Raw genomic sequence first — 68,130 nt, 5'->3', positions numbered from 1 at the left:
TTCTTCTTTATCAAGCTTTGGGTGATTGTAGAGTTGTAGGAATTTGTCCATCTCCTCTAGATTGTTGAACTTGTTTCCATATAACTGTTCATAGTAGTTACTGATTATTCTTTTGATGTCTGCTGTGTCCGTCGTGATTTCTCCTCTTTCATTGATGATCCTGTTTATTTGTGCTTTCTCCCTTTTTTCCTTTGTGAGCCTGGCTAGGAGTTTGTCTATTTTATTGATTTTTTCGAAGAACCAGCTCTTGGTTTCATTGATCTTTTGGATTGTTTTTTAGTTTCGATTTAATTTATTTCTGCTTTGGTTTTTATCATTTCTTTTTTTCTACTGGTTTTGGGGTTTTTTTGTTGTTCTGTTTCTAGATCTTTGATCTGTGAGATTAGGTTGTTTCTTTGAGTTCTTTCTTTTTTCTTGATGTGAGCCTCACTTGCTATGTATTTTCCTCTTACTACTGCTTTTGCTGCTTCCCATACATTTAGGATATTGGTGTCCTCCTTGTCGTTCAATTCAAAGAATTTTTTAATTTCTTCTTTGATCTCCTCATTAGTCCAGTGGTCTTCCAGTAGTGTGGTTTTTAATCTCCATGAGGTAGGAAAGTTCCTTGCCTTCTTTTTATGGTTTATTTCTAGTTTGATGCCTTCATGGTCAGAAAAGATGGTTGATATGATTTCAATCTTGGTGTATCTGTTGATGTTTGTCTTGTGCCCCAGTATGTGATCGATCCTGGAGAATGATCCTTGTGCGCTTGAGAAAAATGTGTATTCCGTTTTTTGGGGGTTTAGTGTTCTATAGATGTCTGTTAAGCCCAAATGCTCTAGGTCCTTATTTAGAGCTTTGGTTTCTTTACTTATTTTTTGTCTTGTTGATCTATCCATTGTTGATAGTGGTGTGTTGAAGTCTCCCACTACGTATGTGTTTTCTCTGATGTCTGTTTTCAGAGAGGACAACAGTTGTCTGATATATTTTGGTGCTCCTTCGTTTGGTGAGTATATGTTAATGAGTGTTATTTCTTCTTGAAGTATTGTCCCCTTGATCATAATGTAGTGACTATTGGGGTCTCTTGTATCTTTTTGAGTTTGAAATCTATTTTATCTAAGTATAGCTGTTCCTGCTTTCTTTTTTGGTCCATTTGCTTGTAGGATTGTTTTCCATCCTTTAACTTTGAGCCTATTTTTATCTTTTGTAGCTAAATGTGTTTCCTGGAGACAGCAAATGGTTGGGTTTTGTTTCTTAATCCAGGCTGTAACTCTGTGTCTTTTTATTGAAGAGTTTAGTCCATTTACATTTAGAGTTAATATTGATATGTTAGCATCTGTATTTGCCATTGTGTTTGTCTTTCCTTTGATTTTATTTATTTATTCTTTTAATAACTTTTTTTTTTTGGCCTTCTTCATTGTTATTCGTCCCTCTGAGGTTCTGGCTTTAGGACTCCTTGTAGTGTTTTTTGGAGTGGGGGTTTAGTTGTAATGAAATTCCGGAGTTTCTGTTTGTCTGGGAAGGTCCATATTCTTTCTTCAAAAGGAAGGAGAGCTTTGCGGGATAGAGTATTCTTGGTTGGCATCTGTTTTCTTGGAGTCTGTTGACTATGTCCCTCCACTCTCACCTTGCCCGTAGTGTTTCTTCGGAGAAGTCTGATGTCAGCCTGATTGGCTTTCCTTTGAATGTTATCTGTTTCTTCCCTCTTGCCAGCTTCATTATTTTTTCCTTGTCCTGGATTCTTGGGAGCTTTATTATCATGTATCTTGCTGTATTTTTCCTTTCGTCGTGGAAGTTTGGTTTTCTTCTTGCTTCTTGTATATCAATTTTCAGCTCCTTCTTCACATTTGGGAAGTTCTCTTCAATTATCTCTTTGAATATTTTCTCTGTTCCTACATCTCTCTCCTCTCCTTCTGGGATTCCTATAACTCTTATATTTCCTTTCCTCATGGAGTCAGATAGTTCCCGAAGTCTTTCTTCGTTCTTTTTCCTTCGTACTTCTCTTTCCTTTACGGTTTTGGTTCTTTTTATTTCTGTGTCTTCAAGAGAACTTACTCGTTCTTCCATTTTATCTATTCTGCTTTCATTGCTTTTCCCAGAATTCTTTAGTTCTTCCATTAATTCTTTGATCTCCTGCATTTCTTTTACTTCCCTCTTTAGGGTCTCGATTTCATTCTTCTGATCGTTGATTATTTTTCCCTTATCATTGTTTTCCTTTATCACTTCTGTCAGTTTTTTAATCACGGCAATTTTAAATTCTCTTTCTGGAAGGCTCAGAAGTTCTTCTAAGTCACTGTCGTTGCAATCTAGGGGCTGGTTTTCTTTTTGTGGTGTGCTTTTTCCCTGGGGAGTTGCTAGGTTGTGTGTGGTTCTTCTACTCCCTACTGTCTGTTTTCTAAGTTGCCGTATGCGTTGGGACACTGTGTTGCTGGGACTGGCCGGCATCTTGGGTGAGCTTCTCTGCTCCCCTCTGGTTCCTCCAGGAGCCATCTGTCAGTTTCAAGCAGTCTTTACTGGAGAAAGGTCCCTTTTCTAAGATGCCGATGTGGGGACACACTCCCCTGTGCACCTGATCTGCCCCGGCGGTGGGTTCCTGTTCCCCCTCTGGGCTTGGACTGCAGGCCAGAGGGGGTCTGGCGTGGGTGAACTTCCCCCGCTCACCTCTGGCTCCTGAGGAAGCCTTCTGCAGGTAAGTCTTTACTGAAGAAATGTCCCTGTTCTAAAATGGTAATGTGGGACACACTCCCTGCACGTCCGGTCTCAGGCACACTCTTCTGCGCGCCTGGTCTGCCCCGGCTGTGGGTGCTTGCTCCCCCTGTGGGCTCAGACTACTGGTCGGAAGGGGCCCGGCGTGGGCTAACTCCCCAGCTGGCCACTGGCTCCTCCAGGAGCCTCTGCTGGTTTCAAGTCGCTAGGTGGCGCCAGAGATCTCTCCTAGAGCCCTTGGGGAGCTGATTTTTCTACCCGGTGGGACAGGGAACAGAGCGGGAATGGTAGGGTAAACCTCAAGGGCTTTGGGGTGCTGTGTTTGCCTTGTGCCCCACCGTCGTGGAGAACCCACGCCCCTAATTTCGTGCCCCGGGTCTCAGTTCCAAAGCCCTCAGTTCCAGGACGCGGGCTGTAGCCAAGTTCAGTGGCGCGGGAATGGCGCCTTTTGCACCCCGCTCCCGTGCCTGGACGCCTGGTTCCTACTCACTCAGTGAGGGCCTCCGCGCGTCTCCCCGCAAGCTTAGGTCGCAGGCACGGGGATCTGGGCAGTTGCGAACCGGATCCGCGTTTGCTTTTCAACCGCACTGCTTTTCCGCGCGATCCCGATTCCGATCCGCGTTTGCTTTTCCAGCACACCGCTTTTCCGCGCAATCCCGATCCCAATCCGCGTTTGCTTTTCCAGTGCACTGCTTTTCTTTGCAAGCTTACCGGGCGGCCGGGGCTGTGTGCTGGTGCTGGTCTCCTCCTGGGGGGGGCTCTCTTTAATGGCGCCTGGAGCTCACCTCCGCGGAGAATCCTGCAGGGTTCTCCACAGCTCCCGTTCACGGGGTGTGGTGGCTGCAATAGTTCCTTTCCACTCACAGTCCCTCTTGCTGCGTAGTTTGTTCTTGTTGGTCGTTTTAGTTTGTTTTTTTTTCCTCCTCTCTGCTGGTCGAAGAGTGCCGACTTTGTGGGTGGGGGAGGGGAGCAGGGTTCTGAGCTTTCCTCCCTTCTGGTCCTCTTTTATGGCCACTTTCTTCTTTGGGTAGTTTGCTGGAGTCATCCGTTTATCTTCCGTGTCCCAGTTCTCACTGGGACCTGCCGCTTTTCCTCCCTATTAACTTTTTTTAATGGAAGATCTTACTCGCAGGGTCTCCTCGCCACCATGTTGCTCCTCTCTCGACATGGTCAATTTTGATTAAGCCATTAATGATTGAAAACTTGACTCCCTCCAGAAAAAAATTATGAAAAAGTATGTAGTTTTAGATTATGATATTTTTATAGCAATTATTTTTATGTAAGAAAATACTATCACCAAATCACATGTGCCTTTGATTTTCACCCTATTTTGCCGTGAGGTCAAGATTGGAATAAAAATGAAGAACATGCTGAATCCCACCAAGGACCTGAGATGGAAAAGTGTCACCACTGGGCAAACCCGCACCTTCTGAAACAGTGATGTATGCAGGGTCCCCAGCTGACCAGCTAAAGGAATCCCAGTAAGAAGGAGACTAATCCTTTATATTGAAATGCGGGCGTCCCCAGGTTTCCAGGTCCAGGCTCGCCCTATGCCCATCCAGGTAAAACTCACCATCCAGGGAACAGGAGTCAGAGGACTTGACCTTTAGGGCTGGAGGTGGGAGTCCTGACTCTGCTCTGTCCCCTCAAACGGCTTCAAGCAAACGTTCAGTTTTAGTTCAAATATCTCTAATTCCAGAAGAATCTTGGACAGAAAAATTACAAAGAATCAGGTGTTGTTAACAGTTTCATTTTACTTTTTTTCTCTGGGAAATAATCTAAGTGAGTTGAAAAGATTCCTAAAGATATAGAATGAAATGGCAATGAAAACAGCCCCTGCAAAGCATACCTGACTTCTTTTATGCTTGAAATGATAATGCTTGCTTAACATTTGCTGCATGCTTTTTATGTTTGCTTAATGTATTCATAATTGCCTTGACCAATAAGTTTCATATATAAACTGATTTTAATGTTAAATTATTGTATATCAATAAAAAAGGTATTTGATCAATTCCACAGGCATTTAAACTGTGCACTTACTAAATGAGCTCCATAGGCTGTGCTCAAGAGATTGGAAAAAAAAACAAAACAAAACCTGCCAAGAAGCAAATTGGAATAGAGAGCAGAAGCTCTGTGATAGCACCAGACAGAACAAAGCCGCCACCCAGGTGGGCTAGAGCACAGTAAGGTCTCAACAAGTGTGATTGTATCTTACAGCTCAATGTGCAGCTCAAGATTAACAATGTCCTTTATCAATACTTGCAGCTATTTCAATCACTAATTAACCTAAGACTTAAAGAAGTCATCAGACCATTATTTATCATGTGTTAGGTGCCTCAGAAGACTAAAACAGAGATTCACACACAACTGATTTATTAGAAAAGTTCTCCCAGTCCAAATGAACACAGGGAAGCAAAAAGAAGGTGATTTAAAGGGAATAGATTGGTAAGCGTAAATCAAGTTTGGAGAGTTAGCTAATGCCAGCTTGCAGTGTTAAAGAACACTATCTCAAAAGTTAGATGGCTTGATGTTACAGAGGATGTCCACCATTTACTGCCTCTGTGAAATGGAACGTGTTCGCCAAGCTCCTGTGCTTTATGTTCTTCATCTATAAAATGACAGCCCCTCATGAAGGTATGTGGGCTACCTAGGATAACGCATGTGCCTGGCACAGAGGATGATTGCACTAATGCCAGGTGGTGGTGGTACAGCAAGAAGAGAAGCAACTGTCATGCTAATAGAAATATTTATAGTTGTAAACATTCTCATGGCTATAATGAGATGGAGTTACACCTGCATTCTCCATTGTGAGGTCATGAGGAACAGAGCTCACGTTCTCATGCTCAGCATCTACAATGGTGCTCTGCACAGTGTAAGCAATGCAGCCAAGGAGAAATTGCTGCTGCTACTGGACAAGTTCACTAGATTTTGCATCAAAGGTGGTGACAGTTGGAAGGAAGAAGTAAGTCAAAGGTGGTTCTTTCTCATACAGGGATAATGCAAGTAACATTAATTTAAATAAATGGTCGCCAATGATATCTGATTTGCTACAACATTTTTCTTTTCTCAATCATCTTTCTTGAATTACCTGCATCACTTATTACTCTTTCTCTGAATCACTTTGCTCACTGGATTTGAGGATACTGCACCCTGTTTTCCTCCTGCATCAAATACCAAATTTTTAAATTATCCAAGACCTGATTCCAGATACTTGCTTGAATTCCTTACACAGGCACAAAGATCAGATTCACAAAGCTATTTGCATAAAATGGGGAAAAGGTAAGGTAAGTATGATGGAAGACAAGAATAGAAAAACTGAAAAGAAGGTGACCACAAGACCAAAAACCTGTCTCACAAAATGCCAAGAGCTGGAGGTGCGGGTAGAAGGGATTAGCATAGCCGTTGACATGGCTATGGAAACCAAGATCCTCAGTCTCCAATGCCTAGATTACAAAGCATAACACCCAAGCAGGTATAAAGATATGGAGATTGAGCCCATTGTAGAATCTCTGGTCCCTTTCAGATTCTACATAGTTATCCAGAATCAGCAACTAACCCCAAGGCTCACAAGAGGCCAGCCCCTCCCAAACAGAAGACAACTATATCCGTGCAGTCTCTGCACAGGCTCCCGGCAGCACTCCGTCTGCCCACCTGCTGGAGACCAGCTCCAGCTAGAAATTGTGTCAGAGGTCTCAGAGAGGAGAGGACCGCATCGGCCAAGTTTTCTCTCGGAGGACTGAGGGGAAGTGGAGCGAGGTAGAAGTGAGGTAGACACAGACACTCTCTCTGGTGCAAGTATCTCCTACTGAGGGTCTCAGTGGGTCTTTATTTATACCTGAAAGCTAGTGGTGAGATTACATCAGCATAAGCATCAAAGCAGAACAGAGACAATCATTACATATTTTTTCATGAATATACAAAGATCCTCTTGGTCTCATACTACAAAAGGACACTTCTTTAATCTGATTAAGAAAATCAACAGGGACAATTACTCTCCTAGGTGCAACTCTTTTTCTAACATTATGAATTGTCTAAGACAGTACAATGTTCAGTAACAATCAATCATCCTGTCAAGCCTCTCTAATTTCAGAGTGGACATGAAAGTCCACTATTATGCTATATTATGAAAATCAACCCATTCTCTAGTACTCAATCTAGCCTATTATCAATTACTTCAAAGTGATCTAAAACAACGCATCAAAACTATTTAAGTTCTGCTGAAGTCTAACTCTTAACTAGAAATTCCTAACCTCCACACAACCTGCGAACTGTTGGCCTTTTGCATACACCAGGAGATGTATTGTTGCCACAAGCACAGCTGGTTCAGAGCAGCTTGTTCTCCATAGTTCTCAGGGCCGAAACACTTCTTTCCTAACTATATCTTTAACAATTTTTACTTCTTTTGTGATAGTTCATGCGTAAGAACAATAAGCCAATTGTCACCTTGGTCCGAATTAGGTTTTCACAGGCCAATTAATAACTAACTTACTTCAGCATTAACCAAGAACAAAGAGGAGAACTTTAGCCATGGAGACTTCCTAGGAGAGTTTTTGCCATGGAGACTCCCTAGTTCAGATCTTCTATGGGAAGTGCAAGGACTCCCCTCTTCTGGGAAGTACAATTTCCCTCTTCGGGGGAGCACAGGAACTCCCCGCTTCTCGGGAGTCTCCCCCAATGCCCGGACCATGTCAAGAGACAGCATGGGAGGCGCAGCCTGCCGCACCCACCTGTGCCTAAGCTGGTTCCTCTTTTCACCAGCCCTCTCCCTCTGCAGGGGAGCAGCCTCCCTGCCTGCTCCTGACCTGTCCCTCTGGGGCCTCTCCTCACTGACCTCCCTCAGCAGAGGCCACTCTCCTCAAGGCCACCCGCCTGCAACCACACAGGCCTCTCTCAGCAAACCTGTCCCTTCTGGGGCAGCTCTTCCTGCCCGCTTGTGTCTCCTTTACTTTCCTGTCCCCTTTCCCTAATAAACCTGCCCTTTAAATATAACTAAGGTCTCTGTGTCATGGGGAAACTCGCCTGGGAAGCTTGCTGCATGTCCCTGAAACAGGAACTCTGGTAACACCCTTCCCAAAGTGAACCCAAAGACCCCGCACTCCAGACCCACTAACTCCAAAAACAACATCAAGTCGAAGCCCTGGTCCACGCCCACTTTTCTCACTGGAACAATTCCAGTCCTTCCAGCCGTCTGCCAGTGTCCTAGAGGAGTCAGAGTAATCTCAGGTTGCCTAAAGCCAAAGCATCTGAACTGACACTGAATGTCAGGGTAAGATTTTAGCAGAGCATAGATAAAAGGAACTCATAGGTGAGCCAGCCAATGGGGAAAAGGGAGTATATTGCCTGGCTTTTGTGTTAAAAAAAAAAAAATCAGTCTGTTCCCCACAATCAGTTGTTCCTGGGCTCCTGCAGGGAAACCATGATAGGAGCTACTTCTTAGACATAGGTTTGTAGCTACAGGTCGACCACTCAGTTAATATTTTCCCCAAGGGGCTTTCAGATGAAACAAATACGGCGCCTCTCATAAGTTTAACTTAAATCCCTGGCTTCCAAAAAAACAAACGGGAAACTCCAAATACCAGATACCAAATAGACATCAAGTAAAAATACCAAATATTTCCCATTCCCACGCAACCGGGCCTAACACACAAAAGAGCGCTCCAATTGAGGGAGACTCACAGACTCCCTCCCAAACTGAGAACTGAACTCCCTCCTCGAGGGGACTCAGATTCCTCCCAAATGTGTGAAGGCCAAGGTCTTGGCGTGCAGGCCAGGGGAACTTACACCAAACTCCAGGGGGCCGCGGTTTTCCATCCAGGTTCCATCTCCTCAAAGGTAACTCCAGGGTGCAGAGAAGAGCTGTGCCTCCCCTGAGGAGGACTTGGGAAGTTCCCCGGGGGAAAAAGAACTCCAGCAGCTGCTGGGACTCTCCCTCATCCTCCTGGAGAGAGGGCGCTCCCTCTCAGCGGGAGGGTCAGGATGCCATCCGGGATGCCCAGGCCCCTCTCCCACAGCATAGCCCAGCATAGACAGGTGAACCCTGCGCGCTGCTGCGGCCAACTGCTCCGTCTGTTGGAAGTCAGAGTTAGGGTTGGGAGAGCCGAAGTGGCATCCACCTCCTGGCTGGCTCCCCAAAATTGTTACTGAACGCTGGCCTTAGTTTCCCTCAGCCAATAAAAGGAAACTGAGTTTGAGGAAAAGGAAAGCGGTTTTATTTGTCGACAAATGAGGAGGGTGGCAGACTCAAGTCCGAAAGACCACAGTGCTGCTCTATGGCCGGGGGCAGGGGTATTTATACAGGGGGAGATGGGTAGGGGTCCTCACAGAGACAAGTGGGTGCCAGCTCAACACGGAGATGGATGGCACCAGATGGTTTTCATCAAGGGGAGGAGGAAAGTGTCAGCACAGAGAAGGGGAAGGGCAGGGGGTCTTCACGGAGGCCAATGGGTGTCAGCTCATTCATCTTCAGGGAAGGGGACGGTGTCAGCACAGAGAGGGGGAGGAGAAGGGTCTGCATGGAAACCGGTGGGTGCCAGCTTGTTTTTCTTCCCAAGGGGAGGGGGAAGCTGCAACAAATGGGAAAGACAAGCTATTAATCCTATTAATGCTAGATAAGGGGGAATTGCAAGAAATGGGGAAAAGACAAACTTGTTAACTGTATCAAAGGTAGATTAGAGCGATAGAGTTTAAATAGATTTTCCTGGATATTCTTTCATGATTAATGGCCTTAGAAAATTTTGAGAACCTTTCATTGATTGATCTTTGAAATATTATCACATGTGGGGCTCCCCAGTGGCACAGCGGTTGAGCGCTGGTCTGTGAAGCTGCCCGCAGCCTCTGCAGCGTAGTTTTGATCCTGGCCAAGAGAGATAAGGAGGTGGCATGGTGATCTGGAAAAGTTCCCTGACTATTTTTGCTCCCACCTTTTAATCATTCACAGGCACGTCTCCCTTGAAATCACTTACACATCTAACCCCATCTTAGTGTGTGCATCTTGAAGGGCTCAAATTTACATAGGGGGTAATGGTGTGGTCCCAGAAAACAGGAGATAAAAGAATTTGGCAAATGACTGACTCACCTCCCCCCGGCCAAACCGGGCAGCAAGGACCCATCCTGAGAGCATGTGAGGCAGACATAGTCTCTCACACAAGATGGCACCCAAATGGCTGAAGATTTTACCAGTGGTGATCTCAAAATACATTTACCAGTGTGATGTTTCAGACGTTTGAAAAATATGTGGGATACAAAAACCGTAAATTTGACTGGTTATTGTAAAACTTGGTTACAACCCTGCAGAATAATGGACTGGGTGTATTGGCAAATACTTGATGTCCATGTGTAAATTCTGAGGGGTTGTTTGGTAGCTTACAAAGAGGTCTTTATTTCCTGCACAAAAGAGTGGGCATATGCACAGGCAGACTTGGGTCTTTATAGCTGGAGACACAACTCAGAGACACTCAGCCAAGGCAGGACTGCTATGCTAACATCAGGGCCCTGGCTGAAAGGCCTAGAACTTGAAACCTGGAACAGAGAATGGGGTATCTTGGTGGAAATCTCCAAGGATATTAGATCTGATGTCTCACCTAAAACACTGCAGAGGAAGCCCACCCTCCATAGAAAAGGTGGCACTTCTCTTGCCTAGAATACTGCAGAAGCCTCACCTTTGCAAGATTATAAGTGATTCCATTGGGAAGCACTTACATTATTGACCCCCCATGTTGCAAGGCCATTTTAGGGTTAAATTCAAGAAGAATCCAGCTAGTGACATGTTAAAGATGAAAAGAACTTATATTCCAATGAGTCACAGAACTAGTTAATATGGATCAACAGGTGCCTACGGGAACTCCAAAGATTTTATTCTGAGGTGATTGTTCAAAGGAGCTACAACATAAGACTAATATGCCGTCATTCCTTGACTTGGGGACCCTTTCTCAGATATGAGATCTAATGTTTAGACAAGGACCTTAGGGGATGTGAAAGGTACACTGTTCATGAGGCTCTTAGCACTCAGAAGATCAAAATTCCAAATTCACAGAGTGGAACAGTCATGTTTCCTGGAAGACAGTGAGAGAGATAAGGATGTGGCAGGCAGAGGGGAAGCTAGCGTGGGTATATACCTTTCTCATATAAGGAAGCACCATTGTTTTACATCTTGTTAATACTGAACAGTGGAAGATTTGTCCCTCAGGGGTGGTCCCCGTAGCTCTCCCACCTCCAGAGCACCCACAGGCCTCCACGCAGCCCACTGTGCCCTCCCCCTGTGCTCAGCATCGCCCTCCCCTGCTGGGCGCCTCAGATCTATGGGCAGCTCTTAGGGGTTGGCTTTTCAAGGGTTGCCTTTAAAGTCTGTCATTTTCTGCCCTTCCTTTGCAAACCCGTTACATTTTATGTCTATGAAAGGAATGATGTGAAGAGCTGGGATGAAAATAAAGGCAACAAATAAGAGGATGTGGTGATAAAAATCTTTGTATCATTATGGTATGGATGTAAAATACTACAAGGCTGTGGAAACAGTAAAAAAAAAAAGTGCCTCAAAAAGTGAAATGTAGAATTTAACCATGAATTAGCAATTTCACTTCTAGGATTCAGTACAAGAGAATTTATTTTTTATTTTTATTTTTTCCAAGAGAATTGAAAAATATGCTATGCAAAAATTTTACAGAAAACTTTGTTACAGCATGTTTTTAATAACCAAAAAGTGAAACAGCCAAAATGTCCATCAACTGATAAATGCATGAGCAAATGTGTCCTGTCCTGATAATGGAATGTTATTTGGTCAAAAAAAGGCGTGTCGCGCTGACACCTGCTACAGCATGGACGGCCCTGGAGACAGGGTGAGTGAGGAAGGCAGACACCAAAGGCTACAATGTGTTTGTTGTATCTCTATGAAATGTCCAGAATGGGCAAACTACAGACAGAAAAGTCCGTCAGTGGTTTCCAGGGCAGGGGGTGAGGGTGAAATGAGGAGTCCTGCTCACTGGAAATTTTCTTTTGGGGATGATGAAAAGGCTCTGGATGAAACAGATGATGAAAGACAGAAGAGCAGCTAGATACAGACTCACAGACAGACAGGTGTATCATGGATGGACAAATGTTCTCCCATTCCTTGGAGAATAGTTGTCTCACAATCCTGGTGGTGTCCGTAGAGTAGGATAAGTGTTTCTGAAAAAGCAAGAGTCTTACTGTCAGTCCGAGACAGGTTTGAGTCTAGGAGCCAACCGTTACTAATAGATTCACGATTGCCTGTGGGAGGCACAGCTGCAGGATATGTTGGTGGGGGAAGAACCATCCACCAAACCTAACATCAGGAGGCGCCTGTGAGGCAGGTCATTCTCTCCCAGTGCTTGGCCTGAGTAGCTGTTCAAACAGGAATTCTTTTCTCCCAGCACATCATTGGTTTCAAGATCAAATGTGTGAGAACAAGGGGCATCAAAGGGAATGGGTCCCTCATATGTGCAATTCGAACCTCTGTGATTTTCTGGACAAATGCCAATTTCTTATTGCTTTAGGGGTTTTTCTTTTCTCTTTCCTTTTTTTTTTTAAGAAGTCATCTTTATTTATTTATTTTTTTAGATTGATTGATTGATTGATTTATACAAGCACTGGGTACAGTCAGAAGCGCGGGAGGGTGAGAGAATTCACCAGAGCCAGAGCGGGGAGCAGAGCAGGCAGAAGGACCGAAGTACACTGCTGAGGGGAGCAGCAACGGGCAGCTTCGCAACCCAGCGCACAACCACTGCGCCACCGGGGAGGCCCTCTTTTCTCTCTTCTTTTGCATTCTGCACTGGGTGTTGTATCTTTCCTGTGTCCCCTCTGTTGCTGTGCTAGAGTCTACAGAGGACAGTCTGACTGATCCACCTCAGACTCCCTCATGTGAGCACATTTTCTCTACAGTAGTTTCCCCCATATCCATGGTTTTGTCTCCTGAGGTCAACAGCAGCCCAAAAATGGTGTGTCCAGGAACATATTTTAGAGAGGGAGGTCACATCCCCATGACGTTTATGACATATATTGCTATAAAGGGTCGATTCTATTACTAGTCATTCTGGGTTAGCTCTGCGTGTGCCTTATTTATACATAAACTTTGTCACAGGGTGTATGCATAGAAAAAAGATTAGGTTACAGGCATACCCTGGAAGTTTGTAGCGTATCCCCTATGATAAGAGGAGAGGCCTACAGTAAATGCATAAATTAATGAAGGGGGTAAAGCCTTCCATGGCCTCATATCAGATCTGAGAAGTCATCCCAACAGTCACCTCCTGGTCCTCAGGTCAACCCCCCACTGACAAGAGACTTTCAGTTTCATTTCTCAGTTTCATCTCCATTCCCAAAAATGTTTGTTTAAAACACGAAGGAGCGTTCCTACCAGTCCCCTAAATGAAGTTCCTGGTGAGACATCTAGCTTTACTCTGACTAATCTGAGGGAAAAGCAATTCCCTCAGACTCACCAGGAAATAGAAGGCGCCAGCAACTGGGACAAGGGAGAGGGAAGAGGAGCCTCAGCTTGGTTCAGGCCTCTCACCTTTGACTAAAATCCTGTGCAGTGGCCCAGACACTCACCCACTGATTAAACAAAGACAAAGGACAGTGACATCCCCAGGTCTCTGCTGCCCGGTGGTTCCCTCTGACCCTTTCCTTTCAAATGGTCCATTTCAGCTTAGAGAATATATGTTTAGGGGACTCTGTTCTCCTCTTCTGAAATCTGGCAGGAGATTCTGGCCAACCAAGAAAGACAGGGAAAGGAGAAAGAAAAGCCAGATATCCTAGCTGTGTTAGGAAAGCCAAGTTTTCCTTAGTTCAGCACCAGAAGTGGGAATGTTTTCCCCACATACGGTTACTTCTGGACACCAGCCACATGCCCTACGATTTGTCTAAATACAGACAGATTTAATGTTCGACACCCCAGTTTGGGGACTCAGTTCTGAGACTTCCCCCTGACGCTTCTTCAGATGCCCATCACAAGTGTAGTTCCTGGGTTACCCCCAACTTCTGTCAGATTTAGCACCAATTAGCTGAAGTTCAATGACTCAGGTTCAGGTAACTTGCCATCTTGGCTCACAGAACTCAGAGGACACTTATTGCATTAACCCATTCATTAGAGGATGTGCTAAAGGACACAGATGAACAGCCAGATTGTTGTTGATGAACAGCCAGATGAAGAGCTACCTAGATGCGTTCTAGGGAAGGGGGTGGTGACTGCCAAAGCTTCTGCCAGCATGGAGTTGGGGGTGCCTCAACCTGGTACCCAAATCCCATGATAGTGATATTTTATGGAGGTTTCCTCACACAGGCACAATCTACTGTGAGTTCCATTTTTAGCCTCTCCCCCCACTCTGGAGACTGGAGAGATGCAGGTGGGAACTGAAAATACCAGGCCTGTCATCACAGCTTTGTCTTTCTGGTGACCGGTACCTGTCCGGGAGCCATCCAGGAACTCAACCAGAGTCACCTCATTAGAAATGAGTCCCACGGCAAGTTAGGTTTGATTAGGCAGCTTCAGGGGCAGTGCAGGCAGGCATGTCAGGAGAGTTAGAGAAGTGCGAAGCAAACATACTCTAGAGATAAGGACAGTAAATTCTAAGACGTGCTAACAAAATATACTGCAGCGATGAGGTCAGAAATGCAGGAGGGCTAATGGGGGCAGTACATATTCCTGGGGCTATCTGTCCTCACCAGCAACCCCCACAACAGTCTTTTGGCTTTGGCCACCAGTTACATTTTCAGCAATTATAAAACCCAAGAATCAAAGCAGAAATGAATTAGATAAGCAAACAGATTCCTTTTGATCTGATGAATTTCATTTAAGAACAAAACAAATGGATTATCTCAGAAGACTATGGTGGGTGGGAGTCAAGTGGAAAATGTCAGGCCAACCTGTTGAGTAGGGGAAGTTGGGACATGGCCTGTGGACTGACAGTTTCAGGGAACAGCTATAAGTGCCCGCAAGGCCACGCGTACCCTGATTCCTGCATCCCAGCTGGCAGTACCGCTGCTTTAGTCCATAAATACTTTGTGATCTAGTTCCTTGGGGCTCAGGCTTTGGAGAGATCTTCTCTGGGCCCACCAGTGTAAAGCTCGCCAGGCCAGCATAAAGAGCTTCCCTTCTCCTCTCTGAGTGATGCCTGCTTCCCAGAGTGAAACCTGTGTAAGAGGATGGTGTGATAACACAGCCCAACAGGTGCTAATCTATTCCTTCTGAAACCAGTACAGCAGTGTGAACCATTAACGCAACTAAAAATATTTTTTTTAAAAAGCAACAAAGGGCCTCCGTGGTGGTGCATGGTTAAAGACAGCACTATCAAGCTATTGCCAGCCCCTGAGGTAGTAGTTTAGTCCTCGGCTGGCCAGGGAGAAACCCACATGGCCCAGCGGACCTCTCCTGTCGTGGTTCCCCAACGCAGAGTATAACAGTAGATCCGCCTGTTCTGCTCCCCACTCTGTCTCTGGTTCCTCTCACCCCCTGTACCTCTGGTCAGTACCCCAGTTCTTGTATGCATAAATAAATAAAACTTAAAAAAAAAAATAGGGCCTCCCCAGTGGCACAGCGGGCTGAATGCAGCGCTGTGAATCTCTCCGCAGCCTCTGCAGTGCGGGTTCGATTCCCGGCCAGCCGGGGAGAAATCCACAGACCTCTCCTGCTTGCCCACTGCTCCCCTCATCAGTGTATTTCAGTCTGCTTATTCTGTTCCCCGCTCTGTCTCTGGTGCATTCTCTCACCCTCCGCACCTCTGACTTTGGGGGGAAAAAAATTTTAAAAAGCAGCAAAAACAAAAGTGAAACTACTTTTCATTTCCCACTTAGATGATAAATAAGGGCTCATCTACCACAGAGGGAGCCAAAGTCTGGGCTGCAGTGGTGAAGCAGCAGCTGCCAGACCTAGGAGAGACCTACATGCAAGTCTCTCTGGAACAAACTGAAGTCAGGAGCTTGGCCTCTGGAGACAGGTAGGTGAAGAAGGAGGAAAATTGGGTAGACAGAGAGCTACAACAGACTGTGACTAAAATAGTAAAAAACTGATGGAAACAGCCATAGGGAACAACAGAGGCAAAGGAAGAACAGGAAATGCTGACAAGCATGAATCAACTTTGTCATTGTTCCACAAAACAGCTCCTAATCTGGGGGTGAAGGAGAAAGAAGAGCAGTATCAAAGCAGACCATCTGGTTATTTCTATTGTCAAATAAGGGTAAATATGGATTTAGGTAAACAGAGAATTTCTTTGAAAGGATTTTTGCAAATGGGTAAATACATCATTGCAAAGAGAAAGCAACCCAACCACACAGCTTCAAGCCTCTCAAAGTCCACACAGAGAGGAATTTTTTCTATGGGGAAGGGCCAACAAAGTTAAAAAAGCAGGTAATGGTAAGAGTGTGATAATTAGGGAATGTTGCTGCTTCTTTGTTTTTTTTTTTTAAGATTTATTTATGCATACAAGAATTGGGGTACAGGCCAGAGGTGCGGGGGATGGGGGTGAGAGGATTCACCGGAGACAGAGTGGGGAACAGAACAGACAGACTGACTGAAATACACTGCTGAGGGGAGCAGGGGGTGAGACAGGAGAGGTCTGCTGCATCATGTGGGTAGCTCCCTGGCTGGGTGAGGATTGAACTTGTGCTGCAGTGGCTGTGGATAGCATCACAGTGCTGTCTTAACCCCTTGTGCCAATGTTGCTACTTCTTAGGAGGAAACTCTGAAGGGTTATTTCCTTGGTAAAGAGGGGTAAGTCAATGCTTAAGGCTCTGGAAATAGGAGAGAAGATTGATTAAAGTTTATTCCAGTTATAAGGATTTTGCTTCACTGATCAAGGTGGACAAACAGTTCAGCTAATCTTCACTGAAGCAAAGATTGGGAATTTAAGATCTGTACCTGCTCCAATTAGAAGTGAAAAAGGGAAGTGAGTCTTAATTAAGTCACCTGGGGAAGTCACAAGTGAGTGACCGAAAAATAATGCAGTGAACAAAGCCCAGTTTCTCAGGAAATAAAAAGGTGGGTCAACTACTTAACCCATCATTCACTCCTGTTTTCTAGGAGTAAATGGCTCAGGGAAACTTGAACACTGTTATAATGGATCATGTAGATGACAGGTGTTACTGTAAGCACAGAGAAGACAGGTACTAACTTGACCTGGAAGATTAATGGAAGATTGCACAAATAAGGAGAAACATGAACTGGGCCTGGATATAGCGTTCCATGAGAGATGTAATATAAAGTGTTAAGAATATTGTTTAAAAATGAACAATGATGTAAACAAAAAATTAAAAAAAAAAGAAAACTGAGGTTGGAGAAAGATGACAGAATGGGACTTCTAAGGAAAAAAAAGTGAAGTACTAAATAATAGGAACAAAAATATAAACAATAACTTTAAAGATCTGACTGGCTTTATTAAACTATTCATAAATGGTGTCCCTCTAGAATGTTGGAGCGAGCTCCCAGGAGCTACTGAATGGGAAAGTTTCTTAAGGCAACACAAAGAATCATAAATGAAAAAAGGATTTTTTCCGATTCAGGTAACCTATGGAGCAGGTAAGGGCTCTATGGGACAGGTTACCCCTTCTTCCTTCAGCGGATGGAAAGAATTCCCTCATTGGAGATGACGAGAAATTTCTAAACATATCACATGTGTACTTAAGACAACATTCCTAAGGGAGGTTGTAACTTTGATCAGACTTGAAGTTGAACTGAGAGATGTGATCAAAACTTAAGGCACTAGAGCTACTCTGAGCTGCCACGGCATAATCCTTGCAGCCTTGTGTCAAGACTGTGTAGTATCCATAAGTTGTAACATTTTTTTTTTAACTTCTCTGATAGTCACAGGTCATGGCTTCATGTTTACATGAAGCTGGTCATTTTCTTCCCTTCTTTTCTCATGTTCCAGTCCTAGGGAGACAATTTGCATGCTGGTTCGAGAATGGTAGCATCTATTAGAGCTCTTGACAGAATACAACACACCAAGGGGACTATTATGACTATAATAGGCAGGATAAATCCCAATCTTTGAAGTGCACTTGAGTCCTTGTCCCCAAGACTCGAACCAATTAAAATGAAGTAAGTCAAAAAAGATCCCCATTGAAGAATTCACCCTGTAAAGTGGCTTATTCAAAGTGTTAATCGAGGTGCACCAGGTGAAGTTGGCAACAGGACAGACTCCTTGCTCTGCTAAAAGATAATCAAGGACTATCCTGTTTTCAAGAACAACTTTCGTCAGAGTCCAGGGTTTTGTTGTCTTAGACTTAGGTGCAACTGACGATCAGTTACTGACACAACAATGGTACTGGCAATACCCTCAAGAATGATGAGAGAGTTCTGATCAGATTCTCCTAATCAGGATGTAGGAAAGTGCCACAGGAGATAAGTCCTGGGTCATGATGTCTCCTGGTAGCTGCTGCACATGTGCTGTGGGTGTACAGTGCTCGCTCATGTCTGTGGCACCACTGATATTCCTGCTCTCTGGGGTTCCCACCCGAGATGTGTCAGTGGCTGTCATGAGGCCAGTACCAGTCCCAGGGGTTAGGGCAGGAGGGACAGCACAGACCAAGGACTGTCCTTGCTGTTACCATTCAGGACCTTCCTGCTCCTCCCTACTTGTACCCTCTTAGTCAAGGGTGTGCGCCCCCACACCCTTTAATTAGCCCCTTGCAAGGACCTTGGCTGAGCAGCATGTCACAGTTAGGACAGCAGTCTCCCACCCAAGATAGTGTCCAGGCATTTCTTTCTACCCATCTCTCGTTCAATGCTGCATAAAATTCTTCTATGACCCTTCTAGTGTAGACTGTGCTGGTCTCTGATGTCCCAGAGGTGTTTAAGGTACTAACTTGACCAAGTCACGGGACGCCTGGGATATTGTCCATCTGTGTACTTCTTAGATGGCCTCTGGGGAGCAAAGCAAGAAACCGCCTCTGATGTCACTTGGAATGATTCCTCTCCATACAAATTTAAATGAAGAAGGTTTAATATCTTGGTATTTCACAGTATTTCCCATGCAATTCAGCAAACCAAATGAGTTTATTTGGCTTAGTATCTCTTTTATAAAGGTAGAAAGCAAATCATCTAGATAGAAGGACCATTTGGTATGCCTCAAGATGAGTTCAAAGTCAAAAGACTTCATTTAGAATTTGTTTTGGAGGAAGGTTATCAATACATCAAACGGTTTTAAGACACTTTATCTATGAGAATCATTAAATCCCTTTGAAAAAGTAGCATCCAAAGTGACAAGTAAGTCTAAAGCCAAATATGGAAGCATACATAGTAATAAATAAAAATTAGCTCTTGTGATATTAAGAACACTAGGTCTACCCAAATAAGCAAAGACCTGATGATAAAAGTAGCAGAGTGTATTATTTTGATCAAGCACAAAATCTTTGCTGATTACCTAAAAGAGTAAGGAAACACCTTTCACAATATGTTATCAAGAGCACGGGCCTCTCCTGGTGGTGGAGGCAGTTGAGTACAGGGCTGTGAAGCTGTCACAGCCTCTGCAGCGCCGGTTTGATCCGGGCCGGCTGGCGAGGGTCCCACATGGCTCCACAGACCTCTCCTGTCTCACCAGCTGCTCCCCTCAGCAGTGTATTTCGTCAGTCTGCCTGTTCTGTTCCCCACTCTGTCTCTGGTGAATCTTCTCACCCTCCTGCAAATCTGGCCTGTACCCCAGTTCTTATATAAATAAATCTTTAAAAAAAAAAAATAGAGCAGACCACAGCCCAAGAAAACCCCGCCCTTTAACAGTTGAAAGAAATTAAAGTTTAATTTAACATAAGTATACTATTGATATTAAAACTTATTTTTGAAACCCTTATAACAAACTTATTTAATCTTATCAAGTTTGGAAATAAATATAATTCCTTTTCCATAAACCTTCTTCCATTTTTTTTCATGTTCAGATTTTTTCCATATTTTTCCTTACTTAAGGACAAAACCACCTTCTTTTCCTTTAACATAATGTGCTCCATATTGTTTCTCTTTCTGGAAACATATACCTTGCTTTTCTTGCATACAGACTGCTTTTATTATTTCCAATAGTTTTAATTACATATTAATTAGAAAGGAGATATAAGGCAGGGTAGAGGACCACAGCCAGCTTGCTCACATGGAGTGTCCACTTAGATTTTTTTTTTCATGTGCAAGTTATCCTCACACCACTTGTTTAAAAATTCCTTTTCCCCACTAGCTTATCTTCACTCTTTCCCAACATCAGTTGACTGTATCTGTGTGGGTCTAGTTTGGGATCCTCTGTGCTATGTGTCAAATCCGCTTCTGTATTCTTTCGTCATTACTGCGCTGTCTTCATTCCTTTATGAGTTTAAAGTAAGCCTTGAGGTATCTGTACTAGCTTTGTCTTTCACCTTCAGTATTTTGCTGGCTATTCTAGGCCTTTTGCTTTTCCATATAAATTTTGGGATCAAATTGTTGATATCCAGAAAATACCTTTTTTTTTTAAGATTTATTTATTTATACAAGCACTGGGGTACAGGCCAGAGGCCCGAGAGTGTAAGAGAATTCACCAGAGACCGAGCGGGGAACAGAACAGGCAGATGGGCTGAAAACACTCTTGAAGCGAGGAGCGGACCAGACAGGAGAGGTCTGCTACACCATGTGGGTATCTCCCTGGATGGCCGGGAATAGAACCCGTGCTGCAGAGGCTGTGCAGACAGCTTCACAGTGCTGTGCTCAAACCGCTGTGCCACCAAGGAGGCTCATTATCCAGAAAATACCTTGCTGGGGATTTGACTGAGATTTCATTGACTCTAGATCAAGTTGGGAAGAACTGACTACTCCACTCAACAAGAAATTTCCCTCCATTTATGTAAAACTTTGATTTCTTCCATCAGTTTTGTAGCTTTCCTTATATAGTGTATATAGTTAATCTTACATAGATCTCGTACACATTTTGTTAAGTTTTTAACTACATATTTTGTGTGTATAAATAATACTGTGTTTTTTATCTCAAATTTGCATTTATTTAGTGCTGGTATGTAGGAAAACAATGTTTATGACTATTAACCTTTGATCTAACCTTGCTATGTTATTATGCATGAAATAATACTTTGAGTTTTCTACATAGACAAGCATGTTATATGTAAGCAAAGACAGTGTGATTTCATCCTTCCAAATCTGTGTATTTTTTTATTTCCTTTTCTAGTCTTGGAATCTGTTAGCTAAACTAGTTGGATGCTGACAGAATGATGGAAGGGACAGTCTAGATTTAGGGATAAAGTTCTTAATTTCTCACCATTGATTATAATGTTTGTTGGAGGGTTTTGTAAAACCTATCAAAATTAGAAGGCTCCCTTCTAGTTCTAGTTTGCTGAACGTTTTCATCATGAATGGGTACTGGATTTTGTCAGATGTTTTCCTTCAACTATTGATATGACCATGTGATTTTTCTTCTTTAACTTGATGTTGTGACATATCACATTAATTGGTTTTCAAAAGTGGTATCAGCTTGTTTACCTGATACAAATCTCACTTTATCCTGGTGTATAAATTCATCTATACACTGTTGGGTTCAACTTGCAAATACTTTGCTCATGAAAATTAAAGGTTTATGTTTTCTTTGCTGCAGTGTCTTTTTCTGGCTTTGGTGCTGGGGTAATGTTGGCTTCATAGAGCCGTTTAGTACATACTCCCTCCACTTCTCTTCTTGAAAGAGATTGTAGATAATTGGTACAATTTCTACTGTGAAGGTTTGGTGGAAATCACTAGTGAATTCGTCTGGGCTGGTGCTTTCTGTTTTGAAAGTTGTTTATCATTTATTCAAAATTCTAAATAGGCACAGGCCTATTCAAGTTAGTTTTCTTTTCCTGTAAAGTTTGGTAGATTCTAAGGAATTGGATCATTTCATAATATAGAGTTCTTCCTAGTGCCATTTTTTTTTGGATGAATTATTTTATTTTATTTTATTTTTAAATAATAAATTTTATTTTTATATTCCCCATACAATTGCAGCCCCCCCATTCTGACCCCAATCCCTCCCCTCCCGCCCCCCACCCCCCAAAAAGTGTCTCTGGTTCATAGTTTTTTGTTGATTTTGATTTTCACTTTCTTATAGTTATTCATTTTCCTGGTCCCTTATTTAAGTTTTCTAGATTCCTGCTATGAGTGAGACCATCCGGTATTTTTCTTTTTCTTTTTGGCTTATTTCGCTGAGCATGATCCCCTCCAGCGCCATCCATGTTGCTGCAAATTGCATGTGTTTATCTTTTTTGAATGCTGAGTAATATTCCATGGTATATATGTACCACATCTTCTTGATCCAGTCATCTATTTTTGGGCATTTGGGTTGTTTCCAAAGCTTAGCTATTGTAAACAGTGCTGCTATAAACATAGGGGTGCAGGTGCTCTTTGGAATGGATGTTTCTGTGTCCTTTGGGTAAATACCTAGGAGTGGAATTGCTGGATCCTGTGGAAGCTCTATGTTTAGTAGGTCCAGAAATCTCCACACAGCTCTCCATAGTGGTTGGACCAGTTTGCACTCCCACCAACAGTGCAGGAGAGTTCCTTTTTCTCCACACCCTCGCCAAAATTTGTTGTTGCTAGTTTTTTTAATATGTGCCATTCTCACTGGTGTAAGATGGTATCTCATGGTAGTTTTGATTTGCTTTTCCCTGATGACAAGTGATGTTGAACATTTTTTCATATGCCTGTTGGCCATTTGCATTTCCTCTTCAGAGAAGTTTCTTTTTAGCTCTTCTGCCCATTTTTGGACTGGATTATTTTCTTTGTTGTTGTTGAGTCTCATCAGCTCTTTGCAGATTTTTGTGATCAGTCCTTTATCATTAGTGTTGTGTGCAAAAATGTTCTCCCAGTTGGTGGGGTTTCTCTTTGTTTTTGTTATTGTCTCTTTTGCTGTGCAGAAGCTCTTTAATTTGATGTAGTCCCAGCTGTTTATCTTTGCCTTCCCTAGTGCCGTTTTTTTATCTTAATGTCTCTAGGATCAGTAGCTTTAACACTATTCTTTTATGTTTGTACAGTAATTTGTGTTTTTTTCCTAGTTTGCTTATCACCAATGGAGATCTTTTCAGAGATTCAGATTTTGTTTTCATTAATTTTCTTTATCATTTTCCTCTTTCATTTTCATTGATTTCTGATTTAATTTTCATTTTTTAAGGATTTATTTCTCATTTATATCTTAGTTGGGGTACAGGTCACAGGTGCTGGAAGGTGAGAGGATTCACCAGAAACAGAGCAGGGAACAGAACAGGCAGACAGACCAAATGCACTGCTGAGGGAAGCAGCGGGTACAACAGGAGTGGTCTACTCTTCTATGTGGGAATCTCCCTGGCCGGCCAGTTATCGAACCTTCACTGTAGAGTCTGTGAACAGCTTCACAGGGCTGCACTCAACGCACTGCACCACCAGGGAAGCCCTCATTATTTCTTTGTTGAATTGTTTTAAATTTTCATTCCCTATGGTGGAAGCTCAGGATATTGATTTCAGATTTTTACTTTTTCAGTAAGTACATTCAATGCTGTTAATTTCTAGTATAGTTTGACTATACTACAGAAATTTTGATAAATTATGAAACAAAGTGTTTTTACTATTTCATTTTTCCTGTTAGTGTGACAGTTATACATTCTTTTCTTTTTGGAAACTATGCTAAAAATTGCAACATGTATTGCATGTGAAATTGCAACTTGACAAAAGATATTGAAGTCAAGATCTCTGATCTCCCTCCCAAATATTGCTTCTCTATACATTCCAAATTGCATGCAACAATATCAAATATTTCGAACCCTCTGCTATATGTAATTTTCTATATATTTATCCCTTTTGTTACACATCATTTCTTCCTGCACCTCTGAATTCCATTGGTGACAATTCCTTCTGAAAAACACACTTTAGTAGTTTCTTCTGTATGTATCGCCTAGTGGCAAATTGTGAATTTGTTGTTTCTAACCATTGCTTTTCTACTGCAATTCTAAGGACATCTATCTCTTGATAAAATCCTAATTTTTAAATTTCATTTCAATCGATTGAAGATTCCATGGTAGATGGCAGTGCCAGAGGCTGCATTCAGCAGGCACTGCAGAGACCTGTAGAGGTCCATGATCCCTGCCACTTGTGATCCCGGGGCCTTTAGCCCACTTTCCTGCATGTGGGATGGGACCAGCCAGCCCCAGTACCCTGTGCTGGGGCCAAACACGGCCCCAGAGCCCTGCCTGGGCAGAGCGCATCACAGAGTGACCAGGCTGGGCTTGACAGCACCCCCATGTCCACAACCAATTGTCAGCACAGTACTGATCAGAAGTACCAGCTTTGGCTGCTCAGTGGAGGCAGTGTGGACAAGTGGGTGTGCACCATCCAGTTCATTCAGGTCTATTTTGTGACAGATCATGATCCAACCATGAGATCCTACACAAACTGTATATGATGAGGGACAGAGCAGAGCCCAGCTAGATAATCTGTATACCACAGGATAAGACAGTTTCTAGATACGACTGAACAGCAGACAAGAATTGGCTGGAGGGGGTGGGTGGGGTTCTGTTGGTCTTTTCAGTTATAGATAGAGGCAGTTTTGAAGAAATCTGTGCATTTCAAAGACAGATCCTCAGAGTAAAGGATCATGATGCGTTTCCAATGACTATAATTGGTAACAAAGCGGATCTGGAACATCAGAGACAGGGACATGGGAAGGACAACATTTAGCACACCTGAAGGTAACACACATGGAGGCAAAGATACAGACCAATGTAGATCAAGCTTTCATGAACTCGTCCAGGTGAAAAAGTCAAGAGCAGGAATATCCTCCTTCACAGAACCAGAGCAGAAAGAAAAATACAGGAAAGGCTGCCATTGTGTCCTATTCTAAGACTCCCTTGAGTTCTAGCTACCAACTGCCAGGAAAAGCCCTCATATCTACCTCTCTCCTTATGGTTTACATCTTGTCAGTACCTTTGGAGACTTAGATACATATCACCATGGTAGCCTTAGACCGGAAGCTGGCTTATCCTTTCCATAGCTAATCCAATGGTCATTTCAAAGACAAATGTAAAGGAAACACTAAAGCTGCTTTAAAGATTATTTGATTACTTTTACATATATTAAATTATATATGTATATGAAGACACACACATATACATGCAAGCGCATTCTTTTTTAGAGGCTTACATTTTAATAGGAGAGAATCAATTAGTAACAAGTTGTTTGCCAAGCCCAAGACTTAGGCTGTGAACTCTTTAACTTCTGGATTCATATTGCCTGCTGTCACTCTGCTTAGAAACATAGGGAGCTTTTCATGTTGTTATTTATATGGCTTTTTCCATGAACAAAAGGGAGTTTTAGATGTGAATGATTAATTTTTAATTAAAATTTGTTGTCAGCTTAGTAAAGCTTAAATATACTGAAATAACTCCAGTAACATGAGAAACATCTAACCTGTGCTGCTGCTTCAGCCTGTTTCTCGTGCCCACAATGCAAACAAGCCTTTCTACCAATAGATTAAAAACCACTTTAAGTCTTTATTATTACTGCTACTTATTAAAATGATAATAATTCTATGTAGCCAAATATCTGGACTCATTCTGGACTCAGGCATTTCAATGTTCTTAGTTTCTTTTTGTTGTTGTTGTTGTTAAGCCATTTTTATTTTATTTTTTACATCATTTTTCATTTTTGCATAATGTATGCATTTTCATCTTGATTATAGTCCCCACACAATTCCCACCCTCCTTATTTTGACCCTAATCCCTCCTCCCCCCACCCTGTAGTGTGTCTCTGATTTATAGTTGCTTGTTGATTTTGATTTTTACTTTATTACAATTAGTCTTTTTCCTGGTCCCTTATTTAGGTTTTCTAAATGCCGGCTATGAGTGAGACCATCCAGGATTTTTCTTTTTCTTTCTGGCTTATTTCGCTGAGCATGATCCCTTCCCGCTCCATCCATGTTGCTGCAAATTGCATGAGTTTATCTTTTTTGATTGCTGAGTAATATTCCATTGTTTATATGTATCACATCTTCTTGATCCAGTCATCTATTCTTGGGCATTTGGGTTGTTTCCAAAGCTTAGCTATTGTAAATAGTGCTGCTATAAACATAGGGGTGCAGGTGCCTTTTTGAATGAATGTTTCTGTGTCCTCTGGGTAAATACCCAGGAGTGGAATTGCTGGATCAGATGGAAGCTCCATCTTCAGCAGGTTTAGGAATCTCCACACAGCTTTTCATAGTGGTTGGACCATTTTGCATTCCCACTGGCAGTGCAGGAGAGTTCCTTTTTCTCCACAACCTCGCCAACATTTGTTGTTGCTAGTTTTTTTAATATGTGCCATTCTCACTGGTGTAAGATGGTATCTCATTGTAGTTTTGATTTGCATTTCCCTGATTACAAGTAATGCTGAACATTTTTCTCACATGCCTGTTGACCATTGGCATTTCCTCTTCAGAGAAGTTCCTTTTTAGCTTTTCTGCCCATTTTGTGACTGGATTATTTTCTTTGATTTCAGTCCTTTGATTAGTGTTGTGTGCAAAAATTTTCTCCCAGTCAGTGGGCTTTCTCTTTGTATTGGTTACTGTCTCTTTTGCTGTACAGAAGCTATTTAATTTGATGTAATCCCAGGTATTTATCTCTGCCTTCACTATCACTGCTTTGGGTGGTGAGTCTTTAAAGATATTACTGAGGTGTATGTCATGTAGTGTTTCGCTTACATTTCCTTCTATATATTTTATGGTTCGGGTCTTATATCTAGTTCTTTAATCCATTTTGAGTTGGTTTTTTGCATGGTGTGAGGTAGTAGTCAAGCTTCATTCTTTTGCATTAGCGACCCAGTTTTCCCAGCACCATTTTTTGAACAAAATCTCTTTGTTCCATTGCATATTCTCTGCTTCTTGGTCAAAGATTATTTGACTGTATATCTGTGGGCTTATTTCTGGATTTTCTATCCCGTTCCATTGGTCTGTGTGTCTGTTTTTGTTCCAATACCATGCAGTTTTGATAATTATGGCTTTGTAGTACAGTCTGAAATTTGGGAGTGTAATGCCTCCATTCCCTTTTTTTTATTTTTTTTCAAGAGTGTATTGGCTATTTGGGGTTTTTGGTGGCTCCATGTGAATTTCATCAATATTTGTTCTACTTCTTTGAAGAATGTCATTGAAATTTTTATTGGAATAGCATTGAATCTGTAAATTGCTTTTGGCAGGATGGACATTTTGATAATGTTAATTCTTCCAATCCATGAGCTGAGGATGTCTTTCCATTTCTTTGTGTCTTCTTCTATTTCTTTTAACATTATTTTATAGTTTTCATTGTATAGGTCCATTACCTCTTTTGTTAGGTTTATTCCCAAGTATTTGATTTTTTTTGTTTCAATAATAAAAGGGAAGTTTTTCTTGATTTCTTCCTCAGATTTATTGTTTGTGTATAGGAAGGCTATTGATTTTCATGTGTTGATTTTGTATCCTGCTATTTTACAAAACTAGTCTTCTGCAGAGTTTTTGGGGTTCTCTATGTATATTATCATATTATCTGTGAAGAGTGGTAGTTTGACTTCTTCCTTCCCTATTTGGATTCCTTATATGTCTTTCTCTTGTCTTATTGCTCTGGCTAGGACTTCCAGTATTATGTTGAAAAGCAGTGGTGAGAGTGGACATCCTTGTCTTGTTCCAGACATTAATGGAAATGCTTTCAACTTTTCACCATTGAGAATGATATTGGCTATGGGCTTGTCATATATGGCCTTTATAATGTTGAGGTATGTTCCTTGTATCCCAAGTATTTCAAGGGCCTTTTTCATAAATGGGTGTTGTACTTTGTCGAAAGCTTTCTCAGCATCTGTTGATATTATCATATGGTTTTAGTATTTTTTTTGTTGATGTGTTGAATACATTGATTAATTTTCAGATGTTGAACCATCCTTGTGTCCCTGGAATAAATCCTACTTGGTTGTGGTGAATTATCTTATGCATTCATTGTTGGATTCTGATAGCTAAAGTTTTATTGAAGATTTTTGCATCAGTGTTCTTTAGAGAGATTGTCCTGTAGTTTTCTTTTCTTGTGTTGTCCTTGTTCTGTTTTGTTATTAGTGTAATTCATAGAACATGTTTGGTGTTATCCCTTCCTTCTCAATTTTTTGAAAGAGATTATAATGGATAGGCACTAATTCATTTCTGAATGTTTGGTAGAATTCATTTGTAAATTCATCTGGTCCCAGGCTTTTGTTTTTGGTGAGGGCTTTGATTACCATTTCAATTTTACTGCTTGTAATTAGTCTCTTTAGGTGTTCTATTTCTTCTTTATCTAGCTTTGGATGATAGCAAAGTTGTAGGAATTTGTCCATCTCTTCTAGATTATTGAGCTTGTTTGCATATAACTGTTCACAGTAGTTTGTGATTATTTTTTTGATTTCTGCTGTGTCTGTTGTGATTTCTCTTCTTTCATTTGTGATCCTATTTATTTGTGCTTTCTTCCATTTTTCCTTTGTGAGCCTGGCTAAGGGTTTGTCTATTTATTTTTTCAAAGAACCAACTTTTTGTTTTATTGATCTTTTGGTTTTTTAGTTTCTATTTCATTTATTTCTGCTTTGATTTTTATTATTTCCTTTTTTCTACTGGTTTTAGGCTTTTTTGTTATTCTTTTTCTAGTTCTTTGAGATGTGAGATTAGTTTGTTTCTTTGAGTTCTTTCTTGTTTCTTGATGCGAGCCTGTATTGCTATATATTTTCCTCTTATTACTCCTTTTGCTGTGTCCCATACATTTAGGAAATTAGTGTCCTCCCTGTAACTCAACTCAAAGTATTTTTAATTTCTTCTTTGATCTCCTTATTAGTCCAGTGGTCTTCCAGTAGTGTGGGTTTCAATCTCCATGAGGCAAGAGAGTTCCTTGCCATCTTTTTATGGTTTATTTCTAGTTTGATGCCTTCATGGTCAGAGAAGATGGTTGGTATTATTTCAGTCTTGGTGTATCTGTTAATGTGTGTCTTGTGTCCCAGTATGTGATCCATCCTGGAAAATGATCTGTGTGCGCTTGAGAAAAATTTGTAGTCAGATTTTTGGGGGTTTAGTGTTCTATAGATGTCTGTTAAGCCCATGAGATCTAGATCCTTATTCAGAGCTTTACTGTCCATATTTATTTTTTGTCTCATTGATCTATCCACTGTTGATAGTGGTGTGTTGAAGTCTCCTACTACACATGTGTTTTCCCTGATGTCTGTTTTCAGAGATGATAATAGTTGTCTGATATATTTTGGTGCTCCTTCATTTGATGAGTATATGTTAATGAGTGTTATTTCTTCTTGAAGTATTGTCCCCTTGATCATAATATAGTGACTGTCTAGGTCTCTTTTTACCTTTTTGAGTTTGAAATCTGTTTTATCTGTTGTAAGAACAGCTATTCCTGCCTTCTTTTTTGGTCCATTTGCTTGTAGGATTGTTTTCCATCCTTTCACTTTCAGTCTATTTTTATCTTTTGTAGTTAAATGTGTTTCTGGAGACAGCAAAAGGTTGGGTTTTGTTTCTTAATCTAGCCTGCAACTGTGTCTTTTTTTTTCTGTACTTTATTTTTTTTAATATTTTATTTTATATAATTCTTATATTGTTTTTCATCTTTGTACAATGTATGCATTTTCATTTTGGTTATATTCCCCATACAATTGCACCCCCCCCCCTTATTTTGACTCTAGTCTTCCTCTCTTCACCCCTCCCTAATTCCCCACCCCTTAGTGTGTAGTTGCTTGTTGATTTTGATATTACTTTGCATTGATTAGTCTTTTTTCTGGTCTCTTATTTAGGTTTTCTAAATTCCTGCTATGTGTCTTTTTATTGAAGAGTTTAGTTCATTTACATTTAGAGTTACTATTGATATGTTAGCATCTATATTTGCCATTGTGTTTGTCTTTTCTCTGGTTTTATTTACTTATTTTTCTAATTTATTTTTTAACTTCTTTTTTGTCTTGTTTTGTTCTTATTCATTCTTCTGTTGCTCTGGCTTTAGGACTCCTTGTAGTATTTTTTGGAGTGGGGGTTCAGTCATAATGAAATTCCAGAGTTTCTGTTTGTCTGGGAAGGTCCTTACTCTTTCTTCATAGAGGAAGGAAAGCTGTGCTGGATAGAGTATTTTTGGTTGGCATTTGTTGTCTTGGAGTTTGTTGACTATGTCCCTCCACTCTCTCCTTGCCTGTAGTGTTTCTTTGCAGAAGTCTGATGTCAGCCTGATTGGTTTTCCTTTGTATGTTATCTGTTTCTTCCCTCTTGTCAGCTTCATTATTCTTTCCTTGTCTTAGATTCTTGGGAGCTTTACTATTATGCATCTTGTTGTATTTTTTCTTTCATCATGGAATTTTGATGTTCTTCTTGCTTCTTGTATGTCTATTTTCATCTCCTTCTTCATGTTTGGGAAGTTCTCTTCAATTATTTCCTTGAACATTTTCTCTGTTCCTATGTCTCTCTCCTCTTCTTTGGGGATTCCTATAACTCTTATATTTCCTTTCCTCATGGAGTCAGATAGTTCCCGAAGTCTTTCTTCATTCTTTTTCCTTCGTACTTCTCTTTCCTTTTCTGTTTTGGTTCTTTTTATTTCTGTGTCTTCAAGATTACTTATTCGTTCTTCCATTTCATCTATTCTGCTTTTCCCAGAGTTCTTTAGCTCTTCCTTTAATCCTTTGATCTCTAGCATTTCTTTCACTTCCCTCTTTAGGGACTCAATTTCATTCTTCTGATCGTTGATTATTTTTCCCTTATTGTTTTCCTTTATGACTTCTGTCAGTTTTTAAATTTTTTTATAGAGGCATGTTTTATTTATTTGATTATTTATTTGTTTGTTTGTTTTGTCTATACATGCACTGGGTACAGTCAGAAGCGCGGGAGGGAGAGAGAATTCACCAGAGCCAGAGCGGGGAGCAGAGCAGACAGAAGGACCAAAGTACACTGCTGAGGGGAGCAGCGGGCGGCAGGAGAGGTCTGCGCACCATGTGGGACCCTCCTCAGGTGGCTGGGGAGCAGCTGGGGATCGAACTGGCGCCACAGAGGCCGCGGGCAGCTTCGCAACCCAGCGCTCAACCGCTGCGCCACCGGGGAGGCCCCTCTGTCAGATTTTTAATCATGGCAATTTTAAATTCTCTTTCTGGAAGGCTCAGTTCTTCCAAGTCAGTGTTGTTGCAATGTGGTAGGTGATTTTCTTTTTGTGATGTGTCTTTTCCCTGAAGACTTGCTTGGTTGCTTGTAGTTTTTCTTCTCCCTGCTGCTTGTCTTCTAATTTGTCCTATGTGTTGGGACACTGTGTTGTTATTACTGGCTGGCAACTTTTTGGCGTGCTCTTTCTGGGATGTTGGACACTGGTGGTCAAATCAAGTCAAATACTGTTATGCTAGAAGTCCAGTAGGGCAGTGGTACTATGAATATATTAATGGTCGCTGTCACAGAAAATCTCCTCCTTCTGTATTTGTTTAATTCCAGAGGTGTGTTTTGAGATCCCACAGACTGCCCTAGAGTTGGGGTGGCTGGATCGCCCGCTGGGCTCCACATTGCTGGATCCCCCTCTGGGCTCTGACTCACTGCCAGGTGGGGCCTCGCTTGTGGGAGCCTTCAGCTCACCTCTGGCTGTGGGGGCAGCCCTTTCCCAGTTCCACACAGTCTCAGTGGGTTCTGGACACAAAGATCCCTAATCTAAAATCCTTAGTTTCTTAAGTCTTTTCAAAGTATTTCTGGATAAGGGATTCAAAAAATCCAAAACTACTTTTGTTTATAAAATGAATCATGGAATTGATATTTCCAGGGTGTGCAAATATTAATGTTTTTATTATTACCATTATATATTTCTTTTTATCAAACTAATTAATAGGTACTTTTATTTTTTAAGATTTATTTATTTATGCATACAGGAACTGGGGTAAAGGCCAGAGGTACAGGGAGTGAGAGGATTCACCAGAGACAGAGCAGGGAACAGAACAGGTGGATTGACTGAAATACACACTGAGGGGAGCAGCGAGTGAGACAGGAGAGGTCTGCTGTGCCATGTGGGTAGCTCCCTGGCCAGGGATCGAACTCATGCTATAGTGGCTACAGATAGCTTCAAGTTTGCTTCTTAACCCCTTGCGCCACCAGGAGGCCCCTTAACTGGTACTTTTATAATATATGTAAGCACATAAGCTTTCACAGCATACCTTGTGTATATATAAAGATAAGGATTTAATTTTCACTGTTCACTTTTAACTAACAAAGAAAAGAAAGTGAAAATACTGAAAATTGGTCGAACTTTACTTGCTGTTCTGGTCCAGTTATACCACCTTTGACCAGCCATATCTTCTCAAGAAAACTTCCCAATAGAGACAACAGGATGAGAACTAGCAAAATGAACAAAACATACAGCTTGTATAACTTTCAGATAATGAATTGACAGGAAAAAAAAAAGATTTGGGTTTATAGAATAGAAAAGAAGCAACAAAGTTCATTCACCACCTTCTCAGCCATAAATTTCCCATACCTGGTAACAAGGAAGCTTTCTATCTTTCTGTTACAGGAGGGTGTATTTCACCTGGAGGATCTATCTCCTGCTTTGAAGGACACAAAGGAAGATCAGAGTGTCCTTCTTAAACTAACAGGTTCTTTATTAACCTTAAATCAAAACAAGCAATAGCCCAAAGCAACATTGAAAGCAGCCTATCTTGCTGCTCACAACCTCAATTGCTGAGATGCCATTACAGTCTAGTTTCAAATGTAGTGACAATGGGGAGGATGGGAAGCACAGATAAAAATAACTGATGATGAGATGATGGTTACAGCAACCCAATAAATACATGATGAAGGCGAGATCAAAGGGAGTTGGTGGCATATGAACAAGAAGTGAGAGTGAAAGAAATTTCAGTGGGTAGACTGAAAATATTTGTGAACTGTATGAAGGAGAAAAAGGAATGAATTGGACACCCAATGACTTAGAAGTATGGCAGGGACATTCAGGAGGACAGCGGTTACAGGAAGAAGGAAAGCTGAGTCACCTGTGAGGTTGAGACATGTGAACCCTTCTCTCTACCTGCTGCCAGGATATAGTGTGAAGGCAACAGTGGGAAATTTGAAATACTGAATAAAAGAGAGCCATTGGGTCTGCATGCACAGATTAAGATCACATCAGGTCCTCCCCGGTGGTGCAGCGGTTGAGCACTGGGCTGCGAAGCTGCCCGCAGCCTCTGCAGCACCACTTCGATCCCCAGCCCCCAGAGAGGGTCCCACATGGCACAAGAGACCTCGCCTGCCACGCCCACTGCTCCTCTCCGCAGTGTATTTTGTCAGTCTTCCTGTTCTGTTCCCCACTCTAGCTCTGGTGAATTCTCTCACCCTCCCGCTCTTCTGACTGTACCCAGTGCTTGTATAAATAAAGAAATCTTAAAAAAAAAAAAAGATCACATCAGTGATCACCAAAGCACCCATAACCCTCCACATTAAAACACCAAACTCCCACCATTAAACATTGTACTATTTTTTTTTTAAAGCTTAAGCATTTTTTTTTTAGATTTATTTATTTATTTATACAAGCACTGGGTACAGTCAGAAGTGCGGGAGGGTAAGAGAATTCACCAGAGCAGGGAGCAGAACAGGCAGACTGATGAAATACACTGCTGAGGGGAGCAGCAGGCGGCAGGAGAGGTCTGCGTACCATGTGGGACCCAGGCCAGGCTCTGAGACAAGACAGCCACCAAAACCCCCAAAAGGCGAAAGGCCAACAACCAAAAGCAAGGGCTAAAGCCATACAATATCCTCTCCATAGGGGCCAATGCACTATAGCCAAACAAAGGACAGTGCCCACAAGAGGGCAGGTTCCTGCCTATGGGCTCTCACTTGAATGCATACCTGCAAGAGCTCAAGGCTGTGCTTTCTCCCTAGCACACAGATGATAACAGTGCTTTTCTGACAGTGTCCATTTATCGTAATAGCTCTCCCCGCTGAACTCAAAGCATGTAGCAGCAGCTGACCCCAAAGGAAGGGTACTCGAGTCTCCCACAGACCCACAGGAGAGATCCATGAGTGAGGTTCTCCAGAGGCTCGAGGGTGGATTCCTTGCTGAGCCCTTGGCTCAGTCAATAGAAATCACTTCTCTTCAGTGACCTTTGGTATTCTTATCTGCCTCTATCCTGATTTCTTTTCCCTTCCAGCCAGGTCCCACACAATTGGAGAGTCACGCACTCAGTCAACACTCTCCTTAGCCCCACTGGAGAGGTCATGGTACTGACCAGTGGAGTCACCAAACTCATGCTGGAATATCAGCTTAGAAATACTGGACTTCTATAAATTCACTTTCATCTGTAGTTCTCTGCACAGGTCACCACTATCCACATTTATCCAGCCATAATGAAAGAGGCTGTGGCAGGTTAACTACCCTCTGGTTCTAAGTCCAGACCAAGGTCTTCTGCTTATTATGGGATCTACAGTGGAGGCGTGACTCCTCCCAGGTCCTTTGGCATTTAGTGCTACAACCACATCTCTCATAGGGACACTGTGCTTGTGGATAAAATTTTACATAGCTGTTTAAAGACAATGGAACTAAAAAGATGGAATTTTGTATGTTACCTCAATGGAAATATCTTCAAGGACATTTTAAAGTGTAGGCAACACTACAATCAATACCTAATGGAGGGGATTCTAATGTCAAACATTTTTAAAAATTAATTAAGAAATAAGAGCCTCCCCTGGAGGCGCAGGAGGCTGAGGGCAGCAGTGTAAAGCTGTCCGCAGCCTCTGCAGCGCAGATTCAATCATGGCCAGCTGGCGAGATACACAGATGGTGCAGCAGACCTCTCCTGTCTCACCCGCTGCTCCCCTCAGCAGTGTATTTGGGTCAGTCTGCCTGTTCTGTTCCCCGCTCTGTCTCTGGTGAATCCTCGCACCCTCCTGCACATCTAGCCTGTACCTTGGTTCTTGTATGCATGAATAAATAAATCTTTAAAAAAAAGAAACAAAATAAATTAAAAGATGAAAAATGAAATTTAACAATAAAGTATAGGAGAATAAATAAATATTATGAAATTATCTAAAATTAAGTGCCAGAGCTAGGGTACCAGTCAACACAGGCTGGTAGAAACTAATAGAGAAAAAAGTACTTGGTGCCACTCTTATGTTCAAATAAATATAAAGTTGCCTAGCTCATGTATACTTTCAAATGCTAAACTTTGGCTTAATATTCTCTATCCTCTCCATTCTGTGGATGGGAAGAAAAAAGTCAGGCTGCATAGAGAAATCCATGTTGAGGAAACCTACAGAGATGCCCTCCATAAAAAAGAAATTAATCAATGCTATAAAATATATTTCTTAAAACAATGACAGGTGGAAATGAAAAAAAACATTGCCAACCGCCACCCTTAGTACACTCACCATTTTGACCATGTGGAAGGAAATTTGTAAGGTCCTAATCTAGCTAAACTGAGAGTTTTATCTACCCACAGCCATGGCCACAGCACGGATAAACCCTGAGGACCCTCAGCTCCCAGGGGAAAGAGGGCAAGAGCTCCAGGACATGCTGAGAGAAGTGGGGCTGGCAGCTGAGTACTGGCTGCCCCAGCTACAGGAACACCTTGGCGTCACCTGTGCCCAGGCTTTAGAAAACCTAGACGCAAAGGACCTCCGGAGGCTACAGGCCCAGGCAAAATATCCCTGGGAGACAAGGGCCCTAGAGAAACTGCTGAACCTGTCACACTCAAAGAGGCTTCCAGAGTCACAGGAGGCTCAGGTGGAAATGATAAGAAATCAGCAGAAGCAGGCAGAGCAGGCGCTGCAGGAGCTGAGAGGCTTGCTGTCAGCAGGGAGGCAGCGACAGGAAGAGGCAGTGAGGAGTAAAGAGGCAGAGCTGAGGCAAGCAATGGACATCCCCAAAGAGTACTGGCCACCACCTCAAACACCACTAAAAGAAGTCGTGGAAAACATGCAAAGACAACTTCATCTCATAGAGGGGACACTGTCCCACAGACAAAACCTCCCAGACAGAGAGCTGTTGAGAAGGGCATCTAGAGGACTGGCCCTGCAGGGAATTTACAAAACCAGCTCTGCAAGAGGCCTGTTAGAGAAGAGAGAAGAGCTACTCAGTGTCCCCACACAGTTCTCACTTTCTGGCCCTGAGCAGGGCCCATGCATGGAAACAAAAGAATTTACATCTTCTGAAGACGAATCCACCTTCACCCAGACTATAGAAAAACTGGGCTTCAGTGTAACTGCCAAGGCCAAGGGTGGAGGTTGGGGATTTAGCCTGGAAGCCGGTACAGATCACAGCAAACATTCAGATTCCAAGGCAACCGGACAATCACATTCTCAGCATTCCTATTTTTGTTCAACCAAGTTTAGCTACGTCCCCCTGGCCTCCTGCCACTTTCCTCTTGATCAGCTCCAGTTTTCCAAGGCTGCTCTCCAGGAACTGCACTGCATTGAAGGCCTCCTGGGTCAGCCTGCAGGCCCAGACAGACTCCGGCAGAGGGACAGGGCAGAAGCCTTCTTCCAGAGGTTTGGCTCTCATGCTAACCAGGGCCCTCTGCATCTGGGAGGAATCTACTGGTGGAAAGCCACTGCAGAGGGTTTCCAGAGTGAGCAGCTGGCAGAGGTGAAACAGCAGGCAGCAGAGGCCCTGGATAGTTACATAAGGGGCAGCTACAGAGGCTTTGGAGTGCAAGGTGCCACAGGGGTGGATGTGTCAGCCTCACATTCAAAAGCAGCTTCTCAGAAAAACACCTTCCAAAGCCTCCAAACCAGAGTCCAATTATCTACTGCCCAGACAGGGGGCCCACCAGAAGCAAACGGCCTCATTCAGTGGAAAGCTGGCCTCGTGGCCAGTAATCAAACCTGGTGTGTCATTGACAGGGGACTTCAGCTGGTGCCCGTGTGGGACATCATCCTCTCCAGCCACAGGAGTGATTTCAAGGACCCGCTCCCCATAGCTAAATTCCTGAAAGAATGCTACGCTGCACTGACTGGCCTCCCAGCACATATCCAGGATGGGGAAGAATCACTGAGTGCTGGGGCAGAGGCTCGGGCTCTCCTAGAGCATGTGACATCCTGGGAGGTGGCTAATCCTGAAGAGCAACTAAAGAGACTGATAGATTTCATGCAAATGTTGAACGAAAAAGTAAGAAGTTATGACACTTGGATTAACATATGCCTTACAGATGGGGGTTTGCAGAATTTTCTATTAAACACTGTCAACCATTGCAAAAACGTTTCCACTTATAACACCAAATTTGTTAAATCTCAGTTGCGCATCCTCCTGCATCCTCACATCTATAGCGTGACAAACTTTCCTCAGGCTCATTCCATCATGCAATGGCTCTTCCAGCCAGAGTCAGCACAGGAGCATGTCAACATCTCCCAATTTTCTGAACTAATAAAAATCTTAAAAGAAGCCCAGAATCATCTCATGGAAGTGAAGGCCGAATCAGAGTCTCTAGAAACAGTAGAGGAAGTGCAAAGAAAGGCTACTTATGAGGTTAGCTTGGCTCTTGGCTGTTTCTTGAATAAGCTCCAAGAAAATGAGCAGCCAGACATACAAGTCTTGCTCCTTTGCATTGCAATGGGTGCAGGATATCATGCGGAAAACAAAACTTTTCAATATATTTTAGGGTATAAACAATTAGATTTCCTAGTGAATGAAATGCAAAGAGCACACAAGCAATACCAGGAACACAAAAGTACTTGCAGCTACAGAGCTCATGCATTCCTGGTGCTCACAGGGCTGACGGCCACTGCTGGAGTCACAACTCTTTCTCCACAAGAGAAAATACAACGCTTGGAATTAATAAGACAGCAACTGGGACAATCATTACCTGAAGAAGTTGCACATGTGCTCACCAAATATGGAGCATTTCATGATTGCAAGAACCTGGAGAAAGACTTGAAATTGCTCATTGATGGAGATTATGAAGCCACCAGGTCTCCATTGCAAGGGATTGAGGTGATGAAACAATTGCAAAATATCTTCCATGAAAAGAACCCACCCCAAGAATCGCAAGAAAATGAAATTAACAAATGGGAAGTCACAGAAAATAGGCCCTTGCTAGAATTACTCCAGCGTCTAGGCCTAGAGCTTTACTACCCAAAAAGGATGAGCAGAGCTAACTTCCATTTGATCTACAAAGCTTCTGTGAATAACACGCAGCCCAGTTCTGAACAGGACCTTCCCTTCTACTTCCTGCAGAAGCTGCTCATGCTGGATTATGGGCTGAGATACCTGGTCTTCAAAGATGATGGAAACACAGAGATGCAAGACTGCCCAAGCACCACAAGTCATGAAAATGAGGCATTTGATCCATATGCAGACCTTTTTGAAGATAGTGAAGGTCCCACTAGTTCTTTAGACCCTACTCGCAGGCCCCACATCCACCCTATGGATATTCAGATGGCAATTCTTCACTGTGCAGATGATTTTGCCAGACAATATATTTTGGGCAAACTTGCCATTTGTCAGTTTGCCCTTCCCCTTCTAATACCTAACCCCTGCACTTCTCAAATTGAATTCTCTCTCTGGTCTCTCAGTCAAATTAGGAAAACCTGGAAACAGTCAAGGACATCAGCAACCGAGAAGAGCAATTACAGGAATCAGCAGATGAGCCGGGTCTCTACCCCCATTGTGTCCTTTATTCGAGTTGGAAATGGCCTCTCTGCTTCCAAATCTCAGATCATGAACTGTCTTGTCAGTAAACGTAAACATGATGTCTTTTTTCACAGACACTGCAGAGGGAGCACCAAAGACTGTCTCTTGATGGGAGGTGTGGTGGAAATCTGCTGGTTCTGTCCCGGGGGGGAAGAGGAGGACAGATTTCATACCTGCCTGACCTTCACCAATCTCCATGGAGATGCGAAGGAACACCAGGAGCAACTCACCTTCCTGCAGAAGGTCTCTTCTCTCCTTGTGGTCCTCATGTCAACCAATGATGGCAATAATAAAGAAAACAGAAAAACTGTCAATGACCTGTGTCAGTCATCAAAACCTTTGATCTTTTTGCTTGATGACAAAGAAAAAATAATTGGCAGTAAGTCTGCCCAAAGAGTGAAGATAGGAATCAGAAACAGAAATGAGGCTGAATTAACAGAAGAGCTCGCAACTACAATCCAGGATTTGCTAGAGCGATCTGATGCTGTTCTCAGCTTACAGGCCTGTGCCCAGATTGCTCGCCAGCAGGGGTTCCTCATTGATGAGGACCAGAGAGATTGCAAGGAGGCCAAGGAAAAGGCAGAGACTCTAATGGCCCTACTGAGGGAGATGCAGATCTCGCAGATGAAGGAAAACCTACTGCCCCTTCAGGGACAACTCTGGCACCTTTGGTGTAAGAAGGACAAAGAATTGTACCATCTGAGAGAGAAGGGGAATCGGAGCATTGAACAACACAAGAGTGAAATTCAGAAGGAGAAGCAAAGAATACGGCAACAACAGTTGAACAGAGCCTTTCCTCTCAATGATTTAATGGGATCTACTCTTGAAATTCTTCATATGTATTCAGAAACTCATACCAAACTTTATTTCCTCCAATGGATGAGTGTGTTTTTGGATGGCATTACAGCCGGACACTTGGAAATACTGAATAAAAAGAAAAAGACTTTGTGGTCACAGATACAAACAGAAAAGCAAACTGTACCAAAGAGCAGCTATCTGAAAGACTGGGAATGTAAGATAGAAGCTCTCTCCAGAAAGATTAATGATTGTTCCCTGGGGATTGAGCAACTTCTCAGAGAAGTGGGCCAGATCTATGAAGCTCTGGAAGAAGCCTCCTCCACAAAGGATAACCTTTTCCTGTGTTTCCCCCAGATTGCTGCGAATCTGATGATCGCTGGGGTTCCCATTGAGCTGATGGATGGGGATGCTTCCTATGTGCCTCTGAAGTGGGTGGCAGCTGTGTTTGACAAGGTCTCTGAGAAACTAGGGGACAAACGATTGTTTGTTCTCTCTGTCCTTGGCCTGCAGAGCTCAGGGAAGTCCACCCTGCTGAATGCCCTTTTTGGGCTACAGTTCACGGTCAGTGCGGGGAGGTGCACCCGAGGGGCCTACATGCAGCTCCTGAGGGTGGAGGAGACATTCACAGAAGAACTTGGCTTTGATTTTGTCCTGGTGGTGGACACAGAGGGACTTCGAGCTCCAGAACTCAACAACAAATCTCAGAATCGGGACAATGAGTTGGCAACCTTTGTCATTGGACTTGCAAACTTGACTCTGATCAATATTTTTGGAGAGAATCCATCAGAAATGCAAGACATTCTACAGATAGTTGTCCAAGCCTTTCTGAGGATGAAACAAGTAAAAATCTCTCCAAGTTGCCTCTTTGTCCATCAGAACGTGGGAGAAGTCACAGCTGAAGACCAGACGATGGAAGGGCGGAGGCGGCTAGAGCAGAGACTGGACGAGATGGCAGCGACAGCTGCTGAGCAGGAACAGTGCTCAGATGTGACCCGCTTCAGCGATGTCATTAAGTTTGACGTCAACACTCAAGTCTGCTACTTTGCCCACCTGTGGGACGGCAACCCCCCAATGGCCCCTCCTAATCCTCGCTACAGTCACAACATCCAGGACCTGAAGAGCAGAATTCTCCTGACCGCCCAGCAGGAGGCCAGGGGAAGCATCATGAAGATATCGGATGTAAAACTGCGAGTTCAAGACTTGTGGAGAGCACTCGTGAGTGAGAACTTCATTTTCAGTTTCAGGAACACCCAAGAGGTCATGGCCATGAGCAAACTGGAGACCATGTACAACTCCTGGACCTGGGAGCTGAGGAGTCATGTGCTGGGCGTGCAGGACAAGCTGATCAACCAGATTCAGAATGGGAAAACCAAAATACTCATGACAGAAGAACTTCATGTTCCTGTAGCAGCAAAATATGAAGTCATCAAGCAAGAATTTGAAAAATATTTTAATGAAGATCCAGATAGCGAAATACTGGTTCAGTGGAAAGCAAATTTTGAGAATAAGTTAATAATCCTTAAAGAGAAACTTATTTTAGAGAGCGAAAGAAAAGTGAATGAACTGATCAGTTTTAAAAAAAGTCAAGAAAAACTGGATAACAAAAAATCAAGTTATGAAATGGAATTATTAAAAAGAAGTCGAGAGTTGGCTTTAACTGTAAAGGGCCAACAATTGAGTGAGAAGGAGCTATGTGAAAAATTCAATGAACTTTGGCAAAAATGGGTCTCTGAAGTGTCCTCAACACTTCAGCCAATTCCAGAGCCAGAAATTGATGTGGATGCAGAAAACATCCTTTTGCAACATTTCAGGAAGGAGAAAAATGTGGTAAACATACTGAAAGAAAATTCTGGGAGGAAGAAGTTTCAAATAGATCATGACAAACATGTCAAAATGAAGGGTTTTTTTGGATTTGCAAAGCACTTGAATGTGGAAGATGAAGAGTCCATATATGTGACTACTGCTTGCATTGTTTCGAGATATGAAGAAACTATTAGCCACATTAGGAAGCAACAGCATGATTACAATTCAAGTTACTTCCACGAAATCCTGACAATAATGGAGCAAGGGGTGCAATCTGTACCAACTAAGGAAATATATACGTTTACAAGTAGATATAAAATGGATTTATCTTCGAGTTTATTCCAAAATGCATCAATAGAATTTAAGGAGATACACAGGGCATTCAAGCGAGCAAATGATCCTGTCAACTACCTGGAAAGTAAAAAAAATGATTTCTTCATGAGTTTTAAGATCTCTTGTCAGGGAGCAACTTCAATCAAAACATTTGTTGATTTTCTGTGGAACAAGCTCACTCCTGCTGTCTTAACTACCATCCACGGGCTAATGGTTCGTGACATTTCAGGTGACATTCGAGCAACTTGTTCTGCTTTCAATGGAAACAGGGCCAACCTGGAGAAACACGTTCTCATCTCTCTAGCAGAAGATGAGAATTTTGATAACTACTGGCAGTACCTTCGTGATCCACAATCATTTTTCAGGAATTACATTGAAAGTCATATTCAAAGGTATTGTTCAGACAAAGAAAGTAACAAAGTGAAGGATATGTTAAAACTAAGGTTAGATGAAATAAAAAATACCATTCTCTCAGCCATTCACAAATCCATAGAAATCGCTAAAGATAAAGGCAGCACAGTGTCTGAGTGGCTGGATATGTTCTGTGATCAGCTGAGCGAGAAACTGATCTTGCCTCGAAAGGACTTGGTAGGCATTGAACACCAGGAGATAAAAGATAATGATTTCCTCAAAGAAGCCATGAGTGAAGCTTTGGATCCCGCAATGAAGACAGTGGAACAGAAGTGTCTGAGCAAGTCTGTAGAAGAAATGGTTCCTGAAATTACAGAAAAGCTCTCTGAACATCTCTGTGGCTGCTGGAAACAGTGTCCCTCCTGTGGGGCAATTTGTACGAACACAATCCCTGCACACGAAGGAGACCACAGTGTTCCCTTCCACCGTCCTTCGGCTGTCAAAGGAAGGATTTGGCACAAGACGGACCACTTTGTCATTGAATCCTGTACTACTTCGGTAGCAAGTGATTGTACAATAGTTTTTCCAGATGGCAGAGAAATCCCATGGAAGACCTACCGCCTGGCAGGAGGGGATTATGCCACATGGAGCATCACCCCAGACTCTTCCTCCCAGCCATACTGGAAATGGTTTGTCTGTCACTTCAGATCAGAGTTACAAGAAAGATATAAGAAAAAGTTTGCTGGAAGGGGTGAAATCCCTGATGACTGGACCAAAATCACAAAGCAGGATGTGCTCAATGACTTGAAAACATAATATTCAGTGACCACAAAAGAGCCCCAGTATGAACAATGCTCAGACATCTCCTCACGATGAGAATCCTCATTATTTCCACTTATTCAATGAAACATCTAAAAACAAATCAACTAATATTTCAAGAATTAAAGATTTTCTGTGAAAGGACTTCACTTAACTTTGCCACGATTCCTTCTACTTTAAAAACATTTTACTAAATATATATATTCTTCATAGTTTAAACTATTATACAGAATAGTGATTTTTTTAAATATGCAATTTTATATAAATTGATGAGGTTAAACTGGGTCAAAAGCTGTTGCCCTATAAGTACCCCAACCACCAGCAACATTTTCTATCCCACAGTTCTCACAGAAAGTCCCTGCTCCTTTTTCTGGGAAGGGGATGCACACAGAGCTTGCTAACTAAGCAAAACCAGAATCCACCAGGCAGAATAAGCTTGACTGTAAACGCTAGATCCTGCCCCTACTCACGTGCAGGCAGGCAATTTGACCACTGCCCTGTCCTCTTTTAGAAAATACTTTCAATAAAAATTTGCTTTACTTCTGACTTTTAGGTCTCTGGATTCTTCTAAACCCATGCTAAACTTCCCATCCTCCCCAGCACATCATCAATTATCAGAAAATGTAGCTTTCATACAGAGAAATCAAGTCATTACAGACTACTATAGCATTCCATAAGTTAGCTATTGTTGTTTCAACAGTTTGGCAAGATTTCATCTCTTTCTAGCTGAGTAGTAGTCCATTCTGAATAGATGTCACATCTTCTTTACCCACTCATCTATGCAGTACTTAGCTTGTTTCTGTAAGTTGGCTATTGTAAATAGTGCTGCAATGAACATATTTCTTCACATCAGTATTTTTGCATTGAATCCTGAACAAAATGAGAATTTATTTATGTTGGACCTAAGCGCATCATCCACTGGCTTCCATTTACAGTAACTCTCTCTACCTCTCCATAGCAGTGACAACAGTCCATGGAACAGCAGTCACAGGACTTGGCTCTTCAGCGTGGAAGACAGGAGTACTGCCTGTGCTGTCGTTGTCCCCAAAGGACTTCAAGCCTATCCCAGTGTCAGATCAAATGACCCTATCTGCAGAAGAAATCCTATTTAAAAGACATAATTCTTGAAGGGCAAGTTTCACTCTTGTCACCTGGAAAATATTGGTAGTAAGACCTGGAGGATGTCCTAATGTAATAAGTTAAAATGGTAATAGAAGCTGAACACAGAGAGCATCATGCCTGCCTCTCACTATGCTGTGCCCTGAAAACCACAATGTCTAGTTAACATTTGCTGAATGCTGTTTGTTGGATATTTGTTTAATGAATTTATATTTGCTTTAACCTAGAAGTATCATGTAGCAAAGATAAAAGTTTGTTTTCAAGCTAAAATTGCTGTGTATGAATAAAAAAGTTTTGATAAATTCCTCAGGCTTTTCAGCAGTATGATTATTAAAAGAGATTCAGAGGCTATGCTCAATGGATCTCAAAAAAAAAAAAAAAAAATTGGGAAGAAGCAAATCGGGATAGAGAATGTGATTATGCAGGAAACGGGTTTTCTGAGATAGTAGTAGAGGGAGAAAAGCTGCCATCAGGCAGGGTCAGGATTAAAGGATTACACCCTGTCCACGGTTACAGTTGCTAAGGGACCTCAGGAACAATGAGGGTGATAGGGAATGGAGGGAGTAGGGATGGGAATCACAAGATCATCAACGTGTGGGGATAGTGAGCCAAGGTTAGGAGCAGGATTAGAGGCATCCAGAATTATAAGGTTGGTAGAAATTATGTTCACATGGTGAGTGGAGTGAGTCATTGAAAGTGGAGCTCCCAGAAACACAGAAATTGGAGGTCACCTTATCAACAGATTTAGGGGATTTCCAGAATAAGTGGATAAGTGGCCCCAAATGCAATGGGAAAGAATGTCCCTTAAGGGGTAGCAATGGAAGGCGATGGATTCTAAGGCAAGACCAAACCACAAGAATAAAATGGGAATTGGTTAAATGAAGATGTAAAATTGCACTGACAGAGAAGAAAGTCTCTCTCTGAGGAACAGGATATAAAAAATGAGAAAGAATAGAGGAGGGGGTGTGTTAAGGACTAAAGGTTTGTGTCCCCCTCCCATCAAATTCATTTGCTGAGGCCCTAATTCCGGGGTGATTGAGAGAGTGTGTTGGGAGATCATTAGGGGAGATGAGCTCATGGTGAAGGCCTTCATGATGGGATAAGTGCCCTCATGGGAACAGACCCAGAGACAGTCATTCCTTCCCCACAACTACTTCTCCTCCTCTTCTTCTTCTCCATCTCCTGCTTCTCCTTCTCCCCGTCCCAATCCCCCTCCCTTCCTCCCTCCCACCCTGCAAGCCAGGAAGACAGAGCTCACCAGGGACCAAACCTTTTTCAACTAAAACAATGGCTTTCACTAGGAACCAGAGGGACACTTTCTATTACACAGTCCAATAAAAAACCATGGTGATCAGGAATTGGAAATTTACAAAACAATGAGGGTAACACTGGGGACAGGAAGAAAAGCTGTTCCAGGATGTCAGGAGCCAGGCTAATAAGGCCTGTCCCTGCAATCCTGTCTGTGCTCACCCCTGGAATCATCTTGCCAGGGCATTTATCACCACAAACATCAACTAGAAGTTTTTTTTCCAGCATCTCATATGTTTTGATATTTGGTACTTCCATCTGCTTCAACATACTTTTTATAACCCTTTGATTTTTTTTTTTTTTAGAGGCATGTTTTTCTTTATTTGTTTGCTTGTTTGTTTTTGTTTTTGTTTATACATGCACTGGGTACAGTCAGAGGCGCGGGAGGGTGAGAGAATTCACCAGAGCCAGAGCGGGGAGCAGAGCAGGCAGAAGGACCGAGGTACACTGCTGAGGGGAGCAGCGGGCGGCAGGAGAGGTCTGCGCGCCATGTGGGACCCTCCTCCGGTGGCCGGGGAGCAGCCGGGGATTGAACCGGCGCCGCAGAGGCTGCGGGCAGCTTCGCAACCCAGCGCTCTACCGCTGCGCCACCGGGGAGGCCCTATAACCCTTTGATTTTTCTTTGATGCACTGGTTTGTCAGGATTATGTTGTATAATTTACAACTATTTGTATGTATTTTTTCATTTCCAGTTTCATACCACTGTGATAGGAAAAACTTCTGGGGATATTCTATCTTCTTAAGTTGTGAAGACTTATGTTGGATCCTTTCTTTCATATGATCTACTCTGGAAAATGTTCTGTGAATTTGAAAACAATGTATTCTATCATTGCAGAATTTTTACATCTCTTTTGTTATCCCACCAATATATCACCCATGAAATGTCACCATATTCCCATGTGGTCCCTGCCCTACTGTTGCTTCTCGCTCTCCCTCCTATGCTGTATGCCTTAGATCGATGGTCAACTTGCTCATTTTTCTTGACCTTTTGTTCAGTTTCTCTACATTCCTCATATAACCGAGAGCATCCAATACTATCTTTTTCCTTCTGACTTATTTTGGCTAGCATAATCCCTTCCAGCTGCATCTATGTTGTCGCAGATGGCACGAATTTGTCCTTTTTGAACGGTAATAGTCCATTGTGTAAATATATCTCAACTTTTTGATGTTATTATTGCATAGTATGCTCTGTCTATGTCTGTTTGGTCATTTGGTCTAATATTTGGTTGAAAAACAATTCCTCATTGATTGTCTGTGGATGGTCTATCCATTGGTCAAAATGGTGTATTGAAGTTCCACTATATTTTATTATTGTCTATTTTTCCCTTAATTGGTTAGTGTTTGCTTAATATAGTTAGGGATTCCAATAGTGGGTACACGTATATTTGTAAATATTGTAACTTCTCATGAATTGATCCCCATACCATTACATATTAACTTTCTTTGTCTCTTCTTAGCATTTTTGGCTCAAGGTCTATTCTGCCTGATACGAGTATAGTTACTCTTACTTTCTTCTGTTTTGTCCTTGTATGGAAACTTTTCTCATCCCTAAACTTTGAGACTCTGTGTTTCCTTAAAGCTGAAATGAGTCTCTTGTAGGCATCATATAGCTGGTCTTGTTTTTTTAATCCATTTAGCCACTAAGTGCCTTTTGGTTACTGAATTCAATCCATTTACAGTTGGAGTAATTATTGATAAGGACTTACAAATGTCATCTTTATTAATTACTTTCTGGTTGTTTGTATTTCCAAATTTTTTCCTCTGTTTCTCCCACCTTTTCTAAATTGGTGATTTTCCAAGATCATAGGCTGTTTTCCATTCCTAATTATGTTTTGTGAATCTAATCTTGGTTTCTATTTTGTGGTTACCTTACCATGAGGCTTACATAAAGCATCTCATTGATAAAACTTCATTTTAAGTTTATAGCAACTTACTTTGCCACATACAAAAACCCCACCATTTTACTCCCCCTTTTAAAATTTACTCTCAAAATTTGCTTCCTTTAGTTACATATACATTAACCATTATATGAGCTATAGCTATTTTTAGCATTCTTTCCTTTAACCTTCATACTGTAGTTAAATGATTAAGAAACTATTAACTATCCCTATTAAATGATTAAGAAACTATTAACTATCCCTATTACAGATTAGAATATTCTAAAAATTTACCTTTGTGTCTACCAGTATGTTTCATGTTTTCATAAGTTTTCATGTCACCAATTAAAATTTCTCATTTCAGTGTAAAGAACAAATGATGAGCTCCCTTTCATGGCCTGATAGAGATTCCTTTGTAGGTTATATCTTTTGTATCCTGGATGTCTCAAAGATTCTCTCCTTATCTTTGTTTTTCATTACAAAGTCTCCTATAGAAATTCTTCATGCACTGAGAGAAAATTACATTTCTTGTCTGTTTTCTTAGATGTCCAGTTCCCATCCCATGATTGGGAAAGGTGCACCTATTATTTCTTTAAATAAACATTCTGCTCCCAATTTCTCTGCTGAGTTCTTAGTATTCTAATCTTTGTTCGTCTTGTGGAATACTATATCATGTAGCCTTTGTTTTCTCTTTCCAACATTTTCTCTTTGTCCTCCTCTAATTCTCTGGAATTATCTACCATCTAACCTGTTTATTCTGTTTTCCTTTCATTTCTCTACTCTGATTCAGATGATCTCTACTGATTTTTACTTATTTATTTTGCTTTTGTCATTCAATTATCCAGCTCCAGGATTAGTGTTCGTTTCTTTTTAACAACTCATGTTTCTTGGATACCTCATTTTGTTCATATATTTTGCCTCTCATTTCACAATATTAACTTTCTGAGACTTCTGTACCTTGTTGAGTTTCTTTAACATAACTATTTTGAATGATGCATCAGTCAGGCCACAAAATTCTACTCCTTTGAGCTAGTGATTGATGAATTATTATCTTTCGGTGATAGTATGTTTTCTTGATTTTTCATGTTCTTGTAGTTTTGCATTTCTCACTGCAGGAGACACCTCCTACACTCTTTACTAGTTACCTTAAAATGTGGTGTTAGTTTTGGAATCATTATATCTGGGTATGATATGTGGTTATTAGGCATGGGTACAACAGCTCCACTCTTATCTCTTGCAGAAAATTTTATTTCTCTATTTTTTAGAATTTATTTTTCTATTGTTTCTAAGAATTTATTTTTCTATTATTTCTTCTCTGGTTCTTATGACCACTATCTATTGGAAGATTACCTTTTCCTTTTCCAGAAGATGGTGCAATAGATCTAGTTGGTGATTTCTCCATAGTCCACAGGTAACTGGTCTGTTTTACTAATAGTGCTCCATTTATCATACTTGCTTTCTCTGCTAACTAAAAGCTATTAGAAGCAGCTGGCCACAAAGGAAGGCTATTCGATAACCCACAGACCAATTGGAGAGATAGTGGGCGTGTTTTTCCAGAGGCTCATGGATGGATCTTGTGCTGAGGACCTTGGCTCAACTGACAGAAATCAATGTCCCTTAGTTGTTGAAGAAATAAATTCTAGCCTTTTACCCAGGCAGAGGAAGAACAAGCGGTACTTCAGGAATGGTGAGGTCAGGAGAAGCTTCATTACTCATGCATGAGGTCCCAGACCTGGGTAGTCCCATAAGGTCTGAGCACCTGTTAAAAGACAAAGGGTTCCTTTTATACACCACTATCTTACATTGATGACATCGGTTTTTAGCAGGCACAACCATTTGCTGCAAAGTTCCTAGACAAGGGGGCGGGCAAAAGGGGGAATGATGCCGGTATTCAGGGATGGCCTTGGAGAGAGAGACCAGCATGGCGGGCTGCCTGACCTTGTTAAAAATGTAACTTTCTTTAGCTAAGCTAAAACTTAGATAGAAAGCTCTCTAAGAAAAGATTTATTAAGCAAACTTGTTACTTACAATTGCATTGGATTATTAACTGCACCAGGCCTAAGACCCTTACCAGGGAGCTGGAAAAGATTTGCTTAGCTGTTCCCTTTCCTAGTGACCTTTGATATTCTCATCTCCTCTGTCACAACCCTTTTCATCCTCCTAATCACAGACATCCTCCCTCAGAATTCTGTGTCCTGCTAGGGGGACACGGGTCCCCACAGCTATGTCCCACACAACTGGAGTGTTTATACACTCAGTCAGCACTCTCCTTAGCCCCACCGGAGAGGTCACGCACTGAACAGTTCAGTCTCATGCAGTCACCAAACTCCTGCTGGAATACCTGCTTAGAGAGACTGAACTTCTGTAACTTCTCACTCATCTGTAGTTCTCTGCCCAGGTCAACACTATTCACATTTTCCCAACCACAATGAAAGGCTGGCGCAGGTTCACTGATTCCTCTGGCTCTATAGCCTGTATCAAGGTCTCCTGCTTATTACGGGATCTACAGGGGGGCGTGACTCCTCCCAGGTCCTTAGGCATTTGGTGCTACACCCACATCTCCCAAGGGGACACCTTTGTTGTGAATAAAATTCTAATTATTTGTTTAAAGACAAGGGGGCCAAAAATAGGAAAATCTTAGCTACCACGATGCTAATATCTCCGAGCCCATTTTAAAGAGCAAATGTGGTGGTGATATGTAGTGAGAGGATCCCAATGTTACCTCATTTGAAAAGTTAATTAATTAATTAAAACCAGGGGCCTCCCCAGTGGCGCAGAGATTGAGCGCTGGGTTGCGAAGCTGCCCACAGCCTCTGCAGTGCCAGTTCGATCCCCGGCTGCTCCCCGGACACCAGAGGAGGGCCCCACATGGTGCCCAGACCTCTCCTGCCGCCCACTGCTCCCCTCAGTAGTGTACTTCGGTCCTTCTGCCTGCTCTGCTCCCCGCTCTGGCTCTGGTGAATTCTCTCACCCTCCCGCTCTTCTGATTGTACCCAGTGCTTGTATGTATAAATCAATAAATGGATCAACAAATACATAAATCTTTAAAAAAAATTAATTACAAACAAAATATTTTAAAATTCAAACATGTGTAGGCAAATAGATAAACATCATAAACTGATGTAAAATTAGATGGCAGAGAAATAGAAAGGAAAACACTCAGCATGGGCTTGTAGAAACTAACAAAGGAAAGGTAATTGGCACCACTTATGTTTAAAATAAATATTAGTTGCCAAACTCATGTGTCTTTTCAAATGCTAAGCCTTGCCTAATGTTCTCCATGCAATTGATTCTATATAATAGGAAGTACAGAAGCCAGGCTGCATACAGCCTGGCAACTAAAATAAAAATTTATGGTAGAAAAAAATCACAAAGATGTGTTTCCCCCCCAAAAAAATTTAAATACTACTATACAATATATTTCCTTTTATTTTTTAGAACTCAATCTTGCTCAATCTGAAATTCTATTTTCCCTTTTTTTTAAGATTTAGTTATTTATACTAGCATTGGGGTACAAGCCAGAGGCGCAGGAGCTTGAGAGGATTCACCACGGACAGAGCATGGAGCAGAACAGGCACAAGGACTGAAATACACTGCTGAGGGGAGCAGCGGGCGCGAGACAGGAGAGGTCTGCCGCGCCATGTGGGAATCGCCCTGGCAGGCCAGGAATCAAACCGGCGCTGCAGAGGCTGCAGACAGTTCCACAGCACTGTTCTCAAACTGCTGCATCACTGGGCAGTTCCTGATGAACTGCCTTTTAACCTAGGATATATCCTGAGTTGCTGATACAAGTACTGAGTGAGACTAATTGTCTTAATTGGCTATTCTTGCTATGTATGGAGCTTCTCTGGCCTACAAGTGAGCTGAGACAAGGTCCATTGAGACCCCAGCATTTGCAGCTGCCAACCCTGTGGTAGAACCTCTATGCCTAAGGGTGGGACGTGGCGGAAGAAGGGAACTGCAGGGTAAATGTAATAAATCAGGTTTTTTGTACCATTAGCCTCTATGGCTATCACCTGTGTCCTTGATTGTCTTGATGCAGGCGTGTGGTTACCAGGCATGAGTGCCTGACTTTGGACACCTGACAGGTGGGTGTGCACGTGCATATGCAAGTGTGCACACCTGAACCTAGTGGTCAGGGATATAAGGTGGCATCACTCAGAGACAGGTCGCTACCAGAGTATGAGCCCACATGAAGATGTGAGAGAGAAAGCCAGAGCCCAAAGAGAGAAAGAGAGCGTAAAGATTTGTGGAGGTTCTGGAAGGTTCAGTTGCCTGCCGGCCTCCCAGTTCCCACTGCACGGCCCGTGCCTACCTCCTTGCACATTGAGGGCCTCCCTGCCTGGTGTGCCTGTGTTCCTGGTTCCCTGAGAGAGCGTCAGAGCCTGAAAAATAGACCAAGGGCTCCAGGAGTCTCCTTTATCTGTCTGCCGAATAGTGAACCTGTCACGAGCATGCTGGCACAATAGGAACCCTAACCTACAAAAGCAGTCTCATGCAACTTGGAATTAGAGGGGATGAGAACCACCAGCTGCCTGACCCTCCCAGTAAGATACCATATCCTTTCACAGGAACCGAGGAAGGAGGAGTGACAACTTACTCATTATATCTGCTCAGAGTAAAGAAAAGCAATAGGTCATGGCTCCTGCCATAGACTCTTGCACTGTTTTATGAGTTACTGTTGTTGTTGTTTTGTGTGTGTGAAACAAATTTCATTTATTTCAGTTGGATAGAACTTATTTCTAGCATTGTGTAGGGGCCTGGCAAATTTCTGCAATACTGATTCCCACAGGGCCCAGGAATTACTTAAGGACTATCAATATTTCTTTTTTTTTTTTTTTTCTAAAAAAGATTTATTTATTTATACAAGCACTGGGTACAATCAGAAGCGCAGGAGGGTGAGAGAATTCACCAGAGCCAAGCGAGGAACAAAACAGGCAGACGGATGAAATACACTGCTGAGGGGAGCAGCGGGTGCAGCAGGAGAGGTCTGCGTGCCATGGGGACCCTCGCCTGCGGCTAGGGTATTGAACCGGTACTGCAGAGGCTGCATGCAGCTCTGCAGCCCAGCACTAAGCCACCAGGGGAGGCCCTTTCAATATTTCTTAAGGAAGTATCAGATAAGTCTTCAAAATAACACTTCACACAAACATTCTTTTTGTTATTCATCTCAATCTTGCAGAATCCTGTTCCTTATGTTGGTTGTGTAGTTTACTTACATGAAATCATTTCATTCTTATTTTAAAAATCCAGTTATTTTTCATTCTTTTTAAAGTTGAAATGCAAATGAATATAAGGCAAGTACAATCTTTTGGTTCTTTTGTCCCTGATTGGGCTTGTGAATATGCTTTTAAAATGTTTAAATAAAATGAAAGTTTTGTGTGTTATTTTTCTTAGGAGGTCTATTCCCACAATCACAGAGTTTCTCTATAGAGATGCAGGTATTTAATTAATAGAACTAATTAATTAATTAATAATTTAGTTAATTAATTAATAGAGTTAATTTTGGCAGTTTATATAGAGTCAATGCTGGCACTGCCAACCAGTATCTGGCCACCTTTGAATGCTGCCCAGCACCTCTGATCCTCTGACAACGCCTCCTGGTGTTGATCTAGCATCCAGTTGATGTCTAGCCTGGCCTTCACACTGTGGCTAGAGGATACTTCCACTCAGCACACTTACAGAACCTTATTTTCAAAGTAAGTAACTAAAAAGTCAACCCTTTAAATTGAACTTTAAAAAATATTTTATAAGATCCTTGAAAGCAAGATCTTATTTTAGTTATCTCACTGTACATATATGTAAACTTATAATTGATGAGATTATACTGTTTACCAAATTCAAAAGATCTCTAACTTACATCTTAAGGAAGAGAAGTGAAATCAAAGAAGGATAGTATTATTTACCGAGCTTGAGGGCTTGAAAAAAGTGGGGCTTTTTTGATAGTAATAAAAAATAATTAAATGTATTAACCTTTTTAGTTTATTAATGGTTTCCCCTTAGAGGTTGCAGTGTCACCTCAGCAGCCACACCTGGCAACACCTCCATCTGTCACTGTGAGTTGGTTGGATTTCAGTCTACTGCTTACCAGTGTGCTACCAGCACCAAGAGTTTGTCAAAGGGACAGCACCATCTTGCACAAGCAGCCTTTGGACAGCTCGACCCTACAGACACTCTCTGGGGTAGACAGCCTGCCATTTCTGGCCTATCTAGACACAAATAGAACAGAAAATCAATGTACATTCTCATGAATCATGAATTATGTTGGTAGTGTTAAATGATGAACTGAGGTATATTGAAAACTATTAGAAGAACCGGAAGGCTGAGATCTTTCTTTCCTTGACAATAGCGCTCTCGCAATCATGGTGAACATTCCTAAAACCCACCGGACCTTCTGTAAGAAGTGTGGCAAGGTTCAGCCCCACAAAGTGACACAGTACAAGAAGGGCAAGGATTCTCTCTATGCCCAGGGAAAGCGGTGATATGACAGGAAGCAGAGTGGCTATGGTGGACAGACTAAGCCAATTTTCCGGAAAAATGCTAAAAGTACAAAGAAGATTGTGCTGAGACTTGAATGTGTTGAGCCCAACTGCAGATCTAAGAAAATGTTGGCTATTAAGAGATGCAAGCATTTTGAACTTGGAGGACATAAGAAAGAGAAAGGGCCAGGTGATCCAGTTCTAAGCTTCATCTTTTATTACAAATAAAATCTTCAGAATTACATTTACATCAAAAAAAAAGGAACTGGAAGGCCGTACAAAAAAAATTCATTCACACCTTAAAAACATTCATTCACACCTTAAAAAAAATTCATTAATCACTGAGCAGACATTCTTCTTGTTAAAAAAAAAAAAAAAACTAACTAAAAAAACATTTCTGGAAAGTGAGACAGGACTGAAACATGAACCCAATGTCATTCTCAGTACTGAGGGTTGACATGAGGAACAGGTGCCAACTGTGTTGAAATGAACTTGTCTTTGAGTCTGATAATTAAGGCCAAGTGATTGCTTTATCTTCTTTATTAACTTTTCCAATATTTCCTGAGATTTTACCATCTACAGAAAATATGCTCAACTAGAGAATACAGGGTACTTTGGAACACACTGTATCCTCTAGAGAGTCTAGCACAGCTGATAGGAAAAACAGGCCAGGATACAAGACCCAGCATAGAATGGGGAAAATATCCCCCAAAACTCAGTAGGTCACCCAGTCTCCACACCCAAGACTCAGGTTATATAGCTGTTGGATCCTAGACTTAAATCTCCGACTGACATGAAAACTCCTGCTTAGTAGAAAACACCTGTGCTCCCCCTTTAAGGGAAATCTCACTGGTAAGACTCTGCCAATTCCTGTTTGTCCCATTTACTCATGTGACCCGACCTACAGCCACGCACACACACAAATGAGGAAACCAGCTCAGACAGGCTCATCTCCTTATTCATTCATCACACATTTCTTGCTCATCTGTTTCAGGCACCGTGTGGGAACTGAGGTGTGATGATGACTGACAGAGTCTCCCACAACTGGGAGGGCTTAGGAAAGCGGGAGGGCTAAAGTCTGGGGCCTGGAGACATCAGGCAGCCCACGAACCCCACAGTGCGGCCTGTGAGAGGGGTTCTGCGCCAAGGGGAGAGCTCTGGGAGCGCAGCGCAGAGGAGCACAGGGCAGGTCCTCCAGGCCAGGTAAGCAGGTGCCCAGGGTGGGAGCAGGACACAGATGGCGTGGGGAGGATCTCCGGAGCAAATGGGAAAGTGAGAGTGGAGTCTCCCTGGAAGCAGGCGTGTGTAGACATCTGAAGGTGGAAACAGAACCGTGGGCAGGGGCCTTGATCTACAAGCAACATTACCATGAATAAGAACATGGAGAACGACAGTAACCAACAAAACAAAGCTCTGCATGAAAGTAAGGGTGAGGGAAAACTGTCAGAAATAATATTGTTAAAAAGTTCTAAAGTCAAAGAGAATGGGGAAGTTCACTTTCCCTCCATAAAAAACACAAAAATGCTCTTAGATTGTTCTCACTTTAACTGTGGACAGCACCCAGGTCAGCCAATACAGTGATAGAAACTTTGCTAATTTCCAAAACAACCACTGTGGAAAAGAGCTACCTCCAGTAAAAAGGCGCTTTGGAGGGACATGAAGACTAACCTGCTGTCTCAGCACTGGGATGTGCCTCCCCCTTTGTCCTTGGGTGGCCTGAAAATGCAAACAGTGGGGGAGCATTTTAAGGAGCTTTCCCTGAGGAAGACACTCTCTGTGCCCAGGTCTGTTCTCCCAAATTCTTTCCTTATCCTGTTTCTGCTATGTTCATTATCTTGTGCTCACCCCAGCCCCACCGTTGGCACACACATGCACACACACACACACACACACACACACACCAATATTAGTCTTCAAATTGCAGTATATTAAAACTCAGAAATCCCAACAAAATAAATAAGCAGACTAATACAATTCCTTTAGATCAGTTCTAAAAAAAAAAAAACAATTGTGAAACTACTCCCTGCTCAGAGGATAAGCTCAGTTCCTCTTTCACAGGAAATCAAAGTCTGTGCTTCCCACATGAGTCAGAAGCCTGCCAGACTCCGCACTCTAAGGAATCTACTCTATAGGCAGGTCTCTCTGGTTCAAGCTGAAGTCTGAAGTTTGCTTAGGAGACAGGTAGGTGAGGAAGGAGGAAGATGGGGTAGACAGGGAGCTACAACAGCAGACTCTGAGACTGAAATAGCAACAAACTGATGGAAACCCTCATGGGGAGCAAGAGAGACAGAGGCAGGGCAGGACATGCTCAGAACACAAGCGTGACTCTATCATTGTTCCAAAACCCATTTCCAAATCTGGCAAGAAAGGTGCACATATCTACCCAGACAGATAAACGAAACATAGGGACAGGTTTAAAACCAAACTGTGGGCCTCCCCGGTGGCACAGCAGTTGAGTGCTGGATTGCGAAGCTGCCCGCAGCCTCTGCAGCACCAGTTCCATCCCCGGCTGCTCCCCGGCCACCGAAGAGGGTCCCACATGGCAGGAAGACCTCTCCTGCTGCACCCACTGCTCCCCTCAGCAGTGTACTTCGGTCCTTCTGCCTGCTCTGCTCCCCACTCTGGCTCTGGTGAATTCTCTCACCCTCCCGCGCTTCTGACTGTACCCAGTGCTTGTATAAATAAATAAATTAAAAAAAACAAAACAAAACTGTATTTGATAGCATTACTGCAGTAAGGGGAGATTATTAAATAAGGGAAACAACTCACCACAGAGCTGCAACCTTCTTCAAGGCCAGACAGAAAGGAATTTTCTTTTATGGGGAAGGTCCTACAAGCTTAGAAAACAAGTTATGGAGGGAGTAGAATCATTAGGGAATTTTTTCCCAGAGGCCAGCTGGTTCACAGGAGGGGCTCTTTAAGGACAGCTGTATGCTGAATGTGCAGAGTCCCTTGTGCAGAGTTTTATCTAACTCTTAATGAGAAAGTGTGGTTCATGCAGCAGCAGTCCTTTACAGCATACCAGGGTACATGGATTTCTTTAACTGTCACTGTTATCCAGGAGTTAACACCTGAGGAAAAGCTTAAAATTGTTATTATGATTCACAATACGTAATGGGTGCCATTATAAGCACAGAAAAGAGAGGTACTAGCTTCACAAATGAGGAGAAACTAGAGCTAGGTCTACAGTACAGAGCCCCTAGCAGAGAAAGTGGGGAAAACCTTATGCAATGTAATATTTAGAGTCTAGAAACACCATGAAAATGAAGGAAGGTGTCAGGAAAAGCATGAGGTAAATATTTGGAAAAGAATGAATTTGAAAGGACCCCTTTTTAGAATTATTGTAGTGAAAACAATAAAGGAGGTTGGGAGCCCAAGGACACAGAAACCAGACTACATTTAGAATGGGGTACCTGAGCATGTTTAGAGGTTGGTATGAAACAACCAGCAGAGCAAGATTGATGACAGAAATGAAAGAAAGGATAAAGGAATGAGCAAGACTCCAGGAAGATGGGTAGAGCTTCCCTATTCTCTGTATAACCAAAAGTTAAGCCATCTGAGGCTCAGAGAAGCTCCAGTCACAACTTCTAGAATATTCTTAAGCTTTTCCCTGCTCCTATGCTGATGCAGGACCCTCTCTGACCATATGCTATTCGTGCCTGTAATCCATTTTCCACAAGAGCACCTGGCACACAGCCAGTGAGAAATGTGTTTAAATTGGATACGAGACGAAGTTGTGATAGCTGTCTGTAAGGAGTTAAAGGCAGAAATCAAAAATAACTATTTGAAATCTCAAGTGCTGAAAATACTGGAATAGGATAAGTGTCTTGAGAAAATAAAGGGATGAAGAAGTTTAGAAAGCAGGAGACACGAGGGCAACTTGAATCATCTTATTTCAATCCAACCTTGAGGAGAGTTGTGACTAGTGAAGACAGTTCTGTCTTAGGCTGACCCCTTGACAGGCTCTCCAAGGGCATGTCTTCATGCCCTCACCTACACCTTCAGCATCTCCTCCTCCCTTCGCCTTAATTATCCACCAATAATCCCCAACCACTTGGCTGCCCCTGACCAAATGCTCAGTTCCCTTGTGGCCAGCCTCAGGTTTTCTTTAAATCATTCCAGACACAATGACAACAATGTTGTAAGCAGTGTTCTAAATGTAGACATTAAATATGTTTTAGTCATATTGTTGAATCTCTATTTACTGACTTTGTTGCTATTGCTGTAGGCTTGCTTTATTGGGTACTGTAAAGGCATACTGAGTCTTCCCTAAAGTAATTGGAGATAATAAATTTCACTGAGTAATTCTTCAAAATGTGATTCATTTTGAATGGACCTTCCCATATAGCTTTCAGTCTAGCTTTTTACACTTAGTAATATTTAAGTAGTATTTAAGTTTCTGCCATGTCTTTACATTATTTTTTGGAACTGAGTAACATTCCATTGTCTAGATGAATCATAGTTTATTTATCCATTCACCTACTGAAAGACATATTACTTACTTCCAGTTTTGAAATTATGAATAAACTGCCAAAGACATCTGTGTATAGGTTTTTGTAAGTGCGTAAGTTCGCAGATCATTTGGGTAAAATCAAGGAGCAGAATTGCTGAATTATAGAAAAGTACGTTTAGTTTTGTAACAACCAACCAAACTGTCTTCCAAAATGACTGCAACATTTTTCATTTCATCTCATTCACCAGCAAGAATGAGAGTTCTGGGCCTCCCTGGTGGTGCAATGGTTGAGCACTGGGCTGCGAAGCTGCCCGCAGCCTCTGCAACACTGGTTTGATCCCCGGCCGCCGGGCAAGGGTCCCGCATGGTGCGCAGACCTCTCCTGCCACCCGCTGCTCACCTCAGTGGTGTATTTCGTCAGTCTGCCTATTCTGTTCCCTTTTCTGGCTCTGGTGAATCCTCTCACCCTCCCGCACTTCTGACTGTACCCAGTGCTTGTATAAATAAATAAATAAATCTTTAAAAAAAAAAAAAAGAATGAGAGTTCCTGTTTTTCCACATCCTTGTCACCATTTGTTGTTGTTAGTGATCTTGATTTTGACCATTATACTAGGTGTAGAGTGGTAAATCAGTGTTGTGTTGTTTTGAGTTACTTTATTTAATAATATAAGGGGTGGAACATCTCTACCATATATAAATATATATTTGTTACTTTTATTAATATAAAATAAATAGTACTAATTACATTATATGTATATATTTATATCTACATTAATATAATTATATTATTAATACATATTTATAATACATTATAATTATATAAATATATACACACACATACATACACATACACATATATATGTATAAAAGGGTCAAAGACCGAAACAGACACCTAGGTAGATAAACAGGTGGAATATATGAGACCTATTATTATTATTTTTTTTTTTACATTTTAAAAGGACTGGTTAGGAAAAGGAGAGAGAAAAAGAATGGCACTTACATAGTCACAGGCAGGCCTGAGTCCTACTTTTAATAGGGCTATTTTTTATTGTCATTGTTGTTGAGTTTTAGGAGTTCTTCAGCTATTATGGATAACGATCCTTCGTCAATGTGTCTTTTGCAAATATTTTCTTCCAACCTATGGTTTGTCTTTTTATTTACAAAGCAGAAACTTTATGTATTTATAATACAATGAATGAAATCCAGTTTATTCTTTCTTTCATAGATCATGTCTTTGGTGTTGTGCCCAAGGTCAGCAGACTCAGCAAGCATAGCCTCCAAGAACCCAAAGACAGCTGATGCAAACACAAAAGGGAGTTTATTTCAGACTCGAGTTGAGTCCGGGTTCACGGCACCTACCAACGCAGTGGCAGATACCGAGAGCCCTGAACAAAAGAAGCAGGGGTCTTTTAATAAGGTTAAATTATGCTGGCAGTTACTCATTGGCTACAAGGATGCGTTCTCCAACTTTGCCCGGCTATCATTCTAAGCTGACTGGCTAGGCCAAGATGCAGCTCCAATTACAGCTAGTTCGCCCTCATTGGTGACCAGAGAGTAAAGGTGGAGTGAGGGTCCAAACTATCTCTGGAATGCAGTCTTTACCCAGCAAAACCTTAAATTGTAAAATGGCAGTTACACAAAGCAATGTCTATGAACACTTATGCTTGGTTCCACATTTGGTATTATATCTGAAAAATCATTAGCATACCTAGAGTCATCTAAATTTTCTACTGTATTGTTTTCTAAGAGTTTTATAATTTTGCAATTTTCATATAAGTATATCATTTTATTTTATATTTTTAAAGATTATTTGTTTATGCATAGAAGAACTGGTGTGCAGGCCAGAGGTGGGGGGGTGGGTGAGAGGATCCACCAAAGACAGAATGGGGAGCAGAACAGACAGATTCACTGACATACGCTGCTGAGGGGAGCAGCGGGTGAGACAGGAGAGGTCTGCTGCACCATGTGGGTTAGCTCCCTGGCCGGGGGGTCGAACTCAGGCCTTAGCAGTGATAGCGCTGAGACTCTATCACTGGGCCACTACAAAGGCCCTAAGTATATTATTTTAATTTACTTTTTTGAAGGGTATGCTAGCTGTATCCAGGTACATTTTTATTTGGATGTGGATTCTAATTGTTCCAGCACCATTTCGTGCAAATATTATTTTGGCACCATTGTTTTGCTTTTGCTCCTTTGTCAAGGTCAAGGGACTATATGTAGATCTATTTCTGGGCTCTAGTCCATTTACTGATCTAGTTCTCCATGTTTTTGTCAAAGCACACTTGTTGACTACTGTTTCTTTACATTAAATATAGAAGTCGGGTAGTATTGTAACAGGGTGGTCCCCAGGAAAGGGGGAGGTTCCAGGTTCCCTGCCCCACCCAAGGAAGGGTGGAGCTGAGCAGGAAGAGGAGAAGCAGAAGAAGAGACTGAGGAAGGAAGGAAGCAGGATGGAGCAAGGAGACCTGGAGGAGGCGCATGGAGCCTAGAGACACGTAAAGAAACTGCGCTTGTCTTTTGGTCCTGGACTTGCAACAGGGTGGTCCCCAGGAAAGGGGGAGGTTCCCTGCCCCACCCAAGGGAGGGTGGAGCTGAGCAGCAAGAGAAGAAGCTGCAGAAGAGACTGAGGAAGGAAGCAGGATGGGGCAAGGAGACCTGGAGGAGGCACATGGAGCCTAGAGACATGTGAAGAAACTGCGCTTGTCTTTTGGGTTGTGGACTGGGTGACACAGATGTGGGTGAGACCCGTGGGGAGGTGACAATGGCAGCTTTTATCTGGATGTTGATTTTGCTCTTTTCCTTCCGGGCTTGTCCGGTTGTTTGTGACCCTTTTCTGTGGGTCCCCACTGGAAGATGCTTTAGACTTGTGGCAGGCTTTGGGGCCTTGCTCTGGGCCGACCCCATATGGATGGAGTTTTACCCACGAGGGGATGGGTAACTTTGGGTGCTTCATTTAGAAACTAGACTCTTTGCCTTACCTGTATTGTTTCCTAGTTTTTATTAAAGTTCCTTCCCATTAAAGCGTCATATGTTTTGTGTTGATGCGGCGGATGGCAGAACCCATTTAGAATAGGCAGGTTTGCGGGGCTTGGGCTACCCCTCTCCCTGTCCTATAACAGACTGGGTGACACAGATGTGGGTGAGACCTGTGGGGAGGTGACAATGGCAGCTTTTATCTTGATGTTGATTTTGCTCTTTTCCTTCCGGGCTTGTCCGGTTGTTTGTGACCCTTTTCTGTGGGTCCCCACTGGAAGATGCTTTAGACTTGTGGCAGGCTTTGGGGCCTTGTTCTGGACCGATCCCATATGGATGGACTTTTATCCACGAGGGGACGGGTAACTTTGGGTGCTTCATTTAGAAACTAGACTCTTTGCCTTACCTGTATTGTTTCCTAGTTTTAATTAAAGTTCCTTCCCATTAAAGTCTCCTATGTTTTGTGTTGATGCGGCGGATGGCAGAACCCATGTAGAATAGGCAGGTTTGCGGGGTTTGGGCTGCCCCTCTCCCTGTCCTATAACAGATTTGGCAACCACGAAGGGATTTAGGACAGAGCCATCCGTGGTTAGTCAGCCCCATGGGGAAATTGGGCTTCCCTATGGCACTGGCTACCATAAGCGCAAATGTGATTTTTGGTTTCTCAGGTGTGTTTGTTTCATATGTCGATTTGCTGTTGAGAAACTGGCTTGGGCTTTGTGAAGATCTGTGTGTCTGTATGTAATTTGTTTGTAGTGACTTTCTAAGACATTTGATTTTGTGGAAATTGTTCTGTGCCAGTTTTACTCAAAAGATTAGGCAGTACATTGGACCATGTGGCCAGATCAAAGATGGCGTCTGAGGCCACTTGGAACTTTTTTTTTTTTCTTTCTTTTTGTAATCTCTGCTGTCTCATTAGCATTTCTAAAGGCAATAATGGTTCTTCAGTGGTATGTTGCTTTGTCTTTGACTACTTCCTGCCCTGTGTCTGACCGGTTTTGCAAGCCAACTGTGGAGTGGTGGTGTTTTTAATTAGCAAATGTATGCCTGGGTGTTAAGGAAAGAGTAGCCTTAAGCAGTAACTGGTAATCGCTGGTATCCTTGATGGATTCTTGGAGATAACTTGAATTTTTGCAAAGTCTGGATCAGAAAAATTAACAAGATTTTGTCTGAGTCTGAAAGGATTTGCTGCTGTGAATTTTGTCTACACAATTTGTTTTGGGCATGTTTGCCATTTTTGAATACTGGATTTGTTCAATTGCTGGTGTAAGACAAGATTCTAAGTTTCTGCTTCCTACTGAGGAAGGTCTGTTGTGGAAAGCACTCTTTAGGGTGCATCATGTAACTGTACCAGGTTTTCATACCTGTGTTGTTGTTGTCCCTCCCTAGTGTGGGGGAGGTGTAATCTATTCTTAGATGTTTAATCTGCTCTTTCAGCTTCTGTCCCAGAGTGGCTAACAGAAGTAAGGAGATGACTCCTTTTAATTGAAAGTTAATTACTGATATTTTGATTTTGCTTTTTTTCAGGTTCTATTCCAGGAAACCCAAGGAGTGCCTGCTTGGTGGCTAACAAGAGATGACTCCTTTTGCTTAAAGGTTTACTTTTGCTCTTTCAGCTGCTGTACAGAATACCCCAGGATTGACTTCTAACAAAAAGTCTTCAACACTGAAAACCCTAAGGTGATAAACAAGGTCATGTAACTCTTGTGATTAATAAAACTTTTCCTTCCTATTTCCAAAGTCTTAGGTTTGCAGGATGACAACTGGAAATTTTTCTGCCAGCAACACTCCACATTTTTTTTGGACTTTGATATTTTTTTTTCTGAGCCTATGGAGTAAAACTGCAGTTACATAACATATTCTACGTGGCATAACAAAAAAAAAAAAAAAACTGTCTTTGTCTATACGTTGTATGTCTGTATGTCCTTGTGTCTAACTGTCTTGACCTCCAGTGATCGACGAATTGATATACATGGTGCCCATAGACGTTGGAAAGGAAAAAAAAAAAAAAAAAGTTATGGTTTGATTGTCAACATTGTGCTACTGAACTAAGTCGGTGCCTTCATAGAGATTGAATATTGTTGTTTCTGTTAATTTTCTGATATCTATGGCAAAGCTTCCCAGAAATCTAAATTCAAGTACAAATTTGGTAGCCTGTCATTTGACTGATGCAAGGAAATTTTGTGGAACCTCAGTATGTTATAGGACAGGGAGAGGGGCAGCCCAAGCCCCGCAAACCTGCCTATTCTAAATGGGTTCTGCCATCCGCCGCATCAACACAAAACATGAGACTTTAATGGGAAGGAACTTTAATTAAACTAGGAAACAATACAGGAAATGCAAAGAGTCTAGTTTCTAAATGAAGCACCCAAAGTTACCCGTCCCCTTGTGGGTAAAAGTCCATCCATATGGGATTGGCCCAGAACAAGGCCCCAAAGCCTGCTACAAGTCTAAAGCATCTTCCAGTGGGGACCCACAGAAAAGGGTCACAAACAACTGGACAAGCCCGGAAGGAAAAGAGCAAAATCAACATCAAGATAAAAGCTGCCATTGTCACCTCCCCACGGGTCTCACCCACATCTGTGTCACCCCGTCCACGACCAAAAGACAAGCGCAGTTTCTTCACGTGTCTCTAGGCTCCATGTGCCTCCTCCAAGTCTCCTTGCTCCATCCTGCTTCCTTCCTCAGTCTCTTCTCCAGCTTCCCTCTTCCTGCTCAGCTCCACCCTCCCTTGGGTGGGGCAGGGAACCTCGAACCTCCCCCTTTCCTGGGGACCACCCTGTTACAAGTAGAGCTCCTGAGACACTCCACGAAGTTTCTCCTTTTCCTCCTGGGAAGGCATTACATGAATTTGTTCTATTTGGCTTTTACCTAATGAAGTAAAACTGGAAGGGAAGCATTGTCACTTGGGAAAATGGTAAAACTTTGGTATGTACAAAATGTTAACAGTAGTATCTGGTATGTATGTAAATTGTCAATGGTGATTGTCACCTTGTAATATTGTATAATTCAATTGTTTCACACCTACAGAAATTGTTTCCGGAAATATAGGGAGAAAAGGTCTCAACAGATTCCTATTGATGGAACTGTTGAGAGGAAAAAACTTTCCTACAAAGGACTGAATAGACCTGGAAATACACCTGACATTTACTAAGGTTTCTTTGACATACTGGAAATTTTTTTATGCATTCTGTCCTGAATCCACGAAGTTTTTGTTTTGTTTTGTTTTGTTTTGTTTTGAGTAACCAGGATCTGCAGAAAGGTTGTAATTTTTTTTTCCAGCAAAACTAACTTGTCACATTTTCTCTCCCCTTGATACCAACACAGCATACAAATAGTGGTAGTAATTTTTGCTACTTATCTTAGAGTCTGTTTTTGCATAACTTCCATAGGGATTTTGTCTGTTTTAAAAAAAAAAAATTGGACGTGAGTTTGATTGTGTGGCTTTGTGTGGAGTTCTTCCAAAAAGTTGAAAAAGAGCTGAACCAAGAAGAGGAGAACCTGTTTGCCTTGTTTGTAGGGTTCCAGAGACCTCCAAAGAAGGTGAGGAAGCTTGCCTCCATTGGCAGGACTGGACAACCCGGCCAACGAAAATGCCCTGGTACCCTCGAGAAGAGGAAAGCCCAGGTGGAGTCTGATGAGACCAACTTTATATCTGAAGCCTACATCGACTGGATGCCACCGGTTCGCTCTGATCCTGTGTGGAGTATTTCAACAAAGCCAGCTAAAAATTGCTGTTAGTTATTTCTACCCTGTGATTTTATGCAAAAAAAATAGGAAAAATGATTTAAAAGTAGATTTAGTTTGCAAACTTTTGCTATGCTGTTAAAAGTTTGGGATCAAGGTTGAGAAAATTTGTGTTTTACATCAGTTGAACCATTTTAAGATTTTTTTTTCCTGTGATTTTTACATATTTGCTGTCTTGTTTTAGCTAACGCTCCAATTTTTTTTCTTTTGGCTTGGATAATGGACTATTTTCAAGTAATGAAAAACTGTCATACTGGACATTCATGGACAATGCTGCTGACTAATTGTTGCTTCTCTTACACACATTGTAACCCTAAAAAAAGACTGTCTCCTAAGACTACACCCTAACATTTGTGCCACCATAGATATGGTGGAATAAAAATTAAAAGGGGGGATTGTAACAGGGTGGTCCCCAGGAAAGGGGGAGGTTCCAGGTTCCCTGCCCCACCCAAGGAAGGGTGGAGCTGAGCAGGAAGAGGAGAAGCTGAAGAAGAGACTAAGGAAGGAAGCAGGATGGAGCCAGGAGACCTGGAGGAGGTGCATGGAGCCTAGAGACACGTAAAGAAACTGCGCTTGTCTTTTGGTCGTGGACTGGGTGACACAGAGGTGGGTGAGACCCGTGGGGAGGTGACAATGGCAGCTTTTATCTTGATGTTGATTTTGCTCTTTTCCTTCCGGGCTTGTCCGGTTGTTTGTGACCCTTTTCTGTGGGTCCCCACTGGAAGATGCTTTAGACTTGTAGCAGGCTTTGGGGCCTTGTTCTGGACCGATCCCATATGGATGGACTTTTACCCACGAGGGGACGGGTAACTTTGGGTGCTTCATTTAGAAACTAGACTCTTTGCCTTAACTGTATTGTTTCCTAGTTTTAATTAAAGTTCCTTCCCATTAAAGTCTCCTATGTTTTGTGTTGATGCGGCGGATGGCAGAACCCATGTAGAATAGGCAGGTTTGCGGGGTTTGGGCTGCCCCTCTCCCTGTCCTATAACAGTATCAGCCCTACAATTTTATTCTCCTTCAATTTTGTGTATCAGTCCTACAATTTTGTTCTAGGTTTTTTGCTTCTCCATATAAACAATAGACTTTCTTTGCCAGTCTCCACAAAATAACTTCCTGAAATTTTGTGATTCATTGAATCTACAGTGAAAAGCGAGAACAGAAACAGGGAAAGCATTGATCCTCCCATTGATGAACATGAATTGTCTTTTATTTAGTTCTCCTTTAATTTCTTTCAACAGTCTTCCAGTTTTTCTCACATAGATTCAGTATATATAATGTCAGTTTTAAACCTAAGTATTTCATTTTGAGAGATGCTAATGTAAATGGCATTGTATTTTTAGTTCTCATTCCACTTATTCGTTACTAATGGATGGAAAAACAATTGGCTTTTTTATATTAATCCTTCGGTCCTATGAACTTGTATAATCACTTCTCAGTCTGGGGCTTTTGCTGTTGTTGAGTCTAGGAATTTCTAAATAGGAAATCATGTCATCTGCAAACAATGACAATTTTAATTCTTCTTCCCCGATCTGTATTTTTTTCCTTTTCTTTTCTAGTCTTAAAACATTAGCTAGCACTACCAGAGGGATGCTGGATAGTCTTGTTTGTTTGGGAGAGAAATCTTCTAGTTTCTCACTATTGAGAATAATGCTAGCTGTAGGGTTTTGCAAAAGTACTTTATCAATTTTAGCACTGTTCCCTTTTACTCCTAGTTTGTTAGACTTTTTCATGAGTGGGTGCTGGATTTTATCAAAAGCTTTTTCACCATCTATAACATCACATGTAACAACCATGTGATTTTTCTTCTTTAATTCAATAATGTGAGAGATCAACATGGCAGCGTGGAAACGGTGTAAGTCCTCCCATTAAAAAAAAAAAAGTTAATAGGGAGGAAAAGTGGCAGGTCCCTGTGAAAACTGAAGATAAACAGGCGACTCTGGCAAACTGCCTGAAGAAGAAAGTTGCCATAAAAGAGGACTAGAAGGGAGGAAAGCTCAGAACCCTGCTACCCTCCCCCACCCACAATGTCGGCACTCTCCGACCAACAGAAAGGAGGAAAAAACAAAAAAGTGAAACAACCACCGAGAACAAACTACTCCTCAAGCGGGCCTGTGAGTGGAAAGGAACTATTTCAGGCACCACACCCCGTGAACTGGAGCTGTGGAGAACTGAAAGGTCCATGCAGGAGACTGGGATGTAAAAACCCACCAGCAAGCCCACCTGGGGACAGGAATGCGGATGCCTGCCAAGAGGATTCAGACAATGAGCCTCCCCCTCGCCCTACAAATCTTTTCTCAGACAGAGAACCTCTCCTGTCCTACAAATTTTTTGGAGCCCTACAAACTCCCCCCCCCCCCATAGAACCCAGACTCCCACCTGACCTCTCCTCCCCCTATAAAAGCCAGCCTGCCCCTGACAATGGGCGCGGCTTCACGGACCCCCACCTTGGGTCCGTGAGGTCCGCCCGGGGCACAATAAATTTTCCCTCCCTTTGAGAAATTTGGCCTGGCTCTCCTTTTCTTTACCGCGCTGAACCTTTCAAAAACCAGGCAGGAATCACCGTGGAGGGGAGCGAATGGCTCAGGGCGCCTTAAAGAAAAACAAAGACTCCCAGGAGACCTACAAATAGCCCAAGGCCACCCTGAACGCTTGTGCAGAAAAGCGGTGCGCTCGAAAAGCGCATGCGGATAGCAGATCACAGATCACGGGTGCCCAGGTCCCTGTGCCTGTGTGACCTAGACTTGCGGGTAGACCCGAGGGAGCCCTCAGCGAGGGGAATGTCCCTCGCTGAGTAATCAGAAACCAGGCGCCCAGTCATGGCAGCTGGGTGCAAAAGGCACAATTTCTGCGGACACTGAACTGGGCTACAGCCCACATGCTGGATCGGAGGACTTCGGAACTGAGACCTGGGGCACGAAATTCGGGGCGCAGAATCCCCACGGCGGTGGGGTACAGGGCAGCACAGCACCCCCATGCCTTTGAAGCTCTCCACGCCACTCCCAACTTGTTCCCCTGGACCCACCAGAAAAACAGAGTTCTGGAAGGACACTGGGAAAGATCTCTGGCGCCACCTAGCAACCAAAAAAAAAATCACCAACATCCTGATAGTTGGAAACCAGGGATCCCCAAAACACCCTCAGGCTCTGAGAAAGGGTGGGCCATGCAAATGGGGGTAAGGAGGGAAATAAGACAGGGAGCAAGACCTCATCCTGGAACTGAGAGCCAGGTACAGGATCTGGGGCGTGGGACGCACCATAGCATCAGGCACTGCACAGGGTGACAGCCAGCGTTTTGGATCTGATAGCCCCGGAACTGAGACCTAGAGTGCAGAATTCAGGGCGCGGGATCCATACAGCTGCGGGCACAGCACCGGGTGAACACAGGTAGACACAGCATCCAGCTGGAATAAGAGCCCCTGTGTTGAGGTGCTCCCCTCTGCCACCACTCCGCTACTCAGAGAACCACTGGGAAAAGGCAAGGTCAGCAAGTACAGGTCTCTGGCGCCACCTCGTGACCAGAACTAAATACTGTTGAAACAGTAAATACAGAGAGGGAACTATAAGGGACAGCGCTCAGCAACATAGCATCAACACCCTGGTGGAGTTTTGGCCTATCAGTGCTGGTCTCAGTCTGGTAAACTGTTTCCGGCACCCCTAAAGGCGCACTCCAAAGAGATGCCTGCCAACACCAGTGGCACAACATCCCAACGCATAGAACTAATTAGAAAGCAAACAACAGGGAGAAGAAAAAATATAAATAACCAAGCAATCCCACAGGAGAACACACCACACAAAGAAGTACAGTGAGCAGAGCTCAACAATGACATCGAAGAACTTCTCGGCCTATC

The 68,130-nt window shown here is 42.5% G+C and overlaps 1 protein-coding gene, 1 long non-coding RNA gene and 1 pseudogene across 2 annotated transcripts; 2 read left to right on the top strand and 1 right to left on the bottom strand.

Annotated features, from left to right (window-relative positions):
• The first annotated feature begins 15,535 nt into the window (after positions 1 to 15,535).
• LOC119255548 (interferon-induced very large GTPase 1-like) lies at positions 15,536 to 42,433 on the top strand. Its single transcript, XM_037522796.2, has 2 exons — positions 15,536 to 15,626; positions 35,036 to 42,433. Exon 2 carries the CDS (start codon positions 35,038 to 35,040, stop codon positions 42,322 to 42,324), a length of 7,287 nt encoding a protein of 2,428 aa, XP_037378693.1. The 5' UTR covers positions 15,536 to 15,626; positions 35,036 to 35,037; the 3' UTR covers positions 42,325 to 42,433.
• Positions 42,434 to 52,962: 10,529 nt separating this feature from the next.
• On the top strand, positions 52,963 to 53,341 carry LOC119255549 (60S ribosomal protein L36a-like; annotated as a pseudogene).
• Positions 53,342 to 54,141: 800 nt separating this feature from the next.
• On the bottom strand, positions 54,142 to 55,924 carry LOC119255550 (uncharacterized). The gene is made up of 3 exons (XR_005127491.2): positions 55,880 to 55,924; positions 54,779 to 54,826; positions 54,142 to 54,423 (listed from the first exon to the last, which is right to left on the bottom strand). It is a non-coding gene; the product is annotated as an uncharacterized LOC119255550 (long non-coding RNA).
• Positions 55,925 to 68,130: the final 12,206 nt, after the last annotated feature.

This window comes from Talpa occidentalis, unplaced genomic scaffold (genome assembly GCF_014898055.3).
Source record: "Talpa occidentalis isolate TD23 unplaced genomic scaffold, MPIMG_talOcc4v2.1 talOcc4.3, whole genome shotgun sequence".
NCBI lineage: Eukaryota > Metazoa > Chordata > Mammalia > Eulipotyphla > Talpidae > Talpa > Talpa occidentalis.
This window is presented reverse-complemented; position numbering and strand designations above follow the sequence as displayed.

Excerpts from the sequence above, each read along its gene's own strand:
- LOC119255548 (XM_037522796.2), top strand. The coding sequence starts at position 35,038 with ATGGCCACAGCACGGATAAACCCTGAGGACCCTCAGCTCCCAGGGGAA.